Raw genomic sequence first — 60,948 nt, 5'->3', positions numbered from 1 at the left:
CAGTACATATACACACAGTACCAGTACCAGTACATATACACACAGTACCAGTCCAAAGCTTGGACACACCTACTCATTCAAGGGTGTTTCTCTATTTTCTACATTTGTAGAATAATATTGAAGACATCAAAACTACGAAAGAACACATATGGAATGATGTAGTAACCAACAAAAGTATTAAATAAATAAAAATCGATTTTATATTTTAAATTCTTCAAAGTAGCCACCCTTTGCCTTGATGACAGCTTTGCACACTCCTGGTATTCTCTCAACCAGCTTCAAATCAAATCAAATTGTATTAGTCACGTGCACCGAATACAACAGTGAGATGCTTACTTCCAAGCCCTTAACCAACAATGCAGTTTTAAGAAATTACCAACAACAAAAAAAGTAAGAGATAAGAATAACAAATAATGTTTTATTTGATGATGGCGAGCCGCCATCTTCCTCTTACGGCGACAACAAACGTCAAACAACAACAAGACGTCACACGACGTCCCGTTCCATCAAATCACGGACAGCGCGAGAACTCCTCCGTTGTCTTGTGATTGGTCGGTGACGCTGCGGGAAGGTAGCTATCCAAGATGGCTGCTACCATGGTGGAACATGTTGTCGTAGACGCAGGAGGATTTTTGAAGAAAGCAGCTCTTCAGGTGAGGGTTTAAACCCGTGTTACACATCAGTAGTGATGTTCCCCTCCAGGATCAGAAGTATTTCATGTGAATAACTTTTTATTACAAGCTGCGTGTTTGATGTGAGGTCTGGATAACTACTTAACGTGGTTCATCCTGTTTAAATGGCCACATCAACATCATGTACCTGCCTATATTATCATTTATACATTGATATATATATTCTTACCGATTTCATATATATATATATATATAGGGGATAGAGTATATATATATAAGAATATCTATTTCCTACAAAATAATGATTGGTTAAGACCACCCAGACGGTTAGGTCATGGCCAGTTGATCGTGGTTGGAGATAGGCGAACATGCAGTTGTAGCTAGTTAATAAAGAGTTATGTTAAGAAATATCCTGTAGTTCTGCGTTTTATTATTTTGTACAAAGCGTACAAAACAAGACATAAAGCAATGTATAAATGATAATATAGGCAGCTACATGATGTTGATGTGGTCATTTAAACAGGATGAACCACGTTAAGTAGTTATCCAGACCCTGACATCAAACACTCAGCTTGTAATACAAAATAAAATAACAAAATACATTTTTATTTTGTAGGAAATCGGTAAGAATATCTACACCCTGAAGGATGTAGTAGAGGAAATTAGAGACAAGGCAACCCGGAGAAGTCTGTCAGTCCTACCATATCAACTGAACTTCAGAGAGCCGTACCCAGAGGACATCAGATTAGGTAGCTAACGGTTTTTTTTTTTTAATTACACTTTTTTGATCCATTTCTGTTTGTTTGATTTGTTGTAGTGGATATTTTGTTTTTGTTTGTAGAACACTGCCTCTCCAACATCACTTCTATAGTTGTTGATGGTAATAAACATATTTTCCAGTATTGTGATGCTGGTACTGAGTGTTGTGGTGGTCTGTGTTGAGTGACTGAGTTCTCCAAGAAGACTGGAGACTACCCCAGCCTGTCTGCCACAGACATCAAGGTGTTGGCTCTGACATACCAGTTGGAGAGAGAAAACGTTGGGACTGACCACCTGAAGAAAGAACCTGAGGTCAAGGTAAGACGGTGAACAATGAGATGTGACCCCAAATGGAACCCTATTTCCCTTTCTGCACTACATAGGGAATAGGGCTCTGGTCTAAAGTAGTGCACTATATAGGGAATAGGGCTCTGGTCTAAAGTAGTGCACTATATAGGGAATAGGGTGCAATAGGGCTCTGGTCTAAAGTAGTGCACTATATAGGGAATAGGGCTCTGGTCTAAAGTAGTGCACTATATAGGGAATAGGGCTCTGGTCTAAAGTAGTGCACTATATAGGGAATAGGGCTCTGGTCTAAAGTAGTGCACTATATAGGGAATAGGGTGCAATAGGGCTCTGGTCTAAAGTAGTGCACTATATAGGGGATAGGGCTCTGGTCTAAAGTAGTGCACTATATAGGGAATAGGGTGCCATAGGGCTCTGGTCTAAAGTAGTGCACTATATAGGGAATAGGGTGCTATAGGGCTCTGGTCTAAAGTAGTGCACTATATAGGGAATAGGGTGCCATAGGGCTCTGGTCTAAAGTAGTGCACTATATAGGGAATAGGGTGCTATAGGGCTCTGGTCTAAAGTAGTGCACTATATAGGGAATAGGCTGCCATGTGGGACACAACCAGTGTAAGGGACTAGTTAACCCACAGAACCCTGAGTAGGTCTGGCAGCCTGGCTACCAGGACTATTTACATTACCCCCCCCAAAGGCTGTTCTGTCTTTTTACTGTTGTTTTATTTCTTTACTTACCTATTCTTCACCAAATACCTTTATTGCACTATTGGTTAGAGCTTGTAAGTAAGCATTTCACTGTGAGGTCTACTACACCTGTTGTATTCAGCATTTCACTGTGAGGTCTACTACACCTGTTGTATTCAGCATTTCACTGTGAGGTCTACTACACCTGTTGTATTCAGCATTTCACTGTGAGGTCTACTACACCTGTTGTATTCAGCATTTCACTGTGAGGTCTACTACACCTGTTGTATTCAGCATTTCACTGTGAGGTCTACTACACCTGTTGTATTCAGCATTTCACTGTGAGGTCTACTACACCTGTTGTATTCAGCATTTCACTGTGAGGTCTACTACACCTGTTGTATTCAGCATTTCACTGTGAGGTCTACTACACCTGTTGTATTCAGCATTTCACTGTGAGGTCTACTACACCTGTTGTATTCAGCATTTCACTGTGAGGTCTACTACACCTGTTGTATTCAGCATTTCACTGTGAGGTCCTACACCTGTTGTATTCAGCATTTCACTGTGAGGTCCACCTACACCTGTTGTATTCAGCATTTCACTGTGAGGTCTACTACACCTGTTGTATTCAGCATTTCACTGTGAGGTCTACTACACCTGTTGTATTCAGCATTTCACTGTGAGGTCTACTACACCTGTTGTATTCAGCATTTCACTGTGAGGTCTACTACACCTGTTGTATTCAGCATTTCACTGTGAGGTCTACTACACCTGTTGTATTCAGCATTTCACTGTGAGGTCTACTACACCTGTTTGTATTCAGCATTTCACTGTGAGGTCTACTACACCTGTTGTATTCAGCATTTCAGTATTCGGCGCACGTGACCGACGACACAGCTCTTAGCTCCCTCTGTAGATGCCTACTGGACAACTTTTATTTGTATTACATTTCAAATCTTTTTAATGAATGTTTATCTTATTCAACACTTTGTTCTAGCTTGCTATTTGTGTAGGTAGCTCTCAAGTAAACACATCAATGTTAAACTTTGATTTGATGTAAGTGTTTTCAGTGGGTCCACATCACAGCATTGACATGTCGTCTGTCCTCAGGTCCAGGTATGCAGTACGAGGAGACATCCAGAGGCTCCCGTTGGCGTGGCAGGGTTCCACTTTCCCTCAAAGGTACAGTCCAAACAAATGACATGAAATCCACTCTGTTGTTAACCGTAATAGTACTGATCCGTAGTATCCATGTTGAGATGTGAGACCTGAGTAAATGAACAACCTACAAAAGGGGTAAACCTCTAGAATAACCATGTGAATGAGGGGAAACCATGTGGGATGATCGTTAGTACAAATCAACCACTTGTCTGTTAACATCTAGAATAATAGTTAAGTCTCTCTCTCTCTCTCTGTGTCTCTCTCTCTGTCTCTCTCTCTCTCTGTCTCTCTCTCTCTCTGTCTCTCTCTCTCTCTCTCTGTGTCTCTCTCTCTCTCTCTGTGTCTCTCTCTCTCTCTGTGTCTCTCTCTCTCTGTGTCTCTCTCTCTGTGTCTCTCTCTCTCCGTGGTCCAGAGACCGGCTGATGGGCTGTTCAGTGGCAGACAGACGCCAGCAGCACAGACACAGCACAGCTATAACCCTCCAGAGATCGGAGAGTACAACAGCTTCCAGTTCTGGAGGAATCCTCTGCCCTGCTTTGACACTGACCTGCTGGAACTAGTGGTGAGTAGAACACAGACTACCACTGATCTAGTGGTGAGTAGAACACAGACTACCACTGATCTAGTGGGGACTAGAACACAGACTACCCCTGACCTGCTGGGGAGTAGAACACAGACTACCCCTGACCTGCTGGGGACTAGAACACAGACTACCACTGGGGAGTAGAACACAGACTACCACTGACCTGCTGGGGAGTAGAACACAGACTACCACTGATCTAGTGGTGAGTAGAACACAGACTACCACTGATCTAGTGGGGACTAGAACACAGACTACCACTGATCTAGTGGGGAGTAGAACACAGACTACCCCTGACCTGCTGGGGACTAGAACAGACTACCTCTGACCTGCTGGGGAGTAGAACACAGACTACCTCTGACCTGCTGGGGAGTAGAACACAGACTACCACTGACCTGCTGGGGACTAGAACAGACTACCTCTGACCTGCTGGGGAGTAGAACACAGACTACCACTGATCTAGTGGGGAGTAGAACACAGACTACCACTGATCTAGCTGGGGAGTAGAACACAGACTACCACTGACCTGCTGGGGAGTAGAACACAGACTGACCTGCAGTTGTTGAGGGATTGAACCATGTGATGGAAACGTTCAAACATTTGGACAGATTGACACACCGTCGTCAAAGATGGATTCACAATGAATCACCTTTCTCTCTCTCTCTGAGTCAATGTCGGTGCTGATGAATCGATGTGGTTCTCGTTATTTACCTGCAGAACCTCTCGATATCGGACAGTGGAGCAGCAGACACCGTCCACACAGAACCTGAGACCGGGTCAGAGGAACACAAACACTCAAAGAATCATTCAGAGGAGCCCGGCAGTGGGTCGGAGGAGGAGGAAGATGAGGAGGAAGATGGCGGTGGTTGGATCACCCCTAGCAACATTAAACAGGTCCAGATGGAGACGGGGATCTGGGCGTCGCCCGCGGACGTTAAAGTGGCGTGTCTCACCACCGACTTCGCTATGCAGGTACTTGAGGCCCAAATGGACCCCTATTCCCTTGATAGTGCACTACTTCTAACCAGGGACCCATAGGTAGTGCGTAAGTAGTACACTATATAGGGAATTGGGTTGCCGTTTGGGACTTAACATTTTAAAGATTCGGGTTAAAATGAACTTGCATAGGTCGGCAAACTCATCTTTGTTTACATTTTTAGTCATTTATCAGACGCTCTTATCCAGAGCGACTTACAGTAGTGAATTCATGCATTTATTTTTAAATTTTTGTGTGTAAAACTGTCCCTGAGTGGTAATAGTTCATATATTTTTTTTTAAAGTAGATTAAATCCAGTTGAGACCCATTTTTAGGATTCACATTCAGAAGGTAAACTGGGTTTGTTCCAACAGAACGTCCTGATTCAGATCGGGCTCCACGTCCTCTCTGTGAACGGGATGCTCATCAAACAGGCCAGGAATTACATGCTACGATGCCACGCCTGTTTCAAGTGACTACCTCCTTTTTTTAGTAGTAAATAAAAAACACCTGTTGATGTGACGAGGACCCGTTCTTTTTTTAATTTTGTAATTAGACAACTTTTACTCAACCTTGGTCTTTGAGAAACTTAATTAAAACGGATAGTTTGACCTTTTCTATTTGTTGTAGGACCACTACCAACATGACTAAGGTTTTCTGTCAACACTGCGGCAACAAAACGCTGAAGAAGGTAGCAGTGACGGTCAGCGAGGACGGAAGTATTCAGATGCATTTCTCAAAGAACCCCAAAGTGCTCAACCCCAAAGGGAAGAGGGTAAGTGGATGAATATGGTACCAGACCCCACATCATACTGTGGTATGAAACTCATCTTGCTCTCTGTTCCCTGTAGTACTCCCTGCCCCTGCCACAAGGGGGAAAACACGCCAGCAACCCCCACCTGGTGGAGGACCAGCGTTTCCCCCAGCAGCGTGTGTCCCGTAAGGCCCGCCAAAAGACGGACGTCTTTAACCCAGACTTCCTGGCCGGGGGAAGCTCACCTTTCTCCGATCACGACATCTACAGCCGCTCTGCCAACCTGCACATCACAGACGGAGCAGGTGGAGGCGGGCGGAGGAGGGCCAACCCAAACGCTGCCCGCAAAAAGAAATGTTGAAGAATCGGAAACCGTCTTCCACTAAAGAGAAACTGAACTGTGAAAATAGCTGGATTTAATACTAATGTTTTGTATAAAATTACAATTATTATTTTTTTTTTTAAAAGGTAAACTTAATGAATTCCATGTTCAAATAATGTTTTATATAGCAACTACCAAGTTTGTAAAAGCCTCGAGGTATTTGCACTTTCTAGGCTTGTGTTTGTAACCTGCTCTGACACATTTGATGCCCCCTAATTAAAACACAGTTCAAGACACTTCTGTTTTGGGATATATTTTAATAACGACGATCCATCTTACAGCCGAAATAAACTATTTTAATAATATTACATAGTTCAGTTACCACATTGTCAAACCCAGATTAGATGGCACTATATAAAAGCTTAAAGCATTGGAAACATTCCTGAAAGGGTAAATTGTTAAATTAACTTGTCAAAATGCACAGTAACTGAGATTCAAACCATTAAATCAAGGTTATTGTTAGTCTACCGTGCCAACATTCCTGAGGGTTAACTCTCTGCTACTTCCGGGTTTACCTCAGGCTCTGGGACTGGATTATGTTCTGGGCTGGTCAGAACAGGCTTTGGGGGATTCAATATGGCCTCCAACTCAGGGTCTTCCTGTACTTCACGGTGGCTGTCAGCCCTTGGTCTCTCTGGGTCGTCCAATACAGGGTTAGGGTCATTCAAAATGGCTTCCAGTTCAGGGTCAGAAGTCAGACCTGTCTCGGACACAAACTCAGTAGATATGGTGGATGAGACCATGGGATCATCCTCTATAGGTTCCGGGCTTGTTATTGGTTCAGGAAGTCCCAGGTTGTCAACAGGAAGTGTCGGTTGAGGATCAGCTGTGGTGAGACCGTCCAGTTCAACACCGAGGTCTTCTATCATCGGTGTCACCGTCTCCCTCTTGGGAAGAACAAACCCCAGAGGATCCAGGACTACACTCACATCAATACAACCCAGACTGCTGTACTTGTGGACTTGAGTCGGAGGGACACCTGGAGGAGAAAAAAACATGTTTCACATACATTATTATTATTATTATTATAATAGAAGGTTGTTACTGTGGATGTTCTCGGGAAAGATCGGTTCATCTTCTAGTCTTTTACCAATGGCGGGTAGATCATGTGAATTCCAACTGATGTACCTGTTGAAATGAAGAGGTGACGAGGCGTGACAGAGTATTTACCCAGTATGACAGAGAGCTGTGCTGGTGGGAACAGGACATGTAGACAGCGGTTGAGGAAAGGCACCATGTCCTCGGCGAAGGAACAGCAGAATTGGACAAACAGCTCCTTCTCTCGGTCGCTGAAGGCCGTCTCTTCAGCCCGGTGGAACGCCACGATCAACTTGGTGACCTGGTGAGGAGAGAGATGAAATCATGAGATCTAACCTAAAGTTTCAACGATAGTCTGAGTCTGAGGGAGGGGCGACCTGGGGGAGAGTCTGAGGGAGGGGGGACCTGGGGGAGAGTCTGAGGGAGGGGGGACCTGGGGGAGAGTCTGAGGGAGGGGGGACCTGGGGGAGAGTCTGAGGGAGGGGGGACCTGGGGGAGAGTCTGAGGGAGGGGGACCTGATCCTATCAGGGTAACTTCTACCACGGTCAGAGACAGTGGCTTGCAGGAAACAGATGTGTTCATCACATACATACTGTACATCCATAAACCCTGAATACATAACATTTCAACTGTACTAGATAACCATGTCCCAAAGACAGTGATCTTGGGTGAATTTAAGATTAGGATTTGGGGAGAGTAAAATGAGTCTTGATCTGTCTAAACATCCCATCTACCGCGTCTAGAGAGACCGTCCCATCTACCGCGTCTAGAGAGACCGTCCCATCTACCGCGTCTAGAGAGAACATGGGACAGCCTAGACATGTCAATATCGTAACTTTAGCAGCAGACGTAGCGTAGCATTAGCATTAGCAGTGACAGAGAGGCGTTCTTTACCTTTACCAGGGCGTCCTCCAGGTACTTGGTCACCTGCTGGGCCAGACCGAGGGGACAACAGAGCCTGAGGTCGTTGAAGGCCGTCAGGATGTTGTTGAGGAAGCAGGCCAGAGGGGGGAAATCCAGCAGAGCCATAGGGGGCTGGAGGGTCCCTGGCTGGGTACTGGGGGGCTGGAGGGTCCCTGGCATGGAGCCCCCACCCAGCATAGAGGGGAGAGAGATCAGAGTATACAGGTTCATGTCCTCCTGGAACCTCTCTATGGCTTCCTCTACAGCTTTACGGAAGGTATCGGCCGCCACACGCTGAAACATCGGAGACAGCTGGCCGCGGAAGTCTGCCCCGACGCGGCTGAAGGACAGGCCGAAGTACATGCACTGTCCCAGCAGGGAATCCAGACGGCCGCCCACCCCCCTCTGGAGGTCTCGGTCCAGAGTCTCCAGGAACTCGGATACCTGCTGCACCACCCAGCCGTGGAAGATGGCCCCTTCGTTCACCACTTGGTCCTGACCACCTTTCAACACAGACACTACCGTATGTCACAAGGCTGCCCAGACATTGACCTGCCATTTCAGTTGGACTATTGACCTGTACTCTATCGTACCCACAGTACTGACTGGCTTTTCCAGAACATATGTACTGTATATTTGTAATACATCTTTAGATAATTCTTGTTGTGTTTATAATCTTCAATATTAAATGAAAAATTACAAAATCGTATCAAATAATTTCAGCCTTAAATGAAATAAAGCGTTGTGTCACCGGGAGACAGCAGGGGGTCCTCGTCAGAGAAGATGGCTCTGTACTGGGTGATGATGTCAAACAGATGTACCTGGAACAGAGGAAGGAAATATCAGAGAATAAAAGGGGGAGGGGCATCAGTCCTGTTTCCTCAGTACTTCATTCAACCATTCCACTGCTAGATAGCTGAAGCTGGGCTACACACGCGACAGGCCTCGATGGTCTTGGTGATGTGGCAGTAAGGGTCATCATCGGGGACCGTGGACAGGATGGAACGGAGCCAGCTGCCCCGCGCCTGCAGGAACTTGACCCGTAGCTCCGCCTCCGTGAACACGTCCATCCTGCGCAGGTAGCCAATCACACGCAGGCACACAGGAAGTTGGGAGTTGCTACGTAGCTGCTGCAACAGCTGGTTCAGCATGAGCTGAGCTGACTGACGCACCTCGTGGACGATTCCCTGAAGAAGGACACACAGGACAACTTTAATACCGTTACAGTAGAGGTCAGGGGGTCACACTGAACCGACAACTTTAATACCGTTACAGTAGAGGTCAGGGGGTCACACTGAGCCGTCAACTTTAATACCGTTACAGTAGAGGTCAGGGGGTCACACTGAACCGTCAACTTTAATACCGTTACAGTAGAGGTCAGGGGGTCACACTGAACCGTCAACTTTAATACCGTTACAGTAGAGGTCAGGGGGTCACACTGAACCGTCAACTTTAATACCGTTACAGTAGAGGTCAGGGGTCACACTGAACCGTCAACTTTAATACCGTTACAGTAGAGGTCAGGGGGTCACACTGAACCGTCAACTTTAATACCGTTACAGTAGAGGTCAGGGGGTCACACTGAACCGTCAACTTTAATACCGTTACAGTAGAGGTCAGGGGGTCACACTGAACCGTCAACTTTAATACCGTTACAGTAGAGGTCAGGGGGTCACACTGAACCGTCAACTTTAATACCGTTACAGTAGAGGTCAGGGGGTCACACTGAGCCGTCAACTTTAATACCGTTACAGTAGAGGTCAGGGGGTCACACTGAGCCGTCAACTTTAATACCGTTACAGTAGAGGTCAGGGGGTCACACTGAACCGTCAACTTTAATACCGTTACAGTAGAGGTCAGGGGGTCACACTGAGCCGTCAACTTTAATACCGTTACAGTAGAGGTCAGGGGGTCACACTGAACCGTCAACTTTAATACCGTTACAGTAGAGGTCAGGGGGTCACTCTGAGCCGTCAACTTTAATACCGTTACAGTAGAGGTCAGGGGGTCACACTGAGCCGTCAACTTTAATACCGTTACAGTAGAGGTCAGGGGGTCACACTGAGCCGTCAACTTTAATACCGTTACAGTAGAGGTCAGGGGGTCACACTGAACCGTCAACTTTAATACCGTTACAGTAGAGGTCAGGGGGTCACACTGAACCGTCAACTTTAATACCGTTACAGTAGAGGTCAGGGGGTCACACTGAACCGTCAACTTTAATACCGTTACAGTAGAGGTCAGGGGGTCACACTGAACCGTCAACTTTAATACCGTTACAGTAGAGGTCAGGGGTCACACTGAACCGTCAACTTTAATACCGTTACAGTAGAGGTCAGGGGGTCACACTGAACCGTCAACTTTAATACCGTTACAGTAGAGGTCAGGGGGTCACACTGAACCGTCAACTTTAATACCGTTACAGTAGAGGTCAGGGGGTCACACTGAACCGTCAACTTTAATACCGTTACAGTAGAGGTCAGGGGGTCACACTGAGCCGTCAACTTTAATACCGTTACAGTAGAGGTCAGGGGGTCACACTGAACCGTCAACTTTAATACCGTTACAGTAGAGGTCAGGGGGTCACACTGAACCGTCAACTTTAATACCGTTACAGTAGAGGTCAGGGGGTCACACTGAGCCGTCAACTTTAATACCGTTACAGTAGAGGTCAGGGGGTCACACTGAGCCGTCAACTTTAATACCGTTACAGTAGAGGTCAGGGGGTCACTCTGAGCCGTCAACTTTAATACCGTTACAGTAGAGGTCAGGGGGTCACACTGAACCGTCAACTTTAATACCGTTACAGTAGAGGTCAGGGGGTCACTCTGAACCGTCAACTTTAATACCGTTACAGTAGAGGTCAGGGGGTCACACTGAGCCGTCAACTTTAATACCGTTACAGTAGAGGTCAGGGGGTCACACTGAACCGTCAACTTTAATACCGTTACAGTAGAGGTCAGGGGGTCACACTGAACCGTCAACTTTAATACCGTTACAGTAGAGGTCAGGGGGTCACACTGAACCGTCAACTTTAATACCGTTACAGTAGAGGTCAGGGGGTCACTCTGAACCGTCAACTTTAATACCGTTACAGTAGAGGTCAGGGGGTCACACTGAGCCGTCAACTTTAATACCGTTACAGTAGAGGTCAGGGGGTCACACTGAGCCGTCAACTTTAATACCGTTACAGTAGAGGTCAGGGGGTCACACTGAGCCGTCAACTTTAATACCGTTACAGTAGAGGTCAGGGGGTCACACTGAGCCGTCAACTTTAATACCGTTACAGTAGAGGTCAGGGGGTCACACTGAGCCGTCAACTTTAATACCGTTACAGTAGAGGTCAGGGGGTCACACTGAGCCGTCAACTTTAATACCGTTACAGTAGAGGTCAGGGGGTCACACTGAGCCGTCAACTTTAATACCGTTACAGTAGAGGTCAGGGGGTCACACTGAGCCGTCAACTTTAATACCGTTACAGTAGAGGTCAGGGGGTCACACTGAGCCGTCAACTTTAATACCGTTACAGTAGAGGTCAGGGGGTCACACTGAGCCGTCAACTTTAATACCGTTACAGTAGAGGTCAGGGGGTCACACTGAACCGACAACTTTAATACCGTTACAGTAGAGGTCAGGGGGTCACACTGAACCGTCAACTTTAATACCGTTACAGTAGAGGTCAGGGGGTCACTCTGAGCCGTCAACTTTAATACCGTTACAGTAGAGGTCAGGGGGTCACTCTGAACCGTCAACTTTAATACCGTTACAGTAGAGGTCAGGGGGTCACACTGAACCGTCAACTTTAATACCGTTACAGTAGAGGTCAGGGGGTCACACTGAGCCGTCAACTTTAATACCGTTACAGTAGAGGTCAGGGGGTCACACTGAACCGTCAACTTTAATACCGTTACAGTAGAGGTCAGGGGTCACACTGAACCGTCAACTTTAATACCGTTACAGTAGAGGTCAGGGGGTCACACTGAACCGTCAACTTTAATACCGTTACAGTAGAGGTCAGGGGTCACACTGAACCGTCAACTTTAATACCGTTACAGTAGAGGTCAGGGAGTCACACTGAGCCGTCAACTTTAATACCGTTACAGTAGAGGTCAGGGGGTCACTCTGAACCGTCAACTTTAATACCGTTACAGTAGAGGTCAGGGGGTCACACTGAGCCGACAACTTTAATACCGTTACAGTAGAGGTCAGGGGGTCACACTGAGCCGTCAACTTTAATACCGTTACAGTAGAGGTCAGGGGGTCACACTGAACCGTCAACTTTAATACCGTTACAGTAGAGGTCAGGGGGTCACACTGAACCGTCAACTTTAATACCGTTACAGTAGAGGTCAGGGGTCACACTGAGCCGTCAACTTTAATACCGTTACAGTAGAGGTCAGGGGGTCACACTGAACCGTCAACTTTAATACCGTTACAGTAGAGGTCAGGGGGTCACACTGAACCGTCAACTTTAATACCGTTACAGTAGAGGTCAGGGGGTCACACTGAACCGTCAACTTTAATACCGTTACAGTAGAGGTCAGGGTATCACACTTTGTTACAGTATTAAGACAAGCGGTATTTCTAGATCTACCACATAGCTTGTCAGACTGTGTTTAGACAAAACTAATATAATAATAAGGAAGCGGTACGACCTGTAACTCCTAGCTGCGGTAAACAGGAAGCGGTACGACCTGTAACTCCTAGCTGCGGTAAACAGGAAGCGGTACGACCTGTAACTCCTAGCTGCGGTAAACAGGAAGCGGTACGACCTGTAACACCTAGCTGCGGTAAACAGGAAGCGGTACGACCTGTAACTCCTAGCTGCGGTAAACAGGAAGCGGTACGACCTGTAACTCCTAGCTGCGGTAAACAGGAAGCGGTACGACCTGTAACTCCTACCTGCGGTAAACAGGAAGCGGTACGACCTGTAACTCCTACCCTACGGTAAACAGGAAGTGGTACGACCTGTAACTCCTAGCTGCGGTAAACAGGAAGCGGTACGACCTGTAACTCCTACCCTACGGTAAACAGGAAGCGGTACGACCTGTAACACCTACCCTACGGTAAACAGGAAGCGGTGCGACCTGTAACTCCTACCCTACGGTAAACAGGAAGAGGTACGACCTGTAACTCCTACGGTAAACAGGAAGTGGTAGTTGGATCATTAATACCTGGATGACAGGTAGAGACGAGTGCTTCTTCTCCAGTCTCTTGACGTAGGCTGCCAGTTCCAGAGCCTCCTCGTAGTAGCCATTCCGGACGCAGGTGTCCATCAGCTGAGGTATCTCTAAGATCTCCAGGATCTCTGTGTGGCGGTTCAGAGTCAGGCTGTTCATCCGCCGGCTCGCCCCGATGTCCTCAGCCTCCTTCACAAAACCCCTAAAAGGAGAGGACAGACATTATTATCATTATCCCGACAGGTTCAGAGTCATGTCAACAGGTCATAATAAAAGGGTATTATAACAGGTCATAATAAAGGGTATTATAACAGGTCATAATAAAGGGTATTATAAGAGTAACATTCGACGAGATCTAGTGTTTGTTCCAGATAGACATGAGCCCGGTACCAGTCTGTTTGTTCCAGATAGACATGAGCCCGGTACCAGTCTGTTTGTTCCAGATAGACATGAGCCCGGTACCAGTCTGTTTGTGTGTTTGTTTGTTCTCAGGCTAGAGTTGGCATGAAAGCACAAAACAGACTGGCACTCAGGCTAGAGTTGGCATGACAGCACAAACAGACTGGCACTCAGGCTAGAGTTGGCATGAAAGCACAAACAGACTGGCACTCAGGCTAGAGTTGGCATGACAGCACAAACAGACTGGCACTCAGGCTAGAGTTGGCATGACAGCACAAACAGACTGGCACTCAGGCTAGAGTTGGCATGACAGCACAAACAGACTGGAACTCAGGCTAGAGTTGGCATGACAGCACAAACAGACTGGCACTCAGGCTAGAGTTGGCATGACAGCACAAACAGACTGGCACTCAGGCTAGAGTTGGCATGACAGCACAAACAGACTGGCACTCAGGCTAGAGTTGGCATGATAGCACAAACAGACTGGCACTCAGGCTAGAGTTGGCATGACAGCACAAACAGACTGGAACTCAGGCTAGAGTTGGCATGATAGCACAAACAGACTGGCACTCAGGCTAGAGTTGGCATGACAGCACAAACAGACTGGCACTCAGGCTAGAGTTGGCATGATAGCACAAACAGACTGGAACTCAGGCTAGAGTTGGCATGATAGCACAAACAGACTGGAACTCAGGCTAGAGTTGGCATGACAGCACAAACAGACTGGAACTCAGGCTAGAGTTGGCATGATAGCACAAACAGACTGGAACTCAGGCTAGAGTTGGCATGACAGCACAAACAGACTGGCACTCAGGCTAGAGTTGGCATGATAGCACAAACAGACTGGAACTCAGGCTAGAGTTGGCATGACAGCACAAACAGACTGGAACTCAGGCTAGAGTTGGCATGATAGCACAAACAGACTGGCACTCAGGCTAGAGTTGGCATGATAGCACAAACAGACTGGCACTCAGGCTAGAGTTGGCATGACAGCACAAACAGACTGGAACTCAGGCTAGAGTTGGCATGACAGCACAAACAGACTGGAACTCAGGCTAGAGTTGGCATGACAGCACAAACAGACTGGCACTCAGGCTAGAGTTGGCATGACAGCACAAACAGACTGGAACTCAGGCTAGAGTTGGCATGATAGCACAAACAGACTGGAACTCAGGCTAGAGTTGGCAGGGTTTCTGTTAGCAGGCAATAACCAGTTTTTCGTCTATAAAAAAAACTAAATGAGATAAATAAAACTGTTGCCAAAATGACTGAGAGAAAAAATCCCATTGCAAATAATGATGTTTATTGATTGATGGAAATACCAGTCAATGTAAGAATACATTTGACCGTCATGCTTATTGGTCTATAGGTTAATATGTCTTCCCTGTGGCTCAGTTGGTAGAGCATTGTGTTTGCAACGCCAGGGTTGTGGGTTCAATTCCCATAGTACAAAACAAACAACAACAAAAAATGTATGAAATGTATGCATTCACTACTGTAAGTCGCTCTGGATAAGAGCGTCTGCTAAATGACTAAAATGTAAATATGCAGAAGTCATCATGCATCTTATCCAACAACCATCACAGCACACAGAGCCTATTCTGAGCAGGATTTCTCCTGCTGCTCCTCAGCTGGTTGCTGCTGGAATAAAACATGAACTAAATGTAATCGCGTGTTAAAAACATGTTTGGTGCACGATAAAACATTTAAATAAATATTTTGGTTTAAGATTAAAAAGAGCTACTATTTTTTTTTATTTCTGAACTGGTAATTGAAGCGCGCCTCCCATCCACCATTCAAATGCAGGTAACAGGCGATCAGCACCTCTCCACCCCTTTACAAGGTGAGCTGGAAGCAGTATGCTCACATTGAAAACATAGGGTGAGTATTGGTAAAGTGGGACACTTTCTGAAATGTATTTTTCCCAGTACACTTTACAGAATCATTCTATTGTCATGACCCCCAACATGATACCATTCTAAATAGTTTAATAACTTTATTATACAAAAGAAAAAACAGACAGACAAACACAGGATGGATGATTTACTCAAACAGAAATTGTCCTGAGACCACATGTTTTTATTGGATACTGGCAAAGTGGGACACCTTGATTGGCAAAGTGGGACACCTTGATTGGCAAAGTGGGACACCTTGATTGGCAAAGTGGGACACCTTGATTGGCAAAGTGGGACACCTTGATTGGCAAAGTGGGACACCTTGATTGGCAAAGTGGGACACCTTGATTGGCAAAGTGGGACACCTTGATTGGCAAAGTGGGACACTTAACTCTCTACTGTAAAGAAGGACAATTTATACAAACGGGTGGATCTAATTGTAAATTCTGATTGGTTAAACCCGCATTCCAGGCTGTCTATTCCATAAATTACCATCGGCTAAATCTATAACGTAACATGCCTATTTACTCTGTTTGCACAATCCACTGTCATCAGCTCAGCCAGACAATTTATAAACTGGATTTATTACAAATAAACTATCAATAGGTAAATAGGTTAAACAACATTTGGTACAGCTGGTTTTCAGTGTTTCCAGCTTCAGTTTGAAGTGATTGTGTTGTTGTGTTGTTGTCTAGCTCCTCTGAACAACAGTGTCCTGAAGAATCAGCACATTTTCTATACCAGGTGGAATCACACCTCGTTAGATCATTATTATGGAGAACAGATTAAACAAATGCAGCTACTTTCTGACCGCTAGTTGGCCGTTCTGACCGCAAGTTGACCGCTAGTTGGCCGTTCTGACCGCTAGTTGGCCGTTCTGACCGCAAGTTGACCGCTAGTTGGCCGTTCTGGCCGCTAGTTGGCCGTTCTGACCGCTAGTTGGCCGCTCTGACCGCTAGTTGGCCGCTCTGACCGCTAGTTGGCCGCTCTGACCGCTAGTTGGCCGCTAGTTGGCCGTTCGACCGTTCTGACCGCTAGTTGGCCGCTCTGACCGCTAGTTGGCCGTTCTGACCGCTAGTTGGCCGTTCTGACCGCTAGTTGGCCGTTCTGACCGCTAGTTGGCCGTTCTGACCGCTAGTTGGCCGCTAGTTGGCCGCTCTGACCGCTAGTTGGCCGCTAGTTGGCCGCTCTGACCGCTAGTTGGCCGTTCTGACCGCTAGTTGGCCGTTCTGACCGCTAGTTGGCCGTTCTGACCGCTAGTTGGCCGTTCTGACCGCTAGTTGGCCGTTCTGGCCGCTCTGACCGCTAGTTGGCCGCTCTGACCGCTCTGACCGCTAGTTGGCCGTTCTGGCCGCTAGTTGGCGTTCTGACCGCTAGTTGGCCGTTCTGACCGCTAGTTGGCCGCTAGTTGGCCGCTAGTTGGCCGTTCTGACCGCTAATTGGCCGCTCTGACCGCTAATTGGCCGTTCTGACCGCTCTGACCGCTAATTGGCCGCTCTGACCGCTAGTTGGCCGTTCTGGCCGCTCTGACCGCTAGTTGGCCGCTCTGACCGCTAGTTGGCCGTTCTGACCGCTAGTTGGCCGTTCTGACCGCTAGTTGGCCGCTAGTTGGCCGCTAGTTGGCCGTTTCTGACCGCTAGTTGGCCGTTCTGACCGCTAGTTGGCCGTTCTGACCGCTAGTTGGCCGCTAGTTGGCCGTTCTGACCGCTAGTTGGCCTGTGCGTTCTGACCGCTAGTTGGCCGTTCTGACCGCTAGTTGGCCGCTAGTTGGCCGCTCTGACCGCTAGTTGGCCGCTCTGACCGCTGAGTTGGCCGTTCTGACCGCTAGTTGGCCGTTCTGACCGCTAGTTGGCCGTTCTGACCGCTAGTTGGCAGTGGCCGTTCTGGCCGCTAGTTGGCCGCTCTGACCGCTAGTTGGCCGCTCTGACCGCTAGTTGGCCGCTAGTTGGCCGTTCTGACCGTTCTGACCGCTAGTTGGCCGCTAGTTGGCCGTTCTGACCGCTAGTTGGCCGTTCTGACCGCTAGTTGGCCGCTAGTTGGCCGCTAGTTGGCCGTTCTGACCGCTAGTTGGCCGCTAGTTGGCCGCTCTGACCGCTAGTTGGCCGCTCTGACCGCTAGTTGGCCGCTCTGACCGCTAGTTGGCCGCTCTGACCGCTAGTTGGCTGCTAGTTGGCCGTTCTGACCGCTAGTTGGCCGTTCTGGCCGCTAGTTGGCCGCTAGTTGGCCGCTAGTTGGCCGTTCTGACCGCTCTGGCCGCTAATTGGCCGCTCTGACCGCTAATTGGCCGCTCTGACCGCTAATTGGCCGCTCTGACCGCTTAATTGGCGCTCTGACCGCTAGTTGGCCGTTCTGACCGCTTAGTTGGCCGTTCTGACCGCTAGTTGGCCGCTAGTTGGCCATTCTGACCGCTAGTTGGCCGTTCTGACCGCTAGTTGGCCGTTCTGACCGCTAGTTGGCCGCTCTGACCGCTAGTTGGCCGTTCTGACCGCTAGTTGGCCGTTCTGACCGCTAGTTGGCCGTTCTGACCGCTAGTTGGCCGCTAGTTGGCCGTTCTGACCGCTAGTTGGCCGTTCTGACCGCTAGTTGGCCGCTAGTTGGCCGCTCTGACCGCTAGTTGGCCGCTCTGACCGCTAGTTGGCCGCTCTGACCGCTAGTTGGCTGCTAGTTGGCCGTTCTGACCGCTAGTTGGCCGCTCTGACCGCTAGTTGGCCGCTCTGACCGCTAGTTGGCCGCTCTGACCGCTAGTTGGCCGTTCTGACCGCTAGTTGGCCGTTCTGACCGCTAGTTGGCCGCTACTTGGCCGCTAGTTGGCCGTTCTGACCGCTCTGACCGCTAATTGGCCGCTCTGACCGCTAGTTGGCAGTTCTGACCGCTAGTTGGCCGCTCTGACCGCTAGTTGGCCGTTCTGGCCGCTAGTTGGCCGTTCTGACCGCTAGTTGGCCGTTCTGACCGCTAGTTGGCCGTTCTGACCGCTAGTTGGCCGTTCTGACCGCTAGTTGGCCGCTAGTTGGCCGCTCTGACCGCTAATTGGCCGCTCTGACCGCTAATTGGCCGTTCTGACCGCTAGTTGGCCGTTCTGACCGCTTAATTGGCCGTTCTGACCGCTAATTGGCCGCTAGTTGACCGCTAGTTGGCCGTTCTGACCGCTAGTTGGCCGCTAGTTGGCCGTTCTGGCCGCTAGTTGGCCGTTCTGGCCGCTTAGTTGGCCGCTCTGACCGCTAGTTGGCCGCTCTGACCGCTAGTTGGCCGCTCTGACCGCTAATTGGCCGCTCTGACCGCTAGTTTAGTTGGCCGTTCTGGCCGCTAGTTGGCCGCTAGTTGGCCGTTCTGACCGCTAGTTGGCCGCTGGTTGGCCGCTCTGACCGCTAGTTGGCCGCTCTGACCGCTAGTTGGCCGCTCTGACCGCTAGTTGGCCGCTAGTTGGCCGTTCTGACCGCTTAGTTGGCCGTTCTGACCGCTAGTTGGCCGCTAGTTGGCCGTTCTGACCGCTAGTTGGCCGTTCTGACCGCAAGTTGACCGCTAGTTGGCCGTTCTGGCCGCTAGTTGGCCGTTCTGACCGCTAGTTGGCCGCTCTGACCGCTAGTTGGCCGCTCTGACCGCTAGTTGGCCGCTCTGACCGCTAGTTGGCCGCTAGTTGGCCGTTCCGACCGTTCTGACCGCTAGTTGGCCGCTCTGACCGCTAGTTGGCCGTTCTGACCGCTAGTTGGCCGTTCTGACCGCTAGTTGGCCGTTCTGACCGCTAGTTGGCCGTTCTGACCGCTAGTTGGCCGCTAGTTGGCCGCTCTGACCGCTAGTTGGCCGCTAGTTGGCCGCTCTGACCGCTAGTTGGCCGTTCTGACCGCTAGTTGGCCGTTCTGACCGCTAGTTGGCCGTTCTGACCGCTAGTTGGCAACTACTTGGCCGCTAGTTGGCCGTTCTGGCCGCTCTGACCGCTAATTGGCCGCTCTGACCGCTCTGACCGCTAGTTGGCCGTTCTGGCCGCTAGTTGGCGTTCTGACCGCTAGTTGGCCGTTCTGACCGCTGAGTTGGCCGCTAGTTGGCCGCTAGTTGGCCGTTCTGACCGCTAGTTGGCCGCTCTGACCGCTAGTTGGCGTTCTGCCGCTCTGACCGCTAGTTGGCCGCTCTGACCGCTAGTTGGCGTTCTGGCGCTCTGACCGCTAGTTGGCCGCTCTGACCGCTTAGTTGGCCGTTCTGACCGCTAGTTGGCCGTTCTGACCGCTTAGTTGGCCGCTAGTTGGCCGCTAGTTGGCCGTTCTGACCGCTAGTTGGCCGTTCTGACCGCTAGTTGGCCGTTCTGACCGCTAGTTGGCCGCTAGTTGGCCGTTCTCACCGCTAGTTGGCCGCTAGTTGGCCGTTCTGACCGCTAGTTGGCCGTTCTGACCGCTAGTTGGCCGCTAGTTGGCCGCTCTGACCGCTAGTTGGCCGCTCTGACCGCTAGTTGGCCGTTCTGACCGCTAGTTGGCCGTTCTGACCGCTTAGTTGGCCGTTCTGACCGCTAGTTGGCAGTGGCCGTTCTGGCCGCTAGTTGGCCGCTCTGACCGCTAGTTGGCCGCTCTGACCGCTAGTTGGCCGCTAGTTGGCCGTTCTGACCGCTAGTTGGCCGCTAGTTGGCCGTTCTGACCGCTAGTTGGCCGTTCTGACCGCTAGTTGGCCGCTAGTTGGCCGCTAGTTGGCCGTTCTGACCGCTAGTTGGCCGCTAGTTGGCCGCTCTGACCGCTAGTTGGCCGCTCTGACCGCTAGTTGGCCGCTCTGACCGCTAGTTGGCCGCTCTGACCGCTAGTTGGCTGCTAGTTGGCCGTTCTGACCGCTAGTTGGCCGTTCTGGCCGCTAGTTGGCCGCTAGTTGGCCGCTAGTTGGCCGTTCTGACCGCTCTGGCCGCTAATTGGCCGCTCTGACCGCTAATTGGCCGCTCTGACCGCTAATTGGCCGCTCTGACCGCTAATTGGCCGCTCTGACCGCTAGTTGGCCGTTCTGACCGCTAGTTGGCCGTTCTGACCGCTAGTTGGCCGCTAGTTGGCCATTCTGACCGCTAGTTGGCCGTTCTGACCGCTAGTTGGCCGTTCTGACCGCTAGTTGGCCGCTCTGACCGCTGAGTTGGCCGTTCTGACCGCTAGTTGGCCGTTCTGACCGCTAGTTGGCCGTTCTGACCGCTAGTTGGCCGCTAGTTGGCCGTTCTGACCGCTAGTTGGCCGTTCTGACCGCTAGTTGGCCGCTAGTTGGCGCTCTGACCGCTAGTTGGCCGCTCTGACCGCTAGTTGGCCGCTCTGACCGCTAGTTGGCTGCTAGTTGGCCGTTCTGACCGCTAGTTGGCCGCTCTGACCGCTAGTTGGCCGCTCTGACCGCTAGTTGGCCGCTCTGACCGCTAGTTGGCCGTTCTGACCGCTTAGTTGGCCGTTCTGACCGCTAGTTGGCCACTACTTGGCCGCTAGTTGGCCGTTCTGACCGCTCTGGCCGCTAGTTGGCGCTCTGACCGCTGAGTTGGCAGTTCTGACCGCTAGTTGGCCGCTCTGACCGCTAGTTGGCCGTTCTGGCCGCTAGTTGGCCGTTCTGACCGCTAGTTGGCCGTTCTGACCGCTAGTTGGCCGTTCTGACCGCTAGTTGGCCGTTCTGACCGCTAGTTGGCCGCTAGTTGGCCGCTCTGACCGCTAATTGGCCGCTCTGACCGCTAATTGGCCGTTCTGACCGCTAGTTGGCCGTTCTGACCGCTAATTGGCCGTTCTGACCGCTAATTGGCCGCTAGTTGACCGCTAGTTGGCCGTTCTGACCGCTAGTTGGCCGCTAGTTGGCCGTTCTGGCCGCTAGTTGGCCGTTCTGGCCGCTAGTTGGCCGCTCTGACCGCTAGTTGGCCGCTCTGACCGCTAGTTGGCCGCTCTGACCGCTAATTGGCCGCTCTGACCGCTAGTTTAGTTGGCCGTTCTGGCCGCTAGTTGGCCGCTAGTTGGCCGTTCTGACCGCTAGTTGGCCGCTAGTTGGCCGCTCTGACCGCTAGTTGGCCGCTCTGACCGCTAGTTGGCCGCTCTGACCGCTAGTTGGCCGCTGGTTGGCCGTTCTGACCGCTAGTTGGCCGTTCTGACCGCTAGTTGGCCGCTAGTTGGCCGTTCTGACCGCTAGTTGGTCGCTGGTTGGCCGCTCTGACGGCTAGTTGGCCGCTCTGACGGCTAGTTGGCCGCTCTGACCGCTAGTTGGCCGCTCTGACCGCTAGTTGGCCGCTCTGACCGCTAGTTGGCCGCTCTGACCGCTAGTTGGCCGTTCTGAGTGCTCTGACCGCTAATTGGCCGCTCTGACCGCTAATTGGCCGTTCTGACCGCTAATTGGCCGTTCTGACCGCTAATTGGCCGTTCTGACCGCTAGTTGGCCGTTCTGACCGCTAGTTGGCCGCTAGTTGGCCGTTCTGGCCGCTAGTTGGCCGTTCTGGCCGCTAGTTGGCCGCTCTGACCGCTAGTTGGCCGCTCTGACCGCTAGTTGGCCGCTCTGACCGCTAGTTTAGTTGGCCGTTCTGGCCGCTAGTTGGCCGCTAGTTGGCCGTTCTGACCGCTAGTTGGCCGCTAGTTGGCCGCTCTGACCGCTAGTTGGCCGCTCTGACCGCTAGTTGGCCGCTCTGACCGCTAGTTGGCCGCTCTGACCGCTAGTTGGCCGCTAGTTGGCCGTTCTGACCGCTAGTTGGCCGTTCTGACCGCTAGTTGGCCGCTAGTTGGCCGTTCTGACCGCTAGTTGGCCGCTAGTTGGCCGCTCTGACGGCTAGTTGGCCGCTCTGACGGCTAGTTGGCCGCTCTGACCGCTAGTTGGCCGCTCTGACCGCTAGTTGGCCGCTCTGACCGCTAGTTGGCCGCTCTGACCGCTAGTTGGCCGCTAGTTGGCCGTTCTGGCCGCTAGTTGGTAGTGGCCGTTCTGACCGCTAGTTGGCCGCTCTGACCGCTAGTTGGCCGCTCTGACCGCTAGTTGGCCGCTAGTTGGCCGTTCTGACCGCTAGTTGGCCGTTCTGACCGCTAGTTGGCCGCTAGTTGGCCGTTCTGACCGCTAGTTGGCCGCTCTGACCGCTAGTTGGCCGCTCTGACGGCTAGTTGGCCGCTCTGACCGCTAGTTGGCCGCTCTGACCGCTAGTTGGCCGCTCTGACCGCTAGTTGGCCGCTCTGACCGCTAGTTGGCCGTTCTGACCGCTAGTTGGCTGCTAGTTGGCCGTTCTGGCCGCTAGTTGGTAGTGGCCGTTCTGACCGCTAGTTGGCCGCTCTGACCGCTAGTTGGCCGCTCGTTGGCCGCTAGTTGGCCGTTCTGACCGTTCTGACCGCTAGTTGGCCGCTCTGACCGCTAATTGGCCGTTCTGACCGCTAGTTGGCCGTTCTGACCGCTAGTTGGCCGTTCTGACCGCTAGTTGGCCGCTAGTTGGCCGCTAGTTGGCCGTTCTGACCGCTAGTTGGCCGCTAGTTGGCCGTTCTGACCGCTAGTTGGCCGCTAGTTGGCCGTTCTGACCGCTAGTTGGCCGCTAGTTGGCCGTTCTGACCGCTAGTTGACCGCTAGTTGGCCGCTCTGACCGCTAGTTGGCCGCGCTGATGGAATGAACGACCAGCCAGCTGGGTAACAACCCTAGATGTGTCGGGACTATATATTGTGGAAGGATGAAATAGTATAAATAAATTCAGCAAAATACAGTTTTCTGAAAATATGATTTGAATATGTTGGTAACACGTTATATAGAAGTGATAATGCCCACGAAACCGGTGTTTGGAGGATATGTTGGTACGGTTTGCCGGTGTTGTGCTGAAAATCTCCCCCCTTCTCGTTCTTCATTGCTGCGTCTTGCTAGTTGAGATTTCTGCTCTTCACTCTGTCAGTTTAGTCTACATTTCACTGGTTTTAGTAGCAGAAAGCATTTTTGTCTGCAGTTTTCGGTTTGGCTATGTGGTGTTCTGGCTTGTATGACGCCCTGGGCGAACCGCACCCGGTGCCCCCGGTAAGATCCGTATCTAAACCCGCAACTGATTTTCTATTAGATTTAGTAAATCTCGTTGCCAAAATGCGTCATGTCTCCCATGTCTTATTCATTAGTATTTTTAAAGTGTAAGGATAATAATTCAGCCTTAGTTGTTCTGAAATGTTCATTGCCAACATTTGACTCCCTCCTATGTTTAATAGAGGAAATGATTCATTTAGGTTGTCTATCCTGACGTGAATTTTGTACTATATTAAGTATTTGACTCTGGCCACAAAATGAAGGAAATTAGAAGGGAGGGAGAGATTATCGGGACAACACCGGTTTCACGGGCATTATCACGGTAATAACATGACATGTCAAAACGACAGAGAATAACTGTCTTAACTTCACCACTAACCTGCATTTTTCACCGAAACTGGGCAACTTGTCGAGGAGTTTGGAAACGCTGCTTTCCACACGGCCAAAGTCTCGGTAAATGTCCTCGGTGCAGTCCGCGGTGCGGATGAACGTCTTGTAGTTGGAGAAGGCGAGCTCCCGGGTCTGCTGCAGTATCTGCGCCCTCTCCTCCGCCAAGCGCTCCGGTTCACGGTTTAATTTCTCCACGCCAAACGAACTGAGCTCTGACAGGTAGGCTGCGAAGTCCGGGTTGTCTCTCCAGTTGTCTGGAAAAGTGTCTTTAAATATGGAAGCCAGAATACTCTCATCTTCCACGTCCACAGCGGTCATGTTGGAAGCTTCAATAGTTGATCTGACTTTTATTCTGACCGAATCCGGTTTCAGCCTTTACACGGGACGAAAACACGTCGTTAAAATACAATGTACGCGTCTAAGGTCTTTTAAATGGCAATTTCATTCGCAATTTAGCTATAAAATAAAATAAAAAATCTAGTCGCTCGGAAACGCAAGAGCGCAACATCAACAGGCGCATGATTTTGACGTCACTATTACATCCACTTCCGTTTTCCGGCACATAAACTTCCGCTCACTATCTCCACGCTGTAGCGTTTATCACGCTACTTCCACTGGGCATAATATTGTAAGGAAATCAGCTGAATCCTTTACCAAGATGAGACCTTTAACAGACGACGAGACAAAAACGATGTTTGAGAAACTGTCTAAATAGTGAGTATTGACGTGTGATCCTGAAAGACAAGGCGCAAGTTATTTCTGAAACGGCCACGGCTGTTCAGATCAGTTCCATGCTTCATCAACCAACTCGTGTCGTTCTGCCTGCTGGTTAGTTAGTTAGTTAGTTAGTTAGTTAGTGTACAGGGTTGGTAAACACCAGTCCATATGTAACCGATGTGAAATGGCTGGTTAGTTAGTTAGTGCACAGGGTTGGTAAACACCAGTCCATATGTAACCGATGTGAAATGGCTGGTTAGTTAGTTAGTGCACAGGGTTGATAAATACCAGTCCATATGTAACCGATGTGAAATGGCTGGTTAGTTAGTGCAGAGGGTTGGTAAACACCAGTCCATATGTAACCGATGTGAAATGGTTAGTTAGTCAGTTAGTGCACAGGGTTGGTAAACACCAGTCCATATGTAACCGATGTGAAATGGCTGGTTAGTTAGTTAGTGCACAGGGTTGGTAAACACCAGTCCATATGTAACCGATGTGAAATGGCTGGTTAGTTAGTTAGTGCACAGGGTTGGTAAACACCAGTCCATATGTAACCGATGTGAAATGGCTAGTTAGTTAGTTAGTGCAAGGGTTGGTAAACACCAGTCCATATGTAACCGATGTGAAATGGCTAGTTAGTTAGTTAGTGCAAGGGTTGGTAAACACCAGTCCATATGTAACCGATGTGAAATGGCTGGTTAGTTAGTTAGTGCACAGGGTTGGTAAACACCAGTCCATATGTAACCGATGTGAAATGGCTGGTTAGTTAGTTAGTGCACAGGGTTGGTAAACACCAGTCCATATGTAACCGATGTGAAATGGCTAGTTAGTTAGTTAGTGCAAGGGTTGGTAAACACCAGTCCATACCCAGTCTCTTTGGTGTTATGATCATGATGACGGTCTTTAACCTGCACTAGTTCTGCTCCTCAGCAAGATGGCTAATACGTCGTCTGTGTAGATAGCAAGTGATTTGAAATGGTCTGAAACTCTCTGAATCTACAATAATGTGTGAGACCTTCCTCTTGTCTGTCCACAGCATTGGTGAGAACATCAAACTCCTGGTAGATAGACCCGATGGGACATATTGCTTCAGACTTCACAATGATCGTGTTTATTACATCAGGTAAACGACGCTACAGAGCTGCTGTTATTGTTAAATATGACCTATGGATATTATAAAGCAGGTTACTTCATGATCATCTCTTTGGGAAGTTAAGATATTGTCTTATTTCTACTCTTTTTTGTTGTTGTGTGTATCAGTGAGAGAATTCTGAAGTTGGCCACCAACATCGCCCGTGGTAAGTTGGTGTCGGTGGGCACCTGCTTTGGAAAGTTCACCAAGACCATCAAGTTCCGCCTGCATATCACAGCACTGGACTTCCTGGCACCGTATGCCAAGGTAAACAAGGAAGCGGAGGCCCTCTGACCTCTCACTATGTATAATGATAACCACAGCCATGTATAGATATATTGTTAATGTTTTAACAATTTAACTCGGCAAGTCAGTTAAGAACAAATTCTTATTTACAATGACGGCCTACTGGGGAACAGTGGGTTAACTGCCTTGTTCAGGGGGCAGAATGACAGATTTTTTTAACCTTGTCAGCTCGGGGATTCGATCTAGGAACCTTTCGGTTACTGGCACAAAGCTCTAACCACTAGGCTACCTGCCGCCCCCAAAATGACTCTGACGACAGCCAGGTGAGACTAGAGGTTTAATTCGATAATCATATTTGCGTAAGCTTTAAAAAATGAACATCAATATCTCTCTCAACCTCCAGGATCCCAGTTAAGACATTGGTAGTAGTGCAATAACTGAGCTATTGTCTGAGTAACTGAACCCCGCTCTGTGTTCAGTTCGAGGTGTGGGTTAAGCCAGCTGAACCCCCTCTCTGTGTTCAGTTCGAGGTGTGGGTTAAGCCAGCTGAACCCCTCTCTGTGTTCAGTTCAAGGTGTGGGTTAAGCCAGCTGAACCCCTCTCTGTGTTCAGTTCGAGGTGTGGGTTAAGCCAGCTGAACTCTCTCTGTGTTCAGTTCAAGGTGTGGGTTAAGCCAGCTGAACCCCTCTCTGTGTTCAGTTCAAGGTGTGGGGTAAGCCAGCTGAACCTCTCTCTCTGTGTTCAGTTTAAGGTGTGGGTTAAGCCAGCTGAACTCTCTCTGTGTTCAGTTTAAGGTGTGGGTTAAGCCAGCTGAACTCTCTTGTTAGTTAAGGTGTGGGTTAGCCAGCTGAACCCCTCTCTGTGTTCAGTTCAAGTGTGTAAGCCAGCTGAATTTGTGTATAAGGTGGGACAGTGAACTTCTCTGTGTTGTGGAATGAACTTGTGTTAGTCAAGTTGGAAGCCAGCTGAACCCCTCTCTGTGTTCAGTTCAAGGTGTGGGGTAAGCCAGCTGAACTCTCTCTGTGTTCAGTTCAAGGTGTGGGTTAAGCCTGGGCAGGAGCAGTCCTTCCTCTATGGGAACCATGTGTTGAAGTCTGGTCTGGGGAGGATCACAGAGAACACTAACCAATACCAGGGTGTGGTGGTGTATTCCATGGCAGATGTACCGCTGGTGAGTTGGTCCTCCCTCTTCACTTCCTGTACATTCATTATCCAATCAACACGCAGCCCTCCCTTCAGTCATTAACCAATCAACACGTAGCCCTCCCTTCAGTCATTATCCAATCAACACGCAGCCCTCCCTTCAGTCATTAACCAATCAACACGCAGCCCTCCCTTCAGTCATTAACCAATCAACACGCAGCCCTCCCTTCAGTCATTAACCAATCAAACTCCCTTCAGTCTAACCAATCAACACGCAGCCCTCCCTTCAGTCATTAACCAATCAACACGCAGCCCTCCCTTCAGTCATTAACCAATCAACACGCAGCCCTCCCTTCAGTCATTAACCAATCAACACGCAGCCCTCCCTTCAGTCATTAACCAATCAACACGCAGCCCTCCCTTCAGTCATTAACCAATCCACTCAGTCAACACACAGGGCATCTTTCCCAGAGGTTAACTAGTCAGACTAATGGAGAATCTCCATTTGAAAGTGATTTTTGATCCAGGACTAGACTTAATCTGGAGGGTAAATCGACCCGCATCTCAGTTGGTTGCTCCTTCATACAAGCTAATATCTTAAGTCATCGGTAACCATGGTAACTCCTAGGTAACCGTGACGTGTCCCCCTCTCGTCTTCCTGCAGGGTTTTGGAGTGGCAGCCAAGTCGACCCAGGAGTGCAGAAGAGTGGATCCCATGTCCATCGTTGTGTTCCACCAGGCAGACATTGGGGAGTTCATCAGGTCCGAGGACACGCTCACATAAAGGAGTCTTCACAAACTGGACTATCAATTATACACAGTAGTGCTTCCCCCTCTCCTCAGGGACCAGACGTTTCAACATAGCTGTACTTCCCTCTCCTCAAGGACCACCAGAGGGCTGGGTGATTTACATTCAGTTACCAACATCCCTGTCACTATGGCTACGTGATTTACATTCAGTTACTATGGTTACCAACATCCCTGTCACTATGGCTGAATGTAAATCACCCAGCCATAATCTAAATAAAGATGTTTTGTAATATTCATAATCTGTATGGAACTGTGAGTGATTTGCATAAATATGATTGTGCAGTTAATTCTATCAGCATAACATTAAAATTGTTTTGATATAGTGAGAATGTGTAAAGTTTATAAATGTTGGATCTGGTACTAACACTTCAATATATTTACTGAGCTTTACTGTAAACTAAATTGCAGTAAGCTTGCCAGACACTATAAAGAGAAGTCTTTTATTCTACCAAGAAAGACAAGTGATAAAATACTTCTATAAACACGTTTTTAAAAAAATGGCAGAATCAACATTTAGCTTAGTCCAAAGGCCCTCTGACCATCTTTAGCTTCCTGTCCTCATTGTTGACAGATGTGCGGCGGGCAAATAATTATCTTTTGTGGGGAAAAAAACGTTAAAGTCTACATCCATTCTCACAACTGGATAATGTCATCGTTCTCTTGCGTAGCTCAGAGGCCCTCCAGCGTCAAATTCGTTACTGCACCCCCATAGCGAAACGGAGCATTTCTTATTGGACAAGTTAGTCCCTGCCAGTTTGGTGGCCTCAGACCATCTTGAGTTTTTTCATGGTTCTCCACCGATCCTTGATGTTCACGGCGGTTCGGCCCGAAAAGGGGAAAGAGGACTTTACTCTGGACCAGTTCCCCTCTCCGTAGCGCTTCACTCCCTCCTTCACCCACTCGGTCTCCTCTGCTGTCCACATCTACAGGAGGGCCACAACAGAACACTCAGGGTATAGTAAAACACACTGTAGGGGACAACACTTAGGGTTAACAGTGTGTATACTATGTAGGGGACAACACTTAGGGTTAACAGTGTGTATACTATGTAGGGGACAACACTTAGGGTTAACAGTGTGTATACTATGTAGGGGTCAACACTTAGGGTTAACAGTGTGTATACTATGTAGGGGTCAACACTTAGGGTTAACAGTGTGTATACCATGTAGGGGACAACACTTAGGGTTAACAGTGTGTATACCATGTAGGGGACAACACTTAGGGTTAACCGTGTGTATACCATGTAGGGGTCAACACTTAGGGTTAACCGTGTGTATACTATGTAGGGGTCAACACTTAGGGTTAACAGTGTGTATACTATGTAGGGGTCAACACTTAGGGTTAACAGTGTGTATACTATGTAGGGGTCAACACTTAGGGTTAACAGTGTGTATACTATGTAGGGGTCAACACTTAGGGTTAACAGTGTGTATACCATGTAGGGGTTAACCGTGTGTATACTATGTAGGGGTTAACAGTGTGTATACTATGTAGGGGACAACACTTAGGGTTAACAGTATGTATACTATGTAGGGGTCAACACTTAGGGTTAACAGTGTGTATACTATGTAGGGGTCAACACTTAGGGTTAACAGTGTGTATACCATGTAGGGGACAACACTTAGGGTTAACAGTGTGTATACCATGTAGGGGACAACACTTAGGGTTAACCGTGTGTATACCATGTAGGGGACAACACTTAGGGTTAACCGTGTGTATACTATGTAGGGGTTAACCGTGTGTATACTATGTAGGGGTCAACACTTAGGGTTAACCGTGTGTATACTATGTAGGGGTCAACACTTAGGGTTAACAGTGTGTATACTATGTAGGGGACAACACTTAGTATACACAGTATACACACTTAACCCTAAGTGTTGTCCCCTACATAGTATACACATTATTAACCCTAAATGTTGTCCCCTACATAGTATACACACTGTTAACCCTATGTAGGGGACAACACTTAGGGTTAACAGTGCGTATACTATGTAGGGGTTAACAGTGCGTATACTATGTAGGGGACAACACTTGGGGTTAACAGTGTGTATACTATGTAGGGGTTAACAGTGTGTATACTATGTAGGGGACAACACTTAGGGTTAACATATGTAGAGGTTTCCCGGAAACAGATTAAGCCTAGTCCTGATTCTCCATTTATCTTGCATTTTAGTCCAGGACTTGGCTTTATCTGTGTCTGGGAAACAGCCCCTAAGTCACCATTTAAAAACCAACATTGCATTCGGAAAGTATTCAGACCCCTTGACTTTTCCCACATTTTGTTACATTACAGCCTTACTCTAAAATTGATTAAATAGTTCCCCCCCCCTCAATCTACACACGATACCTCATAATAACAAAGCCAAAAGTTTTATTTTTTGCAAATGTACAGTACTGTTCATAAGTTTGGGGTCACTTAGAAATGTCCTTGTTTTTGAAAGAAAACACGTTTGTTCATTAAAATAACATCAAATTGATCAGAAATACAATGTGGACATTGTTAATGTTGTAAATGACTATTGTAGCTGGGAACAGGTGATTTTTTTATGGAATATCTATATCTACATCGGCGTACAGAGGCCCATTATCAGCAACCATCACTCCTGTGTTCCAATGGCACGTTGTGTTAGATAATCCAAGTTTATAATTTTAAAAAGGCTAATTGATCATTAGAAAACCCTTTTGCAATTATGTTAGCACAGCTGAAAACTGCTGTTCTGATTAAAGAAGCAATAAAACTGGCCTTCTTTAGACTAGTTGAGTATCTGGAGCATCAGGATTTGTGGGTTTGCTTCACATGGAATGCTTTTCCAACAGTTTTGAAGGAGTTCCCACATATGCTGAGCACTTGTTGGCTGCTTTTCCTTCACTCTGCGGTCCAACTCATCCCAAACCATCTCAATTGGGTTGAGGCCAGGTCATCTGATGTAGCACTCCATCACTCTCCTTCTTGGTCAAATAGCCCTTACACAGCCTGGAGGTGTGTTGGGTCATTGTCCTGTTGAAAGAGAAATTATAGTCCCACTAAGCGCAAACCAGATGAGATGGCGTATCGCTGCAGAATGCTGTGGTAGCCATGCTGGTTAAGTGTGCCTTGAATTCTAAATAAATCACTGACAGTGTCACCAGCAAAGCACCAAAACACCACCTCCTCCTCCATGCTTCACGGTGGGAACAACACATGCGAAGATCATCCGTTCACCTACTCTGCGTCTCACAAAGACACGTCGGTGGAAACAAAAATCTCAATTTGGACTCATCAGACCAAAGGACAGATTTCCACCGGTCTAATGTCCATTGCTGGTGTTTCTTGGCCCAAGCAAGTCTCTTCTAATTGGTTTTCCTTTAGTAGTGGTTTCTTTGCAGCAATTTGACCACGAAGGCCTGATTCACGCAGTCTCCTCTGAACAGTTGATGTTGAGATGTGTCTGTTACTTGAACTCTGTGAAGCATTTATTCGGGCTGCAATTTCTGAGGCTGGTAACTAATGAACTTATCCTCTGCAGCAGAGGTAACTCTGGGTCTTCCTTTCCTGTGGTGGTCCTCATGAGAGCCAGTTTCATCATAGCTCTTGATTGTTTTTGCGACTGCACTTGAAGAAACTTGAAATGTTCCGTATTGACTAGCCTTCGTGTCTTAAAGTAATGATGGACTGTTGTTTCTCTTTCCTTATTTGAGCTGTTCTTGCCATAACATGGACTTGGTCTTTTACCAAATAGGGCTATCTTCTGTATACCACCCGTACCTTGTCACAACACAACTGATTGGCTCAAACGCACTAAGGAACAAAATTACACAAATTAACAAGGCACACCTGTCATTTGAAATGCAATCCAGGTGACTACCTCATGAAGCTGGTTGAGAGAATGCCAAGAGGTCATCAAGACAGAGGGTGGCTATTTGAAGAATCTCAAATATATTATGATTTGTTTAATACTTTTTTGACGACTACATGATTCCATATGTGTTATTTCATAGTTTTGAGGTCTTCACTATTATTCTACAATGTAGAAAATAGTAAAAAATAAAGAAAAATCCTGGAATGAGTAGGTGTGTCCAAACTTCTGACTGGTACTGTATGTAAAGGTGTTTTTTTACTATGCAAAAATTTCAAAAAACCTGTTTTCGCTTTGTCATTCTGGGGTATTGTGTATAGATTGATGAAGGAAAAAATGAATTAATACATTCGTTGAATCAATTTTAGAATAAGGCTGTAACATAACAAAATGTGGATAAAGGGAAGGGGTCTGAAAATCCATGTTCTGCCTCCTCCAGTAGTACTGGTGTCTCCAGAACCTAAACTCACCCTCTTCCTGTCTCCTCCAGTAGTACTGGTGTCTCCAGAACCTAAACTCACCCTCTTCCTGTCTCCTCCAGTCGTACTGGTTCTGTTACTGTCTCAAGACCCTAAACTCACCCTCTTCCTGCCTCCTCCAGTAGTACTGGTGTCTCCAGAACCTAAACTCTTCCTGTCTCCTCCAGTAGTACTGGTGTCTCCAGAACCTAAACTCTTCCTGTCTCCTCCAGTAGTACTGGTGTCTCCAGAAACTAAACTCTTCCTGTCTCCTCCAGTAGTACTGGTGTCTCCAGAACCTAAACTCTTCCTGCCTCCTCCAGTAGTACTGGTGTCTCCAGAAACTAAACTCTTCCTGCCTCCTCCAGTCGTACTGGTTCTGTTACTGTCTCAAGACCCTAAACTCACCCTCTTCGTGTCTCCTCCAGTAGTACTGGTGTCTCCAGAACCTAAACTCACCCTCTTCCTGTCTCCTCCAGTAGTACTGGTTCTGTTACTGTCTCAAGACCCTAAACTCACCCTCTTCCTGCCTCCTCCAGTAGTACTGGTGTCTCCAGAACCTAAACTCTTCCTGTCTCCTCCAGTAGTACTGGTGTCTCCAGAACCTAAACTCACCCTCTTCCTGTCTCCTCCAGTAGTACTGGTGTCTCCAGAACCTAAACTCACCCTCTTCCTGTCTCCTCCAGTAGTACTGGTGTCTCCAGAACCTAAACTCACCCTCTTCCTGTCTCCTCCAGTAGTACTGGTGTCTCCAGAACCTAAACTCACCCTCTTCCTGTCTCCTCCAGTAGTACTGGTGTCTCCAGAACCTAAACTCTTCCTGTCTCCTCCAGTAGTACTGGTGTCTTCAGAACCTAAACTCTTCCTGTCTCCTCCAGTAGTACTGGTGTCTCCAGAACCTAAACTCACCCTCTTCCTGTCTCCTCCAGTAGTACTGGTGTCTCCAGAACCTAAACTCTTCCTGTCTCCTCCAGTAGTACTGGTGTCTTCAGAAACTAAACTCTTCCTGCCTCCTCCAGTCGTACTGGTTCTGTTACTGTCTCAAGACCCTAAACTCACCCTCTTCCTGCCTCCTCCAGTAGTACTGGTGTCTCCAGAACCTAAACTCTTCCTGTCTCCTCCAGTAGTACTGGTGTCTTCAGAACCTAAACTCTTCCTGTCTCCTCCAGTAGTACTGGTGTCTCCAGAACCTAAACTCTTCCTGTCTCCTCCAGTAGTACTGGTGTCTCCAGAAACTAAACTCTTCCTGTCTCCTCCAGTAGTACTGGTGTCTCCAGAAACTAAACTCTTCCTGCCTCCTCCAGTCGTACTGGTTCTGTTACTGTCTCAAGACCCTAAACTCACCCTCTTCCTGTCTCCTCCAGTAGTACTGGTGTCTCCAGAACCTAAACTCACCCTCTTCCTGCCTCCTCCAGTCGTACTGGTGTTGTCCTCTGAACCTAAACAAAGACAGATGTTAGAACTCGATAGTAAATCACTATATAGTTTTGAATCCTAATTGTTGCTCATCATATTTACTGTCTTTGTGAGGGTAGTCAAATAAATCCTCTTCGTCACTCCACCTATCCTTGGATTCCTTGGCAACACTGAATAGCTGCTTCCTGCAGATGACAGCACCATTATAAAGAGAAGAAGTCAATCAGCTGTGATCCTCAACAACATCCTCTATGGCTGAAATACATAACCGTACAGTTGAAGTCAGAATTTTACGTACATTTAGGTTGGAGTCATTAAAAACGTGTTTTTCATCCACTCCACAAATTTCTTGTTAACAAACTATAGTTTTGGCAAGTCGGTTAGGACATCTACTTTGTGCATGACACAAGTCATTTTTTCCAACAATTGGATTACAGACAGATAATTTCACTTATAATTCACTGTATCACAATTCCAGTGGGTCAGAAGTTTACATACACTAAGTTGACTGTACCTTTAAACAGCTTGGAAAATTCCAGAAAATTATGTCATGGCTTTAGAAGCTTCTTGATAGGCTGATTGACATCATTTGAGTCAATTGGAGGTGTACCTGTGGATGTCTTTCAAGGCCTACCTTCAAACTCAGTGCCTCTTTGCTTGACATCATGGGACAATCAAAAGAAATTGTAGACTTCCACAAGTCTGGTTCATACTTGGGAGCAATTTCCAAATGCCTGAAGGTACCATGTTCATCTGTACAAACAGTAGTACGCAAGTATAAACACCATGGGACCACGCAGCCGTCATACCGCTCAGGAAGGAGACGTGTTCTGTCTCCTAGAGATGAACGTACTTTGGTGCGAAAAGTGCAAATCAATCCCAGAACAACAGCAAAGGACCTTGTGAAGATGCTGGAGGAAACAGGTACAAAAGTATCTATATCCACAGTAAAACGAGTCCAATATCGACATAACCTGAAAGGCCGCTCAGCAAGGAAGAAGCCACTGCTCCAAAACCGCCATAAAAAAGCCAGACTACGGTTTGCAACTCCACATGGTGACAAAGATCGTACTTTTTGGAGAAATGTCCTCTGGTCTGATGAAACACAAATAGAACTGTTTGGCCATAATGACCATCGTTATGTTTGGAGGAAAAGGGGAGGTACTTGTAAGCCGAAGAACACCTTCCCAACCGTGAAGCACAGGGGTGGCAGCATCATGTTGTGGGGGTGCATTGCTGCAGGAGGGACTGGTGCACTTCACAAAATAGATGGCATCATGAGGTTGGAAAATTATGTGGATATATTGAAGCAGCATCTCAAGACATCAGTCAGGAAGTTAAAGCTTGGTCGCAAATGGGTCTTCCAAATGGACAATGACCCCAAGCATACATCCAAAGTCGTGGCAAAATGGCTTAAGGACAACAAAGTCAAGGTATTGGAGTGGCCATCACAAAGCCCTGACCTCAATCCTATAGTACATTTGTGGGCAGAACTGAAAAAGCGTGTGTGAGCAAGGAGGCCTACAAACCTGACTCAGTTACACCAGCTCTGTCAGGAGGAATGGGCCAAAATTCACCCAACTTATTGTGGGAAGCTTATGGAAGGCTACCCGAAACGTTTGACCCAAGTTAAACAATTTAAAGGCAATGCTACCAAATACTAATTGAGTTTATATGTAAACTTCTTACCCACTGGAAATGTGATGAAAGAAATTAAAGCTGAAATAAATAATTCTCTCTACTATTATTCTGACATTTCACATTCTTAAAATAAAGTGGTGATCCTAACTGACCTAAGACAGGGAATTTTTACCAGGATTAAATATCAGGAATGATGAAAAACAGAGTTTAAATGTATTTGCCTAAGTTGTATGTAAACTTCCGACTTCAACTGTATGTCTCCTACAATCACATCAGAAGGGGGAAGAATTATACTGTAGTATATAGTTGTACATACCACTTCAGATCAGTTCCCTTTTTACTGGTGGAGGCCTTCTGGGGGGTGGGGCTTCTCTGGGGGTTGGGGGTGGAGCCTCTCTGGGGGGTGGAGCTTCTCTGGTAGGTGTGGCTTCTCTGGTGGGTGGGGGTGGGGGCAGAGCTTCTCTGGGGGTGGGGCGGAGCCTCTCTGGGGGTGGGGCGGAGCCTCTCTGGGGGTGGGGCGGAGCCTCTCTGGGGGGTGGGGGCGGAGCCTCTCTGGGGGGTTGGGGCGGAGCCTCTCTGGGGGGTGGAAGTGGATTGGGTGGTGCATTCTCTATGAGCAGGGAGCTCAGGGGTGTCATCCAGAATACACACATCCTCCTCAGGGTCAGACGAGCTCCTGGAGTCAGAGAGAGGTTCGTTAGGGCGCAAGCGTTTCTAATTGGACAAGGTCAGGTCGTCCCTCTCAGTCAACTTCCACTACCCTCGTCAAACTAGTCAACACGTGTCCCTCATTAACAATGTGTTAACCTGTTGGGGATAGGGGGCAGTATTTGCACGGCCGAATAAAACGCGTACCCGATTTGATCTGTTTACTACTCCTGCCCAGTAACTAGAATATGCATATAATTAGTAGATTTGGATAGAAAACACTCCAAAGTTTCTAAAACTGTTTGAATGGTGTCTGTGCGTATAACAGAACTCATATGGCAGTCAAAACCCTGAGACAAATCCTAACAGGAAATGGAAATCTGATGTGCGGAATCACTTCAAACCTTTGCCATTGAAACACACAGGGACTTATTAATAATTTAGCACTTCCTAAGGCTTCCATTAGATGTCAACAGTCTTTACAAAGTGGTTTGAGTCTTCTATGGTAGAAACTGACCCAAAGAGAGGCTTGGGAAGTTGGTCACAGGGGGAGGTTCATTACTACTATGACGCGGGCGCCCATGGGAACCCTTTTGTTCCGAAACGTTTAGTAAGACAATGCAATCGTCCGCCTTGAATATTATTGAAGCTCTGGTTGAAAAAGGCCGTAAAGATTTATGTTATACAACGTTTGACATGTTTGAACGAATATATATTTTTTGCACATTCGTGACGACAAGTCCCGCGCGCTTCAGTACATTATGAGTAGCCTTCGGAACGCGCTAACAAGAAGGAGCTATTGGGACATAAATTATTAACTTTTTCGAACCAAACTACATTTGTTGTGGACCTGGGATTCCTGGAAGTGCCTTTTGATGAAGATAATCAAAGGTAAGGGAATATTTACAATAGTATATTTGATTTTAGAAGGTTCCAAGATGGCGCTAACCTGTATCGCCTAGCCTATTTTTCTGAGCATAGCACCTCGTTTATTGCAAAGTGTGATTTCCCAGTAAAGTTATTTTTAAATCTGGCAATGCGGTTGCATTCACGAGATGTTAATCTATAATTCTTTGAATGACAATATTATATTTTAACAATGTTTTCGAATAGTAATTTTGTAAATTGTAGCGCTGATTCACCGGAAGCATTTGAGGGAAAATATTTTCTGAACGTCACGTGCCGATGTAAAATGCTGTTTTTATATATAAATATGAACTTTATCGAACAAAAAAATGCATGTATTGTGTAACATGATGTCCTAGGAGTGTCATCTGATGAAGATTGTCAGTTCGATTCAGGAGAGGTGTATCTATAAAATGGTGTAAAATAGTCATATGTTTGAGAAATTGAAGTTATAGCATTTATGAGGTTTTATATTTCGCGCGACGCGATTCCACTGGCTGTTGACTAGGGTGGAGCGTCCCACGTTTCCCAGACAGGTTAAAGAGATGGTTAAAAGGTGCTGCCATTAACACAGTACAACATGCAGGGACCGTCCTTCTTGTTCTCGACTTACTCTTCGGTTATCTTGCTGGCTCGTCGTTTGCGATACTTCCGTGTGGGCGGGCTGCAGGTGTTGGCGGAGCTTAGTGGGTCCGCCCGGCAGACTGACGTCTGGGCTGACTCCTCCCCGTTGGATACTGATTCCTGAACACCAGGGTTAAAAAAAACGAGGTAATGAATCCTGAACACCAGGGTTAAAAGAGTCAATTCAAGAAGTTTGTTCAAATTCAACCCATGAATGTAACGACTCCAATAAAGCCCTGTTCCTCCTGCTCACCATTATCACCATTATCACCATTATCAATCCACCAAGTGATTAAATGAACAACTCAAAGAACCCCTCAACCCTGCTGCTTCGCTCTCGTCTCTCACCTGGCTGTCTGGCTCCATAACCAGCCTGGCTATGGTATAAGGCCAGCCTCTGCTCTTCCACTGGGGGGCTGCCTCTGGTGCCAGAGGGTCTGCTGGGGTTACCAGGTCTGCCGGGGTTACCAGGTCTGCCGGGGTTACCAGGTCTGCAGGGGAAGCCTCCATTGGACTGTCGGAATCTCTCTGGGACCTGGGGACATCCTGCTCCAACACAGCGTCTGAGCCCTGCCTGGGGGTCAAGTCAGATTCAGTTTGATCAAAAAATACAATATCAACAACATTAAAACTACAGACAAACTGGGGAGCAGAACAGTCCATAGAACCAGCCTGGAGAAATCCACTCTGTTTGAGATGACAAGGAGTGTAACGTTAGACTGGTTCCCAGGCAACCATAGGACAGGAAGCAGTAGGGTTAGATATGACTGGTACCCAGGCTACCATAGGACAGGAAGTAGCAGGGTTAGATATGACTGGTACCCAGGCTACCATAGGACAGGAAGCAGCAGGGGAGTGATATGATTGGTTCCCAGGCTACCATAGGACAGGAAGCAGTAGGGTTAGATATGACTGGTACCCAGGCTACCATAGGACAGGAAGCAGCAGGGGAGTGATATGACTGGTACCCAGGCTACCATAGGACAGGAAGCAGCAGGGGAGTGATATGACTGGTTCCCAGGCTACCATAGGACAGGAAGCAGCAGGGGAGTGATATGACTGGTTCCCAGGCTACCATAGGACAGGAAGCAGCAGGGGAGTGATATGACTGGTATCCAGGCTACCATAGGACAGGAAGTAGCAGGGGAGTGATATGACTGGTACCCAGGCTACCATAGGACAGGAAGCAGCAGGGGAGTGATATGACTGGTTCCCAGGCTACCATAGGACAGGAAGTAGCAGGGGAGTGATATGACTGGTACCCAGGCTACCATAGGACAGGAAGTAGCAGGGTTAGATATGACTGGTTCCCAGGCTACCATAGGACAGGAAGCAGTAGGGTTAGATATGACTGGTTCCCAGGCTACCATAGGACAGGAAGCAGCAGGGGAGTGATATGATTGGTTCCCAGGCTACCATAGGACAGGAAGCAGCAGGGGAGTGATATGACTGGTTCCCAGGCTACCATAGGACAGGAAGCAGTAGGGTTAGATATGACTGGTTCCCAGGCTACCATAGGACAGGAAGCAGCAGGGGAGTGATATGACTGGTTCCCAGGCTACCATAGGACAGGAAGCAGTAGGGTTAGATATGACTGGTACCCAGGCTACCATAGGACAGGAAGCAGCAGGGGAGTGATATGACTGGTTCCCAGGCTACCATAGGACAGGAAGCAGCAGGGGAGTGATATGACTGGTTCCCAGGCTACCATAGGACAGGAAGCAGCAGGGGAGTGATATGACTGGTTCCCAGGCTACCATAGGACAGGAAGCAGCAGGGGAGTGATATGACTGGTTCCCAGGCTACCATAGGACAGGAAGCAGTAGGGTTAGATATGACTGGTTCCCAGGCTACCATAGGACAGGAAGCAGCAGGGGAGTGATATGATTGGTTCCCAGGCTACCATAGGACAGGAAGCAGCAGGGGAGTGATATGATTGACAACCTGGGGCTTTCGGAGAGGTGCAGGAGAGGTTCGTCTTGGTCCACAATAGCACTTCCTTTTCCTGCGTTCTCCTCCGTCACCTCCCTTTCCACTTCCTCTTCCAGCTCGGCAAAGGTCATGGGCTCCCTCTGCTCCTCGGCCAGGGCTGTATAAACGGCCATCAGCTGGCTGCGGGTCAGCAAGACACCACCAGGAGGGGGACTGGGAGGACTGGAGGAGAGAGAGAGAGAGGAGAGAGTCATGCAGTTTAGACTGGGAGGACTGGAGGGGAGAGAGAGAGAGAGAGAGAGAGGCAGTTTAGACTACTGGGAGGACTGGAGGGAGAGAGAGAGAGAGAGAGAGGGAGAGAGTCATGCAGTTTAGACTGGGAGGATTGGAGGGAGAGATCAAGGTAGGGTCGTAAATTCATTAGGTCACACCAGAGCAAAATGTTATGCAACGGGGAAAAAAAAAACACACAAAAAAAATTAAAACAAGTCCAGACTCACTGTTTCGGTCAGTTTTATTCCGTTTGGGGCCTAATGAACATGACCCAGGTGTTGCCATGCTAACGAACAGCATCTTTACTGAAAGAAACCACTCATCTTCCAGGGTTTACTGGATAGCAGCCAATACGACGGTAAACATCTGAACATACAGATTGGTGACTACTTAAAGAGAGAGGAATGAAGGCTGTACTTTAATTTTAAAAGTACTCTAATGGAGTTGTCGACCTCAGCGGAGCACCAAAAGTATTGGGAGTTTTGGCAAATTCATCCAACAAGTACAGAGTCAAAAACAACAAACAATGTATCACTGTCCCAATACTGGTGGGGCCCCCTGTATATCCACAAACAGTGGGGGCCCCCCTGTATATCCACAAACCGTGGGGCCCCCCTGTATATCCACACACCGTGGGGGCCCCCTGTATATCCACACACCGTGGGGGCCCCCCTGTATATCCACACACCGTGGGGCCCCCCTGTATATCCACACACCGTGGGGCCCCCCTGTATATCCACACACCGTGGGGCCCCCCTGTATATCCACACACTGTGGGCCCCCCCTGTATATCCACACACTGTGGGCCCCCCTGTATATCCACACACTGTGGGCCCCCCCTGTATATCCACACACTGTGGGCCCCCCCTGTATATCCACACACTGTTGGGCCCCCCCTGTATATCCACACACTGTGGGCCCCCCCTGTATATCCACACACTGTGGGGCCCCCCTGTATATCCACACACTGTGGGGCCCCCCTGTATATCCACACACTGTGGGGCCCCCCTGTATATCCACACACTGTGGGGCCCCCCTGTATATCCACACACTGTGGGGCCCCCCTGTATATCCACACACTGTGGGGCCCTATGACCTTTAGAGTCTAGGCTAGGTAACTTGGAAAGCATGTAGTCACAATCACTAAACTAAAAGTGCTTTCTAAAATACATTTATTTGATTGATTGACATTGGATCAATAAATCTACCTGGGTTTGTGTCTGGATTCCTTCTCCTCTGTTGTTGGTACAAGGTGATCCTCTGGCTGAGGGTCTGAAGGACAGTCTCCTTCCTCTGCATCCTGTCCTGCCCCCTGTCTCTTCACCATCAGCTTTCCGGCAGCCTGGTATTCACACAGACAGACCTCCTCAGTTCAGGATAGGAACAGTGGGTTATAGGGAGACAGATCTCCTCAGTTCAGGATAGGAACAGTGGGTTATAGGGAGACAGATCTCCTCAGTTCAGGATAGGAACAGTGGGTTATAGGGAGACAGATCTCCTCAGTTCAGGATAGGAACAGTGGGTTATAGGGAGACAGATCTCCTCAGTTCAGGATAGGAACAGTGGGTTATAGGGAGACAGATCTCCTCAGTTCAGGATAGGAACAGTGGGTTATAGGGAGACAGATCTCCTCAGTTCAGGATAGGAACAGTGGGTTATAGGGAGACAGATCTCCTCAGTTCAGGATAGGAACAGTGGGTTATAGGGAGACAGATCTCCTCAGTTCAGGATAGGAACAGTGGGTTATAGGGAGACAGATCTCCTCAGTTCAGGATAGGAACAGTGGGTTATAGGGAGACAGATCTCCTCAGTTCAGGATAGGAACAGTGGGTTATAGGGAGACAGATCTCCTCAGTTCAGGATAGGAACAGTGGGTTATAGGGAGACAGATCTCCTCAGTTCAGGATAGGAACAGTGGGTTATAGGGAGACAGATCTCCTCAGTTCAGGATAGGAACAGTGGGTTATAGGGAGACAGATCTCCTCAGTTCAGGATAGGAACAGTGGGTTATAGGGAGACAGATCTCCTCAGTTCAGGATAGGAACAGTGGGTTATAGGGAGACAGATCTCCTCAGTTCAGGATAGGAACAGTGGGTTATAGGGAGACAGATCTCCTCAGTTCAGGATAGGAACAGTGGGTTATAGGGAGACAGATCTCCTCAGTTCAGGATAGGAACAGTGGGTTATAGGGAGACAGATCTCCTCAGTTCAGGATAGGAACAGTGGGTTATAGGGAGACAGATCTCCTCAGTTCAGGATAGGAACAGTGGGTTATAGGGAGACAGATCTCCTCAGTTCAGGATAGGAACAGTGGGTTATAGGGAGACAGATCTATATATAATCTACTTAGAGGCTGTTTCCTTAATGTCCCCTGATTAAAAACACTACACTATATATGGAGAGGGGCGATACTGTTGCTGAGGTAATACACTATATATGGAGAGGGGCGATACTGTTGCTGAGGTAATACACTATATATGGAGAGGGGCGATACTGTTGCTGAGGTAATACACTACATATGGAGAGGGGCGATACTGTTGCTGAGGTAATACACTACATATGGAGAGGGGCGATACTGTTGCTGAGGTAATACACTATATATGGAGAGGGGCGATACTGTTGCTGAGGTAATACACTATATATGGAGAGGGGCGATACTGTTGCTGAGGTAATACACTATATATGGAGAGGGGCGATACTGTTGCTGAGGTAATACACTATATATGGAGAGGGCGATACTGTTGCTGAGGTAATACACTATATATGGAGAGGGGCGATACTGTTGCTGAGGTAATACACTACATATGGAGAGGGGCGATACTGTTGCTGAGGTAATACACTACATATGGAGAGGGGCGATACTGTTGCTGAGGTAATACACTACATATGGAGAGGGGCGATACTGTTGCTGAGGTAATACACTACATATGGAGAGGGGCGATACTGTTGCTGAGGTAATACACTACATATGGAGAGGGGCGATACTGTTGCTGAGGTAATACACTACATATGGAGAGGGGCGATACTGTTGCTGAGGTAATACACTACATATGGAGAGGGGCGATACTGTTGCTGAGGTAATACACTACATATGGAGAGGGGCGATACTGTTGCTGAGGTAATACACTACATATGGAGAGGGGCGATACTGTTGCTGAGGTAATACACTATATATGGAGAGGGGCGATACTGTTGCTGAGGTAATACACTATATATGGAGAGGGGCGATACTGTTGCTGAGGTAATACACTATATATGGAGAGGGGCGATACTGTTGCTGAGGTAATACACTATATATGGAGAGGGGCGATACTGTTGCTGAGGTAATACACTATATATGGAGAGGGGCGATACTGTTGCTGAGGTAATACACTATATATGGAGAGGGGCGATACTGTTGCTGAGGTAATACACTATATATGGAGAGGGGCGATACTGTTGCTGAGGTAATACACTATATATGGAGAGGGGCGATACTGTTGCTGAGGTAATACACTACATATGGAGAGGGGCGATACTGTTGCTGAGGTAATACACTACATATGGAGAGGGCGATACTGTTGCTGAGGTAGTACACTACATATGGAGAGGGGCGATACTGTTGCTGAGGTAATACACTATATATGGAGAGGGGCGATACTGTTGCTGAGGTAATACACTACATATGGAGAGGGGCGATACTGTTGCTGAGGTAATACACTACATATGGAGAGGGGCGACATACTGAGATTGCTGAGGTAATACACTACATATGGAGAGGGCGATACTGTTGCTGAGGTAATACACTACATACTGGAGGGGCGAGACTGTTGCTGAGGTAATACACTATATATGGAGAGGCGATACTGTTGCTGAGGTAACACACTATACTGAGAGGGCCATACTGTTGCTGAGGTAATACACTATATATGGAGAGGGGTACTGTTGCTGAGGTAGCACACTATATGGAGGGCGCAGACTGTTGCTGAGGTAATACACTATATATGGAGAGGGGCGAATACTGTTGCTGAGGTAATACACATATATGGAGAGGGGCGACCATACTGTTGCTGAGGTAATACACTATATATGGAGAGGGATACTGTTGCTGAGGTAATACACTATATATGGAGGCCAGACTGTTGCTGAGGTAATATAATATATATGGAGAGGGGCCGATACTGATTGCTGAGGTAATACACTACATATGGAGAGGGGCGATACTGTTGCTGAGGTAATACACTATATATGGAGAGGGGCGAATACTGAATTGCTGAGGTAATACACTATATATGGAGAGGGGCGATACTGAGACTTGCTGAGGTAATATAATATATATGGAGAGGGGCGACATACTGTTGCTGAGGTAATACACTATATATGGAGAGGGGCGTTGCTGAGGTAGTACACATATAGGAGAGGGGCCAGACTGTTGCTGAGGTAATATAATATATATGGAGAGGGGCGATACTCGTTGCTGAGGTAATATACTATATATGGAGAGGGTTAGGGATACTGATTGCTGAGGTAATATACTATATATGGAGAGGGGCGATACTGATTGCTGAGGTAATACAATATATATGGAGAGGGGGCGCATACTGTTGCTGAGGTAATATACTATATATGGAGAGGGGTGAGCGATACTCCAGTGTTGCTGAGGTAATATACTATATATGGAGAGGGGCGATACTGTTGCTGAGGTAATACACTATATATGGAGAGGGGCGATACTGTTGCTGAGGTAATACACTACATATGGAGAGGGTTAGGGAGCCAGACCATACTGCCAGACTGCTGCTGAGGTAATATAATATATATGGAGAGGGTTAGGGAGCCAGACCATACTGCCAGACTGCTGCTGAGGTAATACACTATATATGGAGAGGGTTAGGGAGCCAGACCATACTGCCAGACTGCTGCTGAGGTAATATAATATATATGGAGAGGGTTAGGGAGCCAGACCATACTGCCAGACTGCTGCTGAGGTAATATAATATATATGGAGAGGGTTAGGGAGCCAGACCATACTGCCAGACTGCTGCTGAGGTAATATAATATATATGGAGAGGGTTAGGGAGCCAGACCATACTGCCAGACTGCTGCTGAGGTAATATAATATATATGGAGAGGGTTAGGGAGCCAGACCATACTGCCAGACTGCTGCTGAGGTAATACCATACGTACCCTGGACAGGAAAGGATGAGAAAAGGGGAACAGGCTCTCGCAGAAGTGAAGCATCTCCTGTTTAAACTGCTGGTAGGTGACCTGCTGCAGGACTGAATGCTCGCTGCTCCTCTTGTTGACCAGACCCAGGAAGATCGCTTTCTGGAAGACGCAGAATAGGGTGCCATGTAGTGCACTATATATAGGGAATAGGGTGCCATGTGGTTCACTATATATAGGGAATAGGGTGTCATGTGGTTCACTATATAGGGAATAGGGTGCCATGTGGTGCACTATATATAGGGAATAGGGTGCCATGTGGTGCACTATATAGGGAATAGGGTGTCATGTGGTTCACTATATAGGGAATAGGGTGCCATGTGGTGCACTATATAGGGAATAGGGTGCCATGTGGTTCACTATATAGTGAATAGGGTGCCATGTGGTTCACTATATATAGGGAATAGGGTGTCATGTGGTGCACTATATAGGGAATAGGGTGCCATGTGGTTCACTATATATAGGGAATAGGGTGCCATGTGGTGCACTATATAGGGAATAGGGTGCCATGTGGTTCACTATATAGGGAATAGGGTGTCATGTGGTTCACTATATAGGGAATAGGGTGCCATGTGGTTCACTATATAGGGAATAGGGTGCCATGTGGTGCACTATATAGGGAATAGGGTGCCATGTGGTATAAGACAGATGGGTCTAAATGTCTCTCTGTCCTGTCTCTCAGGTTAAAAGACAGATGGGTCTAAATGTCTCTCTGTCCTGTTTCTCAGGTTAAAAGACAGATGGGTCTAAATGTCTCTGTCCTGTTTCTCAGGTTAAAAGACAGACGGGTCTAAATGTCTCTCAGTCCTGTTCGTATTGTTGCCATCGTTTCTCTAGGAGTTATGAGTTAACTCACCTTTCCAATCATGCTTTTCGGGAAGTATTTCATCAAAGCGTCCTTGGCTTTGTCAAAGGCCTGGTTCTTAATGCACACGATGACCAACTACAGAGAAAAACACATCAAGGTTCACCGTTACAATGACGTCAGAACGCACAACATGGCAAAATACAATCACACCAGAACGAGAAGACGCGGACGGACAATCACACCAGAATGAGAAGACGCGGACGGACAATCACACCAGAACGAGAAGACGCGGACGGACAATCACACCAGAACGAGAATGAGAAGACGTGGACGGACAATCACACCAGAACGAGAAGACGCGAACGGACAATCACACCAGAACGAGAATGAGAAGACGTGAACGGACAATCACACCAGAACGAGAATGAGAAGACATGAACGGACAATCACACCAGAACGAGAATGAGAAGACATGAACGGACAATCACACCAGAACGAGAATGAGAAGACATGAACGGACAATCACACCAGAACGAGAATGAGAAGACGTGAACGGACAATCACACCAGAACGAGAATGAGAAGACGTGAACGGACAATCACACCAGAACGAGAAGGGGAAGGACATGGACGGACAAATAGTTGTACAATTCACTACAACGCACAATAGTGTTGACCACAGTACACAGTGTCATCTTGTAATGTTGGACAGGGCTGACATGAAAACCAGAACCGGGTTTAGGGTTTCAACAGGGGGACCATTCAGGGCTGACATGAAAACCAGAACCGGGTTTAGGGTTTCAACAGGGGGACCATTCAGGGCTGACATGAAAACCAGAACCGGGTTTAGGGTTTCAACAGGGGGACCATTCAGGGCTGACATGAAAACCAGAACCGGGTTTAGGGTTTCAACAGGGGGACCATTCAGGGCTGACATGAAAACCAGAACCGGGTTTAGGGTTTCAACAGGGGGACCATTCAGGGCTGACATGAAAACCAGAACCGGGTTTAGGGTTTCAACAGGGGGACCATTCAGGGCTGACATGAAAACCAGAACCGGGTTTAGGGTTTCAACAGGGGGACCATTCAGGGCTGACATGAAAACCAGAACCGGGTTTAAGGTTTCAACAGGGGGACCATTCAATGATTATACACACATCTCACCATCTCTCTGATAGACTTATGTACTCTCTCCAAGTCTTTCTGGGAAACCGGCAACTCCTCGCGGATGCTATCCAATACGCTCAGAGCAGACTCCAGCGGAGTGAGGTCCTCCTGAGAGTCAAAAGAGACGTCTGTGGATGGCAAGAGAACAACTGTGTCAGTGATCTGAGACTTGATTTCAAAAAGACACAGCTAGCTAGCTAGCTAGCTATAAGGAACAGCAGATTGGGGCACTTGGGGGGTAATTTCAGGCGTCTCCGATTTTCCAACAGGGAATGAATATTAGCTCGTACTGATACATCGATAGTGTTGTTATGTAGCTAGCTAGGAAGTTACTTCGTGTTTAACTCGAAAACTCTCACCGAGTTTGTCGCCATCATTTATCCTGGTGAGGAACTGTATTGCTCTGATCTTCTTGGGCGTGACATCGTTGGCTTCCAACGGCCGAACCAGATGACCTGAAAGAGGATGTTGTTGGATAATGTGTTAGCTAGCGTCTATAGGGGGCGGCAGCGTAGCCTAGCGGTTAGAGCGTTGGACTAGTTAACCGAAAAGTTTGCAAGATCGAATCCCCCGAGCCAACGAGGTACAATTCTGTCGTTCTGCCCCTGAACAAGGCAGTTAACCCACTGTTCCTAGGCTGTTATTGAAAATAAGAATTTGTTCTAAACCGACTTGCCCGGTTAAATAAATAAATTATTAAATGGGGCTAACTCCTTTAGCGCGATGAGGATCGTCTGACAGGGGACGTTTTGTTAAGAGGCCGAGCTCCCTGACACTTGCGCTAAACAGTAACACTCATCGCTCGCCGTGCAGTTCTGGAAACATACGGAAGATATCTTTCAGATCAGTGAGAAATTATTTTCAAAAAACAAAAGGTTAAATTATCGCCAAACCACCAGACTGCTGGACAGCTTCTACCCACAAACCACCAGACTGCTGGACAGCTTCTATCCACAAACCATCAGACTGCTGAACAGCTTCTACCCCCAAGCCATCAGACTGCTGGACAGCTTCTACCCACAAACCACCAGACTGCTGGACAGCTTCTCCCCACAAACCATCAGACTGCTGGACAGCTTCTACCCACAAACCATCAGACTGCTGGACAGCTTCTACCCACAAACCATCAGACTGCTGGACAGCTTCTCCCCACAAACCATCAGACTGCTGGACAGCTTCTACCCCCAAACCATCAGACTGCTGGACCTCTTCTACCCCCAAACCATCAGACTGCTGGACAGCTTCTACCCCCAAACCATCAGACTGCTGGACAGCTTCTACCCCCAAGCCATCAGACTGCTGAACAGCTTCTCCCCACAAACCATCAGACTGCTGGACAGCTTCTACCCCCAAACCATCAGACTGCTGGACAGCTTCTACCCCCAAGCCATCAGACTGCTGGACAGCTTCTCCCCACAAACCATCAGACTGCTGGACAGCTTCTCCCCACAAACCATCAGACTGCTGAACAGCTTCTCCCCACAAACCATCAGACTGCTGGACAGCTTCTACCCCCAAACCATCAGACTGCTGGACAGCTTCTACCCCAAACCATCAGACTGCTGGACAGCTTCTACCCCCAAACCATCAGACTGCTGGACAGCTTCTACCCCCAAGCCATCAGACTGCTGAACAGCTTCTCCCCACAAACCATCAGACTGCTGGACAGCTTCTCCCCACAAACCATCAGACTGCTGGACAGCTTCTACCCACAAACCATCAGACTGCTGGACAACTTCTACCCCCAAACCATCAGACTGCTGGACCGCTTCTACCCCCAAGCCATCAGACTGCTGGACAGCTTCTACCCCCAAACCATCAGACTGCTGGACAGCTTCTACCCCCAAACCATAACGGGCGGCAGCGTAGCCTAGTGGTTAGAGCGTTGGACTAGTAACCGGAAGGTTGCAAGATCGAATCCCCGAGCTGACAAGGTAAAAATATGTCGTTCTGCCCCTGAACAAGTCAGTTAACCCCACTGTTCCTATGCCGTCATTGAAAATAATAAATTTGTTCTTAACCGACTTGCCTAGTTAAATAAATAAATAATTAAGACTCCTGAACAGCTTCTACCCACAAACCATCAGACTGCTGGACAGCTTCTACCCACAAACCATCAGACTGCTGGACAGCTTCTACCCACAAACCATCAGACTGCTGGACAGCTTCTACCCACAAACCACCAGACTGCTGGACAGCTTCTACCCCCAAACCATCAGACTGCTGAACAGCTTCTATCCACAAACCATCAGACTGCTGGACAGCTTCTACCCCCAAGCCATCAGACTGCTGAACAGCTTCTACCCCCAAACCATCAGACTGCTGGACAGCTTCTACCCCCAAGCCATCAGACTGCTGGACAGCTTCTACCCACAAGCCATCAGACTGTTTATTATCTATCCTGATTGGTCACTTTTACCCCTACCTACCTGTACATTGTTATTTTATTGTGTTACTATTTCCTTGTTTTTCCCTCGACATATTTTTTCTTACTTTTTAACTCTGCATTGTTGGGAATGGGCTCCTAAGTAAGCATTTCACATTAAAGTCTACACCAGTTGTTTTGATTTAACTAAATGACCTTTTTAAATAAAGGTGAAATAAATACAAATAAGTGATTGTAGCTAACTCAGTTTCCCCAGACTCGGTCCTGGGCAGCGTTCAGTACATAAAAACGCAACAGAACGTTAAAATGAACGAAAACTGTGCTGTACTGAACGACCAATTGAAAAACGGTGAGGGGTTGTGGCTTCAAAAAAATGCACCGCTTGACCTTAAACTGCTTCAAGCCAAACCCGACGGACCAAACAAATCTGTTCAATAACGGTTTTTTTTGGGGGGGGAAACGTATCGTGAAGTACAAAACGCTCTGCACCGTAGCAAACGTTTAAACGAACTGAACGCACCCCTGGGGGGGGATGCGGGTTTTAGTTTTGGTCCTTGAGTTACACATCTGATTCAAATAATAAATAATGAGTTAACTAACTTTATTTTAAAATCAGCTGTGTGGCGCTAACGATAAAAACACAACTGTTCACCATGGATCTTCTAGACTAGTCAAACCAACTGGTTTAGCTACCAGTCAACGTTACCACACAGTTAACTAACCTATCTAACTAGTTAGGTACCACATGGTATACAACAAAAAGGTTTATAAGTATAGCTAGCTAAACAAACTGGTATAAAACAAAAGGTTTATTAGCATAGCTAGCTAAACAAACTGTTAAACACGGGAGTTAACTTAGCTACCTCAGAGACAGTATAGAAACCCAGTGTTGGGTTGGTGAAGATGCTAACGTTTAGCTAGCTAACTGCATTTGTGAACAACCGTTACTCACATTGAAGGATGTCTCTGATCTGACAGAAATCAGGATACTGTTCATTCCTGAAAGCCTCCAACGCCACAGATATATAATAATCCACCGTCCAACGGTTAACGACACATTCCACATCTGGTCCGCGGTCCACACCGGACTCCATGTTTTCCTTTTGCCGCCACATCAACGACGTAAACAAACTGATGTTTAGCTCATCTGCCGCGCTGGTTGGTGTTTAGTCCACCTTCCGTCTGTCCACCTTACGCTCACATCACGCTCACATTACGCACCACGTCAATGACGTAAACCAGCTGACGTATATCTCAACTGCCGCGCTGGTTGGTGTTTAGACCACCTTCCGATTGTCCACTTTACGCTACATTACGCTTACATTACGCACCACGTCAACAACGTAAACAAACTGACGTATATCTCATCTACCGCGCTTGTTGGTGTTCTGTTCACCTTACGCTCACATTACGCTCACAATATGCTCACCTTACGCACCACGTCAATGACGTCATCGCGGTAAACCGATTACCGTCCATTTAGAATAGTGTTTTTTTTTGGTTATTGACTAATTCTAAAGATTTTTATAAAATAATGGATTTTAAGTAAAAAATATATTGCATTTGGGGACAGATTTGTAAAAAATAAAACCTTTTTTTGGTGTAGATAACATTTACCAGACAGAATGAAGAAATGAACGGCTAATTCAATTGTTTTGTTTTCATTTTAGTAACATCTTTCATGGTAAATACATGGATCTTATTAACGAAATAAAACATTTAAATACTTAACTTGCTCTAAAATAACTTGACAGAGTCACACTCGTAAAACATGTGTATAATAGCTTCCCCTTCTTTATCACAGAAAATGCATCATTATGTTCTCTAAGTCCATGAATTTAGACAAGTTATTGCAAGGGTATATTTTGAACAAGATTTTAAAGGGAGCAACCAAGCTTTCTTCCATTCAATTTCAGTAGATCTATGAATTCCAGAAGAATTTCCCTCTATGAGGGATCTTGTTCATGGAGTTCAAGTTATCTTAAGAATGTATTACATTTCTTATCCAGCAGGGGGCAACCTTTTAACATTGTGCATCTATCATGACATGTTCTCCAAAGCAAAAAATGCGATTTAATTAAGTCCTGAAGGTATTGGTTTGAATATAGAATTACATCATTACTGTATTTTTACAACTATCGTAGGTTTATACAATTGTAACCCCTTATTTTAGGTACTTACATTTTTTAAACTCAATTCATATGTAGTGATTTGTATTTATTTTTTTACTTTTTGTTTCTTCAGATAAAATATATGCGTAGTGATGTCCTATGTATTTTTTGTGGTATTATAATATATACAATTGATTTAGTGAAGGCGGAGGCACTTGGTCATGGCTAGAAGGGACCCAGCGTTTGTCAAATTAACGTCAGATTTGATTTATTTTAAGCAGGTTAGGAGAACACACTGCAGGTTCAGGTTAGGAGAACACGCTGCAGGTTAGGAGAACACGCCGCAGGTTAGGAGAACACGCCGCAGGTTCAGGTTAGGAGAACACGCTGCAGGTTAGGAGAACACGCCGCAGGTTAGGAGAACACGCTGCAGGTTAGGAGAACACGCCGCAGGTTCAGGTTAGGAGAACACGCTGCAGGTTAGGAGAACACGCTGCAGGTTCAGGTTAGGAGAACACGCTGCAGGTTAGGAGAACACGCTGCAGGTTAGGAGAACACGCTGCAGGTTAGGAGAACACGCTGCAGGTTAGGAGAACACGCTGCAGGTTAGGAGAACACGCTGCAGGTTAGGAGAACACGCTGCAGGTTAGGAGAACACGCTGCAGGTTAGGAGAACACGCTGCAGGTTAGGAGAACACGCTGCAGGTTAGGAGAACACGCCGCAGGTTAGGAGAACACGCTGCAGGTTAGGAGAACACGCCGCAGGTTCAGGTTAGGAGAACACGCTGCAGGTTAGGAGAACACGCCGCAGGTTAGGAGAACACGCCGCAGGTTAGGAGAACACGCTGCAGGTTAGGAGAACACGCTGCAGGTTAGGAGAACACGCTGCAGGTTCAGGTTAGGAGAACACGCTGCAGGTTAGGAGAACACGCTGCAGGTTAGGAGAACACGCTGCAGGTTCAGGTTAGGAGAACACGCTGCAGGTTAGGAGAACACGCTGCAGGTTAGGAGAACACGCTGCAGGTTAGGAGAACACGCTGCAGGTTAGGAGGACACGCCGCAGGTTCAGGTTAGGAGAACACGCTGCAGGTTAGGAGAACACGCTGCAGGTTCAGGTTAGGAGAACACGCCGCAGGTTAGGAGAACACGCTGCAGGTTAGGAGAACACGCTGCAGGTTAGGAGAACACGCTGCAGGTTAGGAGAACACGCTGCAGGTTAGGAGAACACGCTGCAGGTTCAGGTTAGGAGAACACGCTGCAGGTTAGGAGAACACGCTGCTGGTTAGGAGAACACGCTGCAGGTTAGGAGAACACGCTGCAGGTTAGGAGAACACGCTGCAGGTTCAGGTTAGGAGAACACGCTGCAGGTTAGGAGAACACGCTGCAGGTTAGGAGAACACGCTGCAGGTTAGGAGAACACGCTGCAGGTTAGGAGAACACGCCGCAGGTTAGGAGAACACGCTGCAGGTTAGGAGAACACGCTGCTGGTTAGGAGAACACGCTGCAGGTTAGGAGAACACGCTGCAGGTTAGGAGAACACGCCGCAGGTTCAGGTTAGGAGAACACGCCGCAGGTTAGGAGAACACGCTGCAGGTTAGGAGAACACGCTGCAGGTTAGGAGAACACGCTGCAGGTTAGGAGAACACGCCGCAGGTTAGGAGAACACGCTGCAGGTTCAGGTTAGGAGAACACGCTGCAGGTTCAGGTTAGGAGAACACGCTGCTGGTTCAGGTTAGGAGAACACGCTGCAGGTTAGGAGAACACGCTGCAGGTTCAGGTTAGGAGAACACGCTGCAGGTTAGGAGAACACGCTGCAGGTTCAGGTTAGGAGAACACGCCGCAGGTTAGGAGAACACGCTGCAGGTTAGGAGAACACGCTGCAGGTTAGGAGAACACGCTGCAGGTTCAGGTTAGGAGAACACGCCGCAGGTTAGGAGAACACGCTGCAGGTTAGGAGAACACGCTGCAGGTTAGGAGAACACGCTGCAGGTTAGGAGAACACGCCGCAGGTTAGGAGAACACGCTGCAGGTTCAGGTTAGGAGAACACGCTGCAGGTTCAGGTTAGGAGAACACGCTGCTGGTTCAGGTTAGGAGAACACGCTGCAGGTTAGGAGAACACGCTGCAGGTTCAGGTTAGGAGAACACGCTGCAGGTTAGGAGAACACGCCGCAGGTTAGGAGAACACGCCGCAGGTTAGGAGAACACGCTGCAGGTTAGGAGAACACGCTGCAGGTTAGGAGAACACGCTGCAGGTTAGGAGAACACGCTGCAGGTTAGGAGAACACGCTGCAGGTTCAGGTTAGGAGAACACGCCGCAGGTTAGGAGAACACGCCGCAGGTTCAGGTTAGGAGAACACGCTGCAGGTTAGGAGAACACGCTGCAGGTTAGGAGAACACGCTGCAGGTTAGGAGAACACGCTGCAGGTTAGGAGAACACGCCGCAGGTTCAGGTTAGGAGAACACGCCGCAGGTTAGGAGAACACGCTGCAGGTTAGGAGAACACGCTGCAGGTTCAGGTTAGGAGAACACGCTGCAGGTTAGGAGAACACGCTGCAGGTTAGGAGAACACGCCGCAGGTTAGGAGAACACGCTGCAGGTTAGGAGAACACGCTGCTGGTTCAGGTTAGGAGAACACGCTGCAGGTTAGGAGAACACGCTGCAGGTTAGGAGAACACGCTGCAGGTTCAGGTTAGGAGAACACGCTGCAGGTTAGGAGAACACGCTGCAGGTTCAGGTTAGGAGAACACGCCGCAGGTTAGGAGAACACGCTGCAGGTTAGGAGAACACGCTGCAGGTTAGGAGAACACGCTGCTGGTTTTTGTGTTTGTATGCCGCGCTCGATTTAAAAGGCACAACCTTTAGATTTCTTGGTGTCCGTCATTGATTCTTGAATAATCTGATTTATATGAATCTAACACGATCTTATCAGACTCAATGCATATTGGTTCACATCCACAGTTTTTTTTTGTACAGGCCAATAAATGGAACAGCCAAATAGCCATCATTATAAAGGCAATTTAAGACACATTTTAAAAAACATCTTTCAATAATTGGTAGTAGGTACCAGGCACACTGGTTTGAAGGTCACGAACTGCAACTCTGTTAGTTTGTCAACAGTTTCCTGTGTATCAAGAAAGATCTAACACCCAAAGGACAAAACTGTTGGAAGTATTGAAGTCGACATGGACCAGCATCCCTGTGGAACGCTTTCCACACCTTGTAGAGTTCATGCCCCTGAAGAATCGAGGCTGTTCTGAAGGCAAAAGGGGGGTGCATCTCAATACTAGGAAGGTGTACTTAATGTTTTGTTCACTCAGTGTGTCTGCAGAGGTTACAGAAGATGGAAATGCTAAAAGTGTCCCACTTTTATTCTGACTTTACTCAAATAAATACTACAAGACAAAATTAACAGGAAATAATACGTCAAGAATCAGACTGTTGTGCAAATGGAATAGACAACTGGTGGAAATTATAGGCAATTAGCAAGACACCCCCAATAAAGGAGTGGTTCTGCAGGTGGTGACCACAGACCACTTCTCAGTTCCTATGCTTCCTGGCTGATGTTTTGGTCACTTTTGAATGCTGGCGGTGCTTTCACTCTAGTGGTAGCATGAGACGGAGTCTACAACCCACACAAGTGGCTCAGGTAGTGCAGCTCATCCAGGATGGCACATCAATGCGAGCTGTGGCAAGAAGGTTTGCTGTGTCTGTCAGCGGTGTCCAGAGCATGGAGGCGCTACCAGGAGACAGGCCAGTACATCAGGAGACGTGGAGGAGGCCGTAGGAGGGCAACAACCCAGCAGCAGGACCGCTACCTCCACCTTTGTGCAAGGAGGAGCAGGAGGAGCACTGCCAGAGCCCTGCAAAATGACCTCCAGCAGGCCACAAATGTGCATGTGTCTGCTCAAACGGTCAGAAACAGACTCCATGAGGGTGGTATGAGGGCCCGACATCCACAGGTGGGGGTTGTGCTTACAGCCCAACACCGTGCAGGACGTTTGGCATTTGCCAGAGAACACCAAGATTGGCAAATTCGCCACTGGCGCCCTGTGCTCTTCACAGATGAAAGCAGGTTCACACTGAGCATATGTGACAGACGTGACAGTCTGGAGACGCCGTGGAGAACGTTCTGCTGCCTGCAACATCCTCCAGCATGACCGGTTTGGCGGTGGGTCAGTCATGGTACTCATCCAGTAACGGAGCTCATCCAGTTTATTCTCCAGTGATTGGTAGGATAGTCTCTAACGGAGCTCATCCAGTTTATTCTCCATTGATTGGTAGGATAGTCTCTAACGGAGCTCATCCAGTTTCTTCTCCAGTGATTGGTAGGATAGTCTCTAACGGAGCTCATCCAGTTTATTCTCCAGTGATGGGTAGGATAGTGTCTAACGGAGCTCATCCAGTTTATTCTCCAGTGATTGGTAGGATAGTCTCTAACGGAGCTCATCCAGTAAATGTGCTATCAGTTTTTTTTCATATAAATTTGCAAACATTTAAAAAAAAACTGTATTTGCTTTGTCATTATGGGGTATTGAGTGTAGATTGATGAGGAAAAAAATAATAATTGATTATAGAATAAGGCTGCAATGTAACAAAATGTGGAAAAAGTCAAGGGGTCTAAATACTTTCCAAATGCACTGTACAGATTCTCTATACCGTAGAGCTGTTTACAACACACAGCACCCTGCTACAGATTCTCTATACTGTGTAGGTGCCAAGCAGCCTCGTTCAACCAGCCTGATCTCACCAGCGGTCAGTAGGTATCACAAGGCTACGTGCCAGGTGGGTGCGTCTCAAATAGCACCTTAATCCCTTTATAGTGCACTGCTTGTCACCGGGGCCTATAGAGAAGAGGGTGCGATACTCAGGGAGTTCTCAGTAGTGTTTGAATGGAGGGAGAGAGAAGCGACTGAATCCAGATTACTAGGTAGGGATATAGGGGAGGGGATAACCTAGTCAGTTGAACATTTGAATGCATTCAACCGAAATGTGCCTTCTGTATTAACCCCTCTGAATCAGAGAGGTGCAAGGGGCTGCCTTAATCCACGTCCCCGACATCGGAGGAAGGGCAGACAGTCCAGTAACGTTGATTCAGAGGAAGGGCAGACAGTCCAGTAACGTTGATTCAGAGGAACAGCAGACAGTCCAGTAACGATGATTCAGAGGAAGGGCAGACAGTCCAGTAACGATGATTCAGAGGAAGGGCAGACAGTCCAGTAACGATGATTCAGAGGAAGGGCAGACAGTCCAGTAACGATGATTCAGAGGAAGGGCAGACAGTCCAGTAACGATGATTCAGAGGAAGGGCAGACAGTCCAGTAACGTTGATTCAGAGGAAGGGCAGACAGTCCAGTAACGTTGATTCAGAGGAACAGCAGACAGTCCAGTAACGTTGATTCAGAGGAAGGGCAGACAGTCCAGTAACGTTGATTCAGAGGAAGGGCAGACAGTCCAGTAACGTTGATTCAGAGGAAGGGCAGACAGTCCAGTAACGTTGATTCAGAGGAAGGGCAGACAGTCCAGTAACGTTGATTCAGAGGAAGGGCAGACAGTCCAGTAACGTTGATTCAGAGGAAGGGCAGACAGTCCAGTAACGTTGATTCAGAGGAAGGGCAGACAGTCCAGTAACGTTGATTCAGAGGAAGGGCAGACAGTCCAGTAACGTTGATTCAGAGGAAGGGCAGACAGTCCAGTAACGTTGATTCAGAGGAACAGCAGACAGTCCAGTAACGTTGATTCAGAGGAAGGGCAGACAGTCCAGTAACGTTGATTCAGAGGAAGGGCAGACAGTCCAGTAACGTTGATTCAGAGGAAGGGCAGACAGTCCAGTAACGTTGATTCAGAGGAAGGGCAGACAGTCCAGTAACGTTGATTCAGAGGAAGGGCAGACAGTCCAGTAACGTTGATTCAGAGGAAGGGCAGACAGTCCAGTAACGTTGATTCAGAGGAAGGGCAGACAGTCCAGTAACGATGATTCAGAGGAAGGGCAGACAGTCCAGTAACGTTGATTCAGAGGAACAGCAGACAGTCCAGTAACGATGATTCAGAGGAACAGCAGACAGTCCAGTAACGTTGATTCAGAGGAAGGGCAGACAGTCCAGTAACGTTGATTCAGAGGAAGGGCAGACAGTCCAGTAACGTTGATTCAGAGGAAGGGCAGACAGTCCAGTAACGTTGATTCAGAGGAACAGCAGACAGTCCAGTAACGTTGATTCAGAGGAAGGGCAGACAGTCCAGTAACGATGATTCAGAGGAAGGGCAGACAGTCCAGTAACGTTGATTCAGAGGAAGGGCAGACAGTCCAGTAACGTTGATTCAGAGGAACAGCAGACAGTCCAGTAACGATGATTCAGAGGAAGGGCAGACAGTCCAGTAACAGTCAACGATGCTAAGGTCATGATATGGTTGGATGCACCCCAAATGGCACCCTATTCCCTATGTAGTGCACTATTTTAGACCAGAGCCCTATTGCACCCTATTCCCTATATATAGTGCACTATTTTAGACCAGAGCCCTATGGCACCCTATTCCCTATATAGTGCACTACATTAGACAAGAGCCCTATGGAACCCTATTCCCTATATATAGTGCACTACTTTAGACCAGAGCCCTATGGCACCCTATTCCCTATATATATATATATATATATATAGTGCACTACATTAGACAAGAGCCCTATGGAATCCTATTCCCTATATATACTGCACTACTTTAGACCAGGGCCCTATGGCACCCTATTCCCTATATAGTGCACTACTTTAGACCAGAGCCCTAAGTGTGTACAATAGATGTACCATTGTAAAGTGGTTGTTCCACTGGATATCATAAGGTCAATGCACCAATTTGTAAGTCGCTCTGGATAAGAGCGTCTGCTAAATGACGTAAACGTAAATGTTTTACATACGGACATGTTGTTCACAAACTCTTTATTTTAAAACAAACGATTTCTACAATCATAAATCAAATGGATACAGTTTAAAAAAGATACGGCATTAAAATCCAAAGGCGGATATTTGCAAGATTGATGATTGTATTGAATAGGGGACTCGTATCTCATTAAAACAAACTGTTGTTTGATGATCATCAATAGTCAGTGGCACAATGGCTCTGTTGTGAAGCCATCAAAATAAGCAGAGAGATGATGAGATGATGAGGTCAGGAGGGCTGAGGGGGAACAAAATGGTGGACTGAAACAACCTTCATCATGAGGAAGGTCAGGAAGCCTGAGGGAGAACAAAATGGTGGACTGAAACAACCTTCATCATGAGGAAGGTCAGGAGGCCTGAGGGGGAACAAAATGGTGGACTGAAACAACCTTCATCATGAGATGAGGTCAGGAGGGCTGAGGGGGAACAAAATGGTGGACTGAAACAACCTTCATCATGAGGAAGGTCAGGAAGCCTGAGGGAGAACAAAATGGTGGACTGAAACAACCTTCATCATGAGATGAGGTCAGGAGGGCTGAGGGAGAACAAAATGGTGGACTGAAACAACCTTCACCATGAGATGAGGTCAGGAGGGCTGAGGGGGAACAAAATGGTGGACTGAAACAACCTTTAGGAGGTCAGGAAGCCTGAGGGAGAACAAAATGGTGGACTGAAACAACCTTCATCATGAGATGAGGTCAGGAGGGCTGAGGGGGAACAAAATGGTGGACTGAAACAACCTTCATCACGAGATGAGGTCAGGAGGGCTGAGGGGGAACAAAATGGTGGACTGAAAAAGCCTTCATCACGAGATGAGGTCAGGAGGGCTGAGGGGGAACAAAATGGTGGACTGAAAAAGCCTTCATCAGTTGTTATAAAGACTGTCACTACAAGCTTCCCGTTGGTTGACAGACCCATTGCTTCACCAATGAAGTTTGTATTAAAGGCTGTGTGTTCCAAACTGGCTGCCTATTCCCTAAATAATGCACTTCCTATGGCTCCGGTCAAAAGTAGTGCACTATATAGGGAATAGGGTGCCAGTTGGGACATACGCCAAAGCTCCAACAGGTTCTAACTGAGAGAGTAAGACTGACTGTCTATCAGAAGAGCGGTGAGCCTGCCAGGGCACAAGGATGGATGTGCTTGTGTTCCTTTCACCCTACCAGTTCACCATTAAGACGGGACCAGACAAAGAGCAGCTCGTCTCAAGACTTGATTCAGCATAAAGAGCAGCTCGTCTCAAGACTTGATTCAGCATAAAGAGCAGCTCGTCTCAAGACTTGATTCAGCATAAAGAGCAGCTCGTCTCAAGACTTGATTCAGCATAAAGAGCAGCTCGTCTCAAGACTTGATTCAGCATAAAGAGCAGCTCGTCTCAAGACTTGATTCAGCATAAAGAGCAGCTCGTCTCAAGACTTGATTCAGCATAAAGAGCAGCTCGTCTCAAGACTTGATTCAGCATAAAGAGCAGCTCGTCTCAAGACTTGATTCAGCATAAAGAGCAGCTCGTCTCAAGACTTGATTCAGCATAAAGAGCAGCTCGTCTCAAGACTTGATTCAGCATAAAGAGCAGCTCGTCTCAAGACTTGATTCAGCATAAAGAGCAGCTCGTCTCAAGACTTGATTCAGCATAAAGAGCAGCTCGTCTCAAGACTTGATTCAGCATAAAGAGCAGCTCGTCTCAAGACTTGATTCAGCATAAAGAGCAGCTCGTCTCAAGACTTGATTCAGCATAAAGAGCAGCTCGTCTCAAGACTTGATTCAGCATAAAGAGCAGCTCGTCTCAAGACTTGATTCAGCATAAAGAGCAGCTCGTCTCAGACTCGATTCGTCTCTGATGGGCAGCGGAAGAGAAACATCCTGTTATTCTCACCAACTCAATACTGAGAGGTCTCGGACAAGGACATGTTTAAATACAACAGCTGACTGCTTAAATGTCATATATAATCCACCAAGTCAATATTAGGAAGGTGTTCTTAATGTTTTGGGTATGTCCCCTGGCTATTTAGGGAACAGCATTTGGGACGCAACCAAGGTGGAAACGAGGGTACAGTAAGACAGGGGGTTGTGGGGGGAAACGAGGGTACAGTAAGACAGGGGGTTGGGGGGTGGAAACGAGGGTACAGTAAGACAGGGGGTTGTGGTAGGGGGGGTACAGTAAGACGGGGGTTGTGGTGGGGGGTGGAAACGAGGGTACAGTAAGACAGGGGGTTGTGGTGGGGGGGTGGAAACGAGGGTACAGTAAGACAGGGGGTTGTGGTGGGGGGGTGAAAACGAGGGTACAGTAAGACAGGGGGTTGTGGTGGGGGGGTGGAAACGAGGGTACAGTAACACAGGGGTTGTGGTGGGGGGGTGAAAATGAGGGTACAGTAAGACAGGGGGTTGTGGTGGTGGGGGGGGTGGAAACGAGGGTACAGTAAGACAGGGGGTTGTGGTGGGGGGGTGGAAACGAGGGTACAGTAAGACGGGGTTGTGGTGGGGGGGTGGAAACGAGGGTACAGTAAGACAGGGGGTTGGGGGGGTGGAAACGAGGGTACAGTAAGACAGGGGGTTGTGGTGGGGGGTGGAAACG

General features: G+C 47.9%; 5 protein-coding genes across 16 annotated transcripts in view; 2 read left to right on the top strand and 3 right to left on the bottom strand.

Annotated features, from left to right (window-relative positions):
• Positions 1–504: 504 nt before the first annotated feature.
• Positions 505–6,473, top strand: LOC106588067 (RNA-binding protein NOB1). The gene is made up of 9 exons (XM_014176734.2): positions 505–653; positions 1,249–1,381; positions 1,576–1,709; positions 3,495–3,566; positions 3,958–4,107; positions 4,843–5,097; positions 5,476–5,573; positions 5,732–5,876; positions 5,953–6,473. The coding sequence occupies exons 1-9, from the start codon at positions 585–587 to the stop codon at positions 6,214–6,216; spliced, it is 1,320 nt and encodes a 439-aa protein (XP_014032209.1). The 5' UTR covers positions 505–584; the 3' UTR covers positions 6,217–6,473.
• A 1-nt stretch (position 6,474) lies between these two features.
• On the bottom strand, positions 6,475–24,519 carry LOC106588066 (conserved oligomeric Golgi complex subunit 8). The gene is made up of 7 exons (XM_045709079.1): positions 23,981–24,519; positions 13,354–13,561; positions 9,115–9,366; positions 8,931–9,000; positions 8,171–8,682; positions 7,408–7,576; positions 6,475–7,216 (listed from the first exon to the last, which is right to left on the bottom strand). Exons 1-7 carry the CDS (start codon positions 24,307–24,309, stop codon positions 6,726–6,728), a joined length of 2,031 nt encoding a protein of 676 aa, XP_045565035.1. The 5' UTR covers positions 24,310–24,519; the 3' UTR covers positions 6,475–6,725.
• Positions 24,520–24,538: 19 nt separating this feature from the next.
• On the top strand, positions 24,539–28,365 carry LOC106588123 (60S ribosome subunit biogenesis protein NIP7 homolog). 2 transcript variants are annotated; one of them, XM_014176799.2, is made up of 5 exons: positions 24,541–24,705; positions 25,745–25,831; positions 25,969–26,107; positions 27,117–27,257; positions 27,894–28,365. In XM_014176799.2, exons 1-5 carry the CDS (start codon positions 24,650–24,652, stop codon positions 28,011–28,013), a joined length of 543 nt encoding a protein of 180 aa, XP_014032274.1. In that variant the 5' UTR covers positions 24,541–24,649; the 3' UTR covers positions 28,014–28,365. The 2 variants fall into 2 exon arrangements, with proteins under 2 accessions (XP_045565042.1, XP_014032274.1); XM_045709086.1 differs by lacking the exons at positions 27,117–27,257; positions 27,894–28,365 and adding an exon at positions 26,655–26,917 and having other exon boundaries at positions 24,539–24,705.
• A 100-nt stretch (positions 28,366–28,465) lies between these two features.
• terfa (telomeric repeat binding factor a) lies at positions 28,466–50,792 on the bottom strand. 7 transcript variants are annotated; one of them, XM_045709072.1, is made up of 15 exons: positions 50,291–50,762; positions 47,312–47,407; positions 46,950–47,080; positions 45,835–45,921; positions 44,940–45,080; positions 40,982–41,115; positions 39,513–39,722; positions 37,917–38,142; positions 37,558–37,688; positions 35,707–36,066; positions 33,852–33,934; positions 33,719–33,772; positions 33,404–33,433; positions 33,188–33,253; positions 32,335–32,632 (listed from the first exon to the last, which is right to left on the bottom strand). In XM_045709072.1, the coding sequence occupies exons 1-15, from the start codon at positions 50,451–50,453 to the stop codon at positions 32,439–32,441; spliced, it is 2,106 nt and encodes a 701-aa protein (XP_045565028.1). In that variant the 5' UTR covers positions 50,454–50,762; the 3' UTR covers positions 32,335–32,438. The 7 variants fall into 7 exon arrangements, with proteins under 7 accessions (XP_045565029.1, XP_045565031.1, XP_045565030.1 ...); XM_045709074.1 differs by lacking the exon at positions 47,312–47,407 and having other exon boundaries at positions 32,333–32,632; positions 50,291–50,786; XM_045709073.1 differs by lacking the exons at positions 32,335–32,632; positions 33,188–33,253; positions 33,404–33,433 and adding an exon at positions 28,466–28,962 and having other exon boundaries at positions 33,678–33,772; positions 50,291–50,747.
• Positions 50,793–58,359: 7,567 nt separating this feature from the next.
• Positions 58,360–60,948, bottom strand: part of LOC106588126 (palmitoyltransferase ZDHHC7) — a 50,473-nt gene continuing 47,884 nt past the window's right edge. Inside the window, exons 7-9 of one of the 5 annotated variants that reach the window (XM_045709083.1) lie at positions 59,057–60,948; positions 58,885–59,004; positions 58,360–58,825 (exon numbers count right to left, since the gene is read on the bottom strand). The exon at positions 59,057–60,948 is cut by the window's right edge and continues 5,382 nt beyond it. The gene's annotated coding sequence lies outside the window, so the exon portion shown is untranslated. Of the gene's footprint in view, positions 59,005–59,056 lie in introns of all 5 variants that reach the window. The other 4 variants (XM_045709081.1, XM_045709082.1, XM_045709084.1 and 1 more) reach the window with 4 other exon arrangements.

This window comes from Salmo salar, chromosome ssa26 (assembly GCF_905237065.1).
Source record: "Salmo salar chromosome ssa26, Ssal_v3.1, whole genome shotgun sequence".
NCBI lineage: Eukaryota > Metazoa > Chordata > Actinopteri > Salmoniformes > Salmonidae > Salmo > Salmo salar.
This window is presented reverse-complemented; position numbering and strand designations above follow the sequence as displayed.

Bases quoted from the DNA above. Each gene is read 5' to 3' on its own strand.
- LOC106588067 (XM_014176734.2), top strand. From the start codon at position 585: ATGGCTGCTACCATGGTGGAACATGTTGTCGTAGACGCAGGAGGATTT. The intron at 654-1,248 runs GTGAGGGTTTAA...TTTATTTTGTAG, and splicing joins TGAAGAAAGCAGCTCTTCAG to GAAATCGGTAAGAATATCTA. The intron at 1,382-1,575 runs GTAGCTAACGGT...GTCTGTGTTGAG, and splicing joins CCCAGAGGACATCAGATTAG to TGACTGAGTTCTCCAAGAAG.
- LOC106588066 (XM_045709079.1), bottom strand. From the start codon at position 24,309: ATGACCGCTGTGGACGTGGAAGATGAGAGTATTCTGGCTTCCATATTT. The intron at 9,001-9,114 runs GTGTGTAGCCCA...CCTCTGTTCCAG, and splicing joins AGACCATCGAGGCCTGTCGC to GTACATCTGTTTGACATCAT. The intron at 7,577-8,170 runs GTAAAGAACGCC...TCTCCTCACCAG, and splicing joins TGGAGGACGCCCTGGTAAAG to GTCACCAAGTTGATCGTGGC.
- LOC106588123 (XM_014176799.2), top strand. From the start codon at position 24,650: ATGAGACCTTTAACAGACGACGAGACAAAAACGATGTTTGAGAAACTG. The intron at 24,706-25,744 runs GTGAGTATTGAC...GTCTGTCCACAG, and splicing joins TTTGAGAAACTGTCTAAATA to CATTGGTGAGAACATCAAAC. The intron at 25,832-25,968 runs GTAAACGACGCT...TGTGTGTATCAG, and splicing joins GATCGTGTTTATTACATCAG to TGAGAGAATTCTGAAGTTGG.
- terfa (XM_045709072.1), bottom strand. From the start codon at position 50,453: ATGTGGCGGCAAAAGGAAAACATGGAGTCCGGTGTGGACCGCGGACCA. The intron at 36,067-37,557 runs GTAAGTCGAGAA...CTCTGACTCCAG, and splicing joins GCCAGCAAGATAACCGAAGA to GAGCTCGTCTGACCCTGAGG. The intron at 32,633-33,187 runs GTTCTGAAGACA...GGAAGAGTTTAG, and splicing joins AGGAGACAGGAAGAGTTTAG to GTTCTGGAGACACCAGTACT.